Source organism: Anopheles merus, unplaced genomic scaffold (genome assembly GCF_017562075.2).
Source record: "Anopheles merus strain MAF unplaced genomic scaffold, AmerM5.1 LNR4000227, whole genome shotgun sequence".
Lineage (NCBI taxonomy): Eukaryota > Metazoa > Arthropoda > Insecta > Diptera > Culicidae > Anopheles > Anopheles merus.
Window position 1 is genome coordinate 1 of NW_024427807.1, and position 60,912 is coordinate 60,912.

The window sequence follows — 60,912 nt, forward strand, 5'->3', positions numbered from 1 at the left end:
GGATGCAAGCACTTCTGAGGCACTTTCGGTGACTGTCGAGGGTATTCTATGCGTGATCCAAGCACTTCTGAGGCACTTTTGGTGCTGTCGAGGGTATTCTAGTGGATCAAAGCACTTCTGAGGCACTTTTGGTGACTGTCGAGGATATTCTATGGTGGAAGCAAGCACTTCTGAGGCACTTTTGGTGACTTTCTAGGGTATTTTATGATGGAAGCAAGCACTTCTGAGGCACTTTTGGTGACTTTCTAGGGTATTTTATGGTGGATCCAAGCACTTCTGAGGCACTTTTAATTACAGTTGAGGATATTCTATTGTGGAATCAAGCACTTCTGAGGCACTTTTAATTACAGTTGAGGATATTCTATGGTGGATCCAAGCACTTCTGAGGCACTTTTAGTAACAGTTGAGGATATTCTATGGTGGATGCAAGCACTTCTGAGGCACTTTCGGTGACTGTCGAGGGTATTCTATGGTGGATGCAAGCACTTCTGAGGCACTTTCGGTGACTGTCGAGAGTATTCTATGGTGGATCCAAGCCCTTCTGAGGCACTTTTGGTGACTGTCGAGGATATTCTATGGTGGATCCAAGCACTTCTGAGGCACTTTTGATGACTGTAGAGGATATGCTATGGTGGATCCAAGCACTTCTTAGGCACTTTTGGTGACAGTCGAGGGTATTCTATGGTGGATCCAAGCACTTCTGAGGCACTTTTTGTGACTGTCGAGGGTATTCTATGGTGGATCCAAGCACTTCGGAGGCACTTTTGGTTACTTTCGAGGGTATTATATGGTGGATCAAAGCACTTCTGAGGCACTTTTGGTGACAGTCGAGGGTATTCTATGGTGGATCCAAGCCCTTCTGAGGCACTTTTGGTGACTGTCTAGGGTATTATATGGTGGATCCAAGCACTTCTGAGGCACTTTTAATTACAGTTGAGGATATTCCTATTGGTGGATCCAACACTTCTCTGAGGCACTTTTGGTGACTGTCGAGGGTATTCTATGGTGGATCCAAGCAGCTCTTCTGAGGTACTTTTAATTACAGTTGAAGATATTCTATGGTGGATCCAAGCACTTCTGAGGCACTTTTGGTGACTGTCGAGGGTATTCTATGGTGGATCAAAGCACTTCTGAGGCACTTTTGGTGACTGTCGAGGATATTCTATGGTGGAAGCAAGCACTTCTGAGGCACTTTTGGTGACTGTCTAGGGTATTCTATGGTGGATCCAAGCCCTTCTGAGGCACTTTTGGTGACTGTCTAGGGTATTATATGGTGGATCCAAGCACTTCTGAGGCACTTTTGGTGACTGTCGAGGATATTCTATGGTGGATCCAAGCACTTCTGAGGCACTTTAATTACAGTTGAGGATATTCTATTGCGGATCCAAGCACTTCTGAGGCACTTTTGGTGACTGTCGAGGGTATTCTATGGTGGATCCAAGCACTTCTGAGGTACTTTTAATTACAGTTGAAGATATTCTATGGTGGATCCAAGCACTTCTCAGGCACTTTTTGTGACTGTCGAGGGTATTCTATGGTGAATCCAAGCACTTCTGAGGCACTTTTGGTGACAGTCGAGGATATTCTCTTGGTGATCCAAGCACTTCTGAGCTTTTTTGGTGGCTGTCGAAGGTTTTCTTAGTGAACCAAGCACTTCTGAGGCACTTTTGTGGCTGTCGAAGGTATTTTATAGTGGATTCAAGTGCTTCTGAGGCACTTTTGGTGACTGTCAAGAGTTTTCTATGGTGGATCCAAGCACTTCTGAGGCTTTTTTGGTGACTGTCGAAGGTATTCTATGATGGATCCAAGCTCTGCTGAGGCACTTTTGGTGACTGTCGAGGGTTTTCCTTGGTGGATCCAAGCACTTCTGAGACACTTTTTGTGACTGTCGAGGATATTCTATGGTGGATCCAAGCACTTCTGAGGCTTTTTTGGTGGCTGTCGAAGGTATTTTATAGTGGATCCAAGCACTTCTGAGGCACTTTTGGTGACTGTCAAGAGTATTCTATGGTGGATCCAAGCACTTCTGAGGCTTTTTTGGTGACTGTCGAAGGTATTCTATAGTGGATCCAAGCACTTCTGAGGCACTTTTGGTGACTGTCGAGGGTATTCTATGGTGGATCCAAGCACTTCTGAGGCACTTTTGGTGACTGTCGAGAGTATTCTGTGGTGGATCCAAGCACTTCTGAGGCTTTTTGGTGACTGTCGAGGATATTCTATGGTGGATCCAAGCACTTCTGAGGCACTTTTGGTGACTGTCGAGGATATTCTATGGTGGATCCAAGCACTTCTGAGGCTTTTTTGGTGGCTGTCGAAGGTATTTTATAGTGAATCCAAGCACTTCTGAGGCACTTTTGGTGGCTGTCGAAGGTATTTTATAGTGGATTCAAGTGCTTCTGAGGCACTTTTGGTGACTGTCGAGGATATTCTATGGTGGATCCAAGCACTTCTGAGGCACTTTTGGTGACTGTCGAGGATATTCTATGGTGGATCCAAGCACTTCTGAGGCACTTTTGGTGACTGTCGAGGGTATTCTATGGTGGATCCAAGCACTTCTGAGGCACTTTTGGTGACTGTCAAGAGTATTCTTTGGTGGATCCAAGCACTTCTGATGCTTTTTTGGTGACTGTCGAGGATATTCTATGGTGGATCCAAGCACTTCTGAGGCACTTTTGGTGACTGTCGAGGGTATTCTATAGTGGATCCAAGCACTTCTGAGGCACTTTTGGTGACAGTCGAGGATATTCTATGGTGGATCCAAGCACTTCTGAGGCACTTTTGGTGACTGTCGAGGATATTCTATGGTGGATCCAAGCACTTCTGAGGCTTTTTTGGTGGCTGTCAAAGGTATTCTATAGTGGATCCAAGCACTTCTGAGGCACGTTTGGTGACAGTCGAGGATATTCTATGGTGGATCCAAGCACTTCTGAGGCACTTTTGGTGACTGTCGAGAGTATTCTGTGGTGGATCCAAGCACTTCTGAGGCTTTTTTGGTGACTGTTAAGGATATTCTATGGTGGATCCAAGCACTTCTGAGGCACTTTTGGTGACTGTCGAGGATATTCTATGGTGGATCCAAGCACTTCTGAGGCTTTTTTGGTGGCTGTCGAAGGTATTTTATAGTGGATCCAAGCACTTTTGAGGCACTTTTGGTGACTGTCGAGGGTATTCTGTGGTGGATCCAAGCACTTCTGAGGCACTTTTGGTGACTGTCAAGAGTATTCTGTGGTGGATCCAAGCACTTCTGAGGCTTTTTTGGTGACTGTTAAGGATATTCTATGGTGGATCCAAGCACTTCTGAGGCACTTTTGGTGACTGTCGAGGATATTCTATGGTGGATCCAAGCACTTCTGAGGCTTTTTTGGTGGCTGTCGAAGGTATTCTATAGTGGATCCAAGCACTTCTGAGGCACGTTTGGTGACTGTCGAGGATATTCTATGGTGGATCCAAGCACTTCTGAGGCACTTTTGGTGACTGTCGAGAGTATTCTGTGGTGGATCCAAGCACTTCTGAGGCTTTTTTGGTGACTGTTAAGGATATTCTATGGTGGATCCAAGCACTTCTGAGGCACTTTTGGTGACTGTCAAGAGTATTCTTTGGTGGATCCAAGCACTTCTGATGCTTTTTTGGTGACTGTCGAGGATATTCTATGGTGGATCCAAGCACTTCTGAGGCACTTTTGGTGACTGTCGAGGGTATTCTATAGTGGATCCAAGCACTTCTGAGGCACTTTTGGTGACAGTCGAGGATATTCTATGGTGGATCCAAGCACTTCTGAGGCACTTTTGGTGACTGTCGAGGATATTCTATGGTGGATCCAAGCACTTCTGAGGCTTTTTTGGTGGCTGTCGAAGGTATTCTATAGTGGATCCAAGCACTTCTGAGGCACGTTTGGTGACAGTCGAGGATATTCTATGGTGGATCCAAGCACTTCTGAGGCACTTTTGGTGACTGTCGAGAGTATTCTGTGGTGGATCCAAGCACTTCTGAGGCTTTTTTGGTGACTGTTAAGGATATTCTATGGTGGATCCAAGCACTTCTGAGGCACTTTTGGTGACTGTCGAGGATATTCTATGGTGGATCCAAGCACTTCTGAGGCTTTTTTGGTGGCTGTCGAAGGTATTCTATAGTGGATCCAAGCACTTCTGAGGCACTTTTGGTGACAGTCGAGGATATTCTATGGTGGATCCAAGCACTTCTGAGGCACTTTTGGTGACTGTCGAGAGTATTCTGTGGTGGATCCAAGCACTTCTGAGGCTTTTTTGGTGACTGTTAAGGATATTCTATGGTGGATCCAAGCACTTCTGAGGCACTTTTGGTGACTGTCGAGGATATTCTATGGTGGATCCAAGCACTTCTGAGGCTTTTTTGGTGGCTGTCGAAGGTATTTTATAGTGGATCCAAGCACTTTTGAGGCACTTTTGGTGACTGTCAAGAGTATTCTTTGGTGGATCCAAGCACTTCTGAGGCTTTTTTGGTGACTGTCGAGGATATTCTATGGAGGATCCAAGCAATTCTGAGGCACTTTTGGTGACTGTCGAGGGTATTCTATGATGGATCCAAGCTCTGCTGAGGCACTTTTGGTGACTGTCGAGGGTTTTCCTTGGTGGATCCAAGCACTTCTGAGACACTTTTTGTGACTGTCGAGGGTATTCTATGGTGGATCCAAGCACTTCTGAGGCTTTTTTGGTGACTGTCGAGGATATTCTATGGTGGATCCAAGCACTTCTGAGGCACTTTTGGTGACTGTCGAGGATATTCTATGGTGGATCCAAGCACTTCTGAGGCTTTTTTGGTGGCTGTCGAAGGTATTTTATAGCGGATTCAAGCACTTCTGAGGCACTTTTGGTGACTGTCGAGGGTATTCTGTGGTGGATCCAAGCACTTCTGAGGCACTTTTGGTGACTGTCAAGAGTATTCTATGGTGGATCCAAGCACTTCTGAGGCTTTTTTGGTGACTGTCGAAGGTATTCTATAGTGGATCCAAGCACTTTTGAGGCACTTTTGGTGACTTTCTAGGGTATTCAATGGTGGATCCAAGCACTTCTGAGGCACTTTTGGTGACAGTCGAGGATATTCTATGGTGGATCCAAGCACTTCTGAGGCACTTTTGGTGACTGTCGAGAGTATTCTTTGGTGGATCCAAGCACTTCTGAGGCTTTTTGGTGACTGTCGAGGATATTCTATGGAGGATCCAAGCAATTCTGAGGCACTTTTGGTGACTGTCGAGGGTATTCTATGATGGATCCAAGCTCTGCTGAGGCACTTTTGGTGACTGTCGAGGGTTTTCCTTGGTGGATCCAAGCACTTCTGAGACACTTTTTGTGACTGTCGAGGGTATTCTATGGTGGATCCAAGCACTTCTTAGGCACTTTTGGTGACTGTCGAGGGTATTCTATGGTGGATCCAAGCACTTCTGAGGCACTTTTGGTGACTGTCGAGGATATTCTATGGTGGATCCAAGCACTTCTGAGGCTTTTTTGGTGGCTGTCGAAGGTATTTTATAGCGGATTCAAGCACTTCTGAGGCACTTTTGGTGACTGTCGAGGGTATTCTGTGGTGGATCCAAGCACTTCTGAGGCACTTTTGGTGACTGTCAAGAGTATTCTATGGTGGATCCAAGCACTTCTGAGGCTTTTTTGGTGACTGTCGAAGGTATTCTATAGTGGATCCAAGCACTTTTGAGGCACTTTTGGTGACTTTCTAGGGTATTCAATGGTGGATCCAAGCACTTCTGAGGCACTTTTGGTGACTGTCGAGGATATTCTATGGAGGATCCAAGCAATTCTGAGGCACTTTTGGTGACTGTCGAGGGTATTCTATGATGGATCCAAGCTCTGCTGAGGCACTTTTGGTGACTGTCGAGGGTTTTCCTTGGTGGATCCAAGCACTTCTGAGACACTTTTGGTGACTGTCGAGGGTATTCTATGATGGATCCAAGCTCTGCTGAGGCACTTTTGGTGACTGTCGAGGGTTTTCCTTGGTGGATCCAAGCACTTCTGAGACACTTTTTGTGACTGTCGAGGGTATTCTATGGTGGATCCAAGCACTTCTGAGGCTTTTTTGGTGACTGTCAAGAGTATTCTATGGTGGATCCAAGCACTTCTGAGGCACTTTTGGTGACTGTCGAGGGTATTCTATGGTGGATCCAAGCACTTCTGAGGCTTTTTTGGTGGCTGTCGAAGGTATTTTATAGTGGATCCAAGCACTTCTGAGGCACTTTTGGTGACTGTCGAGGGTATTCTATAGTGGATCCAAGCACTTCTGAGGCACTTTTGGTGACTGTCGAGGGTATTCTGTGGTGGATCCAAGCACTTCTGAGGCACTTTTGGTGACTGTCAAGAGTATTCTATGGTGGATCCAAGCACTTCTGAGGCTTTTTTGGTGACTGTCGAAGGTATTCTATAGTGGATCCAAGCACTTCTGAGGCACTTTTGGTGACAGTCGAGGATATTCTATGGTGGATCCAAGCACTTCTGAGGCACTTTTGGTGACTGTCGAGAGTATTCTGTGGTGGATCCAAGCACTTCTGAGGCTTTTTTGGTGACTGTCGAGGGTATTCTATGGTGGATCCAAGCACTTCTGAGGCACTTTTGGTGACTGTCGAGGATATTCTATGGTGGATCCAAGCACTTCTGAGGCTTTTTTGGTGGCTGTCGAAGGTATTTTATAGTGGATCCAAGCACTTCTGAGGCGTTTTGGTGACTGTCGAGGATATTCTGTGGTTGATCCAAGCACTTCGGAGGCGTTTTGGTGACTGTCGAGGGTTTTCTATGGTGGATCCAAGCACTTCTGAGGCACTTTTGGTGACTGTCGAGGGTATTCTATGGTGGATCCAAGCTTTTCTAAGGCTCTTTTGGTGACTGTCGAAGGTATTCTATGGTGGATCCAAGCACTTCTGAGGGACTTTTGGTGACTGTCGAGGGTTTTCGATGGTGAATCCAAGCACTTCTAAGGCTCTTTTGGTGACTGTCGAGGGTATTCTATGGTGGATCCAAGCACTTCTGAGGCTAATTTGATGACTGTCGAGGATATTCTATGGTGGATCCAAGCACTTCTGAGGCTTTTTTGGTGGCTGTCGAAGGTATTTTATAGTGGATCCAAGCACTTCTGAGGTGTTTTGGTGACTGTCGAGGATATTCTGTGGTTGATCCAAGCACTTCGGAGGCGTTTTGGTGACTGTCGAGGGTATTCTGTGGTGGATCCAAGCACTTCTTAGGGACTTTTGGTGACTTTGTAGGGTATTCTATGGTGGATCCAAGCACTTCTGAGGCTAATTTGATGACTGTCGACGGTATTCTATAGTGGATCCAAGCACTTCTGAGGCACTTTTGGTGACTGTCAAGGGTATTCTTTTGTGGATCCAAGCACTTCTCAGGCACTTTTGGTGACTGTCGAGGGTATTCTATAGTGGATCCAAGCACTTCTGAGGCACTTTTGGTGACTGTCGAGAGTATTCTATGGTGGATCCAAGCACTACTCAGGCACTTTTTGTGACTGTCAAGAGTATTCTTTGGTGGATCCAAGCACTTCTGAGGCTTTTTTGGTGCTGTCGAAGGTATTCTATAGTGGATCCAAGCACTTCTGAGGCACTTTTGGTGACTGTCGACAGTATTCTATGGTGGATCCAAGCACTTCTCAGGCACTTTTTGTGACTGTCGAGGGTATTCTATGGTGGATCCAAGCACTTCTGATACACTTTTGGTGACTGTCGAGAGTATTCTATGGTGGATCCAAGCACTTCTGAGGCACTTTTGGTGACTGTCGAGGGTATTCTGTGGTGGATCCAAGCACTTCTGAGGCACTTTTGGTGACTGTCAAGAGTATTCTTTTGTGGATCCAAGCACTTCTGAGGCACTTTTGGTAACTGTCGAGGATATTCTATGGTGGATCCAAGCACTTCTGAGGCACTTTTGGTGACTGTCAAGGGTATTCTTTTGTGAATCCAAGCACTTCTCAGGCACTTTTTGTGACTGTCGAGGGTATTCTATGGTGGATCCAAGCACTTCTGAGGCACTTTTGGTGACAGTCGAAGGTATTTTACAGTGGATCCAAGCACTTCTGAGGCACTTTTGGTGACTGTCGAGAGTATTCTATGGTGGATCCAAGCACTTCTGAGGCACTTTTGGTGACAGTCGAGGGTATTCTATGTCGGATCCAAGCACTTCTGAGGCTCTTTTGGTGACTGTCGAGGGTATTCTGTGGTGGATCCAAGCATTTCTGACGCACGTTTGGTGACTGTCGAAGGTATTCTATAGTTGATCCAAGCACTTCTGAGGCTTTTTTGGTGACTGTCGAGGGTATTCTATGGTGGATCCAAGCACTTCTGAGGCACTTTTGGTGACTGTCGAGAGTATTCTATGGTGGATCCAAGCACGTCTGAGGCACTTTTGGTGACTGTCGAAGGTATTTTACAGTGGATCCAAGCACTTCTGAGGCACTTTTGGTGACTGTCGAGAGTATTCTATGGTGGATCCAAGCACTTCTGAGGCACTTTTGGTGACTGTCAAGAGTATCCTTTGGTGGATCCAAGCACTTCTTAGGCTTTTTTGGTGACTGTCGAGAGTATTCTGTGGTGGATCCAAGCACTTCTGAGGCACTTTTGGTGACTGTCAAGAGTATTCTAGGGTGGATCCAAGCACTTCTGAGGCTTTTTTGGTGACTGTCGAAGGTATTCTATAGTGGATCCAAGCACTTCTGAGGCACTTTTGGTGACTGTCGAGGGTATTCTGTGGTGGATCCAAGCACTTCTGAGGCACTTTTGGTGACTGTCAAGAGTATCCTTTGGTGGATCCAAGCACTTCTGAGGCTTTTTTGGTGACTGTCGAGGATATTCTATGGTGGATCCAAGCACTTCTGAGGCACTTTTGGTGACTGTCGAGAGTATTCTATGGTGGATCCAAGCACTTCTGAGGCACTTTTGGTGACTGTCGAAGGTATTTTATAGTGAATCCAAGCACTTCTGAGGCACTTTTGGTGACTGTCGAGGGTATTCTGTGGTGGATCCAAGCACTTCTGAGGCACTTTTGGTGACTGTCAAGAGTATCCTTTGGTGGATCCAAGCACTTCTGAGGCACTTTTGGTGACTGTCGAGGGAATTCTGTGGTGGATCCCAGCATTTCTGAGGCACGTTTGGTGACTGTCAAGAGTATTCTATGGTGGATACAAGCACTTCTGAGGCTTTTTTGGTGACTGTCGAAGTTATTTTATAGTGAATCCAAGCACTTCTGAGGCACTTTTGGTGACTGTCGAGGGTATTCTATGATGGATCCAAGCACTGCTGAGGCACTTTTGGTGAAGTTCTAGGGTATTCAATGGTGGATCCAAGCACTTCTGAGGCTTTTTTGGTGACTGTCGAAGGTATTTTATAGTGGATTCAAGCACTTCTGAGGCACTTTTGGTGACTGTCGAGGGTATTCGGTGATGGATCCAAGCACTTCTGAGGCTTTTTTGGTGACTGTCGAAGGTATTCTATGGTGGATCCAAGCACTTCTGAGGCACTTTTGGTGACTGTCGAGGATATTCTATGGTGGATCCAAGCACTTCTGAGGCACTTTTGGTGACTGTCGAGAGTATTCTGTGGTGGATCCAAGCACTTCTGAGGCACTTTTGGTGACTGTCGAGGGTATTCGGTGGTGGATCCAAGCACTTCTGAGGCACTTTTGGTGACTGTCGAGGATATTCTATGGTGGATCCAAGCACTTCTGAGGCACTTTTGGTGACTGTCGAAGGTATTTTATAGTGAATCCAAGCACTTCTGAGGCACTTTTGGTGGCTGTCGAAGGTATTCTGTGGTGGATCCAAGCACTTCTGAGGCACTTTTGGTGACTGTCAAGAGTATTCTATGGTGGATCCAAGCACTTCTGAGGCTTTTTTGGTGACTGTCGAAGGTATTCTATAGTGGATCCAAGCACTTCTGAGGCACTTTTGGTGACTGTCGAGGGTATTCTATGGTGGATCCAAGCACTTCTGAGGCACTTTTGGTGACTGTCAAGAGTATTCTTTGGTGGATCCAAGCACTTCTGAGGCTTTTTGGTGACTGTCGAGGATATTCTATGGTGGATCCAAGCACTTCTGAGGCATATTTGGTTACTTTAAAAGGGAATTCTATGGTGGATTAAAGCACTTCTGAGGCTTTTTTGGTGACTGTCGAGGGTATTCTATGGTGGATCCAAGCACTTCTGAGGCACTTTTGGTGACTGTCGAGGGTATTCTATGGTGGATCCAAGCACTGCTGAGGCACTTTTGGTGACTTTCTAGGGTATTCTATGATGGATCCAAGCTCTGCTGAGGCACTTTTGGTGACTGTCGAGGGTTTTCCTTGGTGGATCCAAGCACTTCTGAGGCCATTTTGGTGACTGTCGAGGATATTCTATGGTGGATCCAAGCACTTCTGAGGCATATTTGGTTACTTTAAAAGGGAATTCTATGGTGGATCCAAGCACTTCTGAGGCTTTTTTGGTGACTGTCGAGAGTATTCTGTGGTGGATCCAAGCACTTCTGAGGCACTTTTGGTGACTGTCGAGGGTATTCTGTGGTGGATCCAAGCACTTCTGAGGCACTTTTGGTGACTGTCGAGGATATTCTATGGTGGATCCAAGCACTTCTGAGGCACTTTTGGTGACTGTCGAAGGTATTTTATAGTGAATCCAAGCACTTCTGAGGCACTTTTGGTGGCTGTCGAAGGTATTCTGTGGTGGATCCAAGCACTTCTGAGGCACTTTTGGTGACTGTCAAGAGTATTCTATGGTGGATCCAAGCACTTCTGAGGCTTTTTTGGTGACTGTCGAAGGTATTCTATAGTGGATCCAAGCACTTCTGAGGCACTTTTGGTGACTGTCAAGAGTATTCTTTGGTGGATCCAAGCACTTCTGAGGCTTTTTTGGTGACTGTCGAGGATATTCTATGGTGGATCCAAGCACTTCTGAGGCATATTTGGTTACTTTAAAAGGGAATTCTATGGTGGATTAAAGCACTTCTGAGGCTTTTTTGGTGACTGTCGAGGGTATTCTATGGTGGATCCAAGCACTTCTGAGACACTTTTTGTGACTGTCGAGGATATTCTATGGTGGATCCAAGCACTTCTGAGGCACTTTTGGTGACTGTCGAGAGTATTCTGTGGTGGATCCAAGCACTTCTGAGGCTTTTTGGTGACTGTCGAGGATATTCTATGGTGGATCCAAGCACTTCTGAGGCACTTTTGGTGACTGTCGAGGATATTCTATGGTGGATCCAAGCACTTCTGAGGCTTTTTTGGTGGCTGTCGAAGGTATTTTATAGTGAATCCAAGCACTTCTGAGGCACTTTTGGTGACTGTCGAGGGTATTCTGTGGTGGATCCAAGCACTTCTGAGGCACTTTTGGTGACTTTCTAGGGTATTCTATGGTGGATCCAAGCACTTCTGAGGCTATTTTGGTGACTGTCGAGGGTATTCTATAGTGGATCCAAGCACTTCTGAGGCACTTTTGGTGACTGTCGAGGGTATTCTGTGGTGGATCCAAGCACTTCTGAGGCACTTTTGGTGACTGTCAAGAGTATTTTTTGTGGATCCAAGCACTTCTGAGGCTTTTTTGGTGACTGTCGAGGATATTCTATGGTGGATCCAAGCACTTCTGAGGCACTTTTGGTGACTGTCAAGAGTATTCAATGGTGGATCCAAGCACTTCTGAGGCTTTTTTGGTGACTGTCGAGGGTATTCTATGGTGGATCAACGCACTTCTGAGGCACTTTTGGTGACTGTCGAGGATATTCTATGGTGGATCCAAGCACTTCTGAGACACTTTTTGTGACTGTCGAGGGTATTCTATGGTGTATCCAAGCACTTCTGAGGCTTTTTTGTAGACTGTCGAAGGTATTCTATAGTGGATCCAAGCACTTCTGAGGCACTTTTGGTGACTGTCGAGGGTATTCTGTGGTGGATCCAAGCACTTCTGAGGCACTTTTGGTGACTGTCGAGGGTATTCTATGGTGGATCAACGCACTTCTGAGGTACTTTTGGTGACTGTCGAGGGTATTCTATTGTAGATCAAAGCACTTCTGAGGCACTTTTGGTGACTGTCGAGGGTATTCTGTGGTTGATCCAAGCACTTCTGAGGCACTTTTGGTGACTGTCAAGAGTATTCTTTGGTGGATCCAAGCACTTCTGAGGCTTTTTTGGTGACTGTCGAGGATATTCTATGGTGGATCCAAGCACTTCTGAGGCACTTTTGGTGACTGTCAAGAGTATTCTATGGTGGATCCAAGCACTTCTGAGGCTTTTTTGGTGACTGTCGAGGGTATTCTTTGGTGGATCCAAGCACTTCTGAGACACTTTTTGTGACTGTCGAGGGTATTCTATGGTGGATCCAAGCACTTCTGAGGCTTTTTTGGTGACTGTCGAGGGTATTCTATGGTGGATCCAAGCACTTCTGAGGCACTATTGGTGACTGTCGAGGGTATTCTATGGTGGATCCAAGCACATCTGAGGCACTTTTGGTGACTGTCGAGGGTATTCTATGGTGGATCCAAGCACTTCTTAGGCACTTTTGGTGACTGTCGAGGATATTTTTTGGTGGATTCAAGCACTTCTGAGGCACTTTTGGTGACTGTCGAGGGTAGTCTATGGTGGATCCAAGCACTTCTGAGGCACTTTTGGTGACTTTCTAGGGTAATCGTTGGTAGATCCAAGCACTTCTGAGGCACTTTTGGTGACTGTCGAGGGTATTCTATGGTGGATCCAAGCACTTCTTAGGCACTTTTGGTGACTGTCGAGGATATTTTTTGGTGGATTCAAGCACTTCTGAGGCACTTTTGGTGACTGTCGAGGGTATTCTATGGTGGTTCCAAGCACTTCTGAGGCACTTTTGGTGACTGTCGAGGGTATTCTACGATGGATCCAAGCACTTCTGAGGCACTTTTGATGACTGTCGAGGGTATTCGATGGTGGATCCAAGCACTTCTGAGGCACTTTTGGTGACTGTCGAGGATATTTTTTGGTGGATTCAAGCACTTCTGAGGCACTTTTGGTGACTGTCGAGGGTAGTCTATGGTGGATCCAAGCACTTCTTAGGCACTTTTGGTGACTGTCGAGGATATTTTTGGTGGATTCAAGCACTTCTGAGGCACTTTTGGTGACTGTCGAGGGTATTCTATGGTGGTTCCAAGCACTTCTGAGGCACTTTTGGTGACTGTCGAGGGTATTCTACGATGGATCCAAGCACTTCTGAGGCACTTTTGATGACTGTCGAGGGTATTCTACGATGGATCAAAGCACTTCTGAGGCACTTTTGGTGACTGTCGAGGATATTTTTTGGTGGATTCAAGCACTTCTGAGGCACTTTTGGTGACTATCGAGAGTATTCTATGGTGGATCCAAGCACTTCTTAGGCACTTTTGGTGACTGTTGAGGATATTTTTTGGTGGATTCAAGCACTTCTGAGGCACTTTTGGTGACTGTCGAGGGTATTCTATGGTGGATCCAAGCATTTCTGAGGCACTTTTGGTGACTGTCGAGGGTATTCTATGGTGGATCCAAGCATTTCTGAGGCACTTTTGATGACTGTCGAGGGTATTCGATGGTGGATCCAAGCACTTCTGGGGCACTTTTGATGACTGTCGAGTTTAGTCTATGGTGGATCCAAGCACTTCTGAGGCACTTTTGGTGACTGTCGAGGGTATTCTATGGTGGATCCAAGCACTTCTGAGGCACTTTTGGTAACTGTCGAGGGTATTCCATGTTGGATCCAAGCACTTCTGAGGCACTTTTGGTGACTGTCGAGGGTATTCTATGGTGGATCCAAGCACTTCTTAGGCACTTTTGGTGACTGTCGAGGATATTTTTTGGTGGATCCAAGCACTTCTGAGGCACTTTTGGTGACTATCGAGGGTATTCTATGGTGGATCCAAGCACTTCTTAGGCACTTTTGGTGACTGTTGAGGATATTTTTTGGTGGATTCAAGCACTTCTGAGGCACTTTTGGTGACTGTCGAGGGTAGTCTATGGTGGATCCAAGCACTTCTGAGGCACTTTTGGTGACTTTCTAGGGTAATCGTTGGTAGATCCAAGCACTTCTGAGGCACTTTTGGTGACTGTCGAGGGTATTCTATGGTGGATCCAAGCACTTCTGAGGCACTTTTGGTGACTGTCGAGGGTATTCTTTCGTGGATCCAAGCACTTCTGAGGCTCTTTTTGAGACTGTCGAGGGTATTCGGTGGTGGATCCAAGCACTTCTGAGGCACTTTTAGTAACTGTCGAGGGTATTCTATGGTGGATCCAAGCACTTCTGAGGCACTTTTGGTGACTGTCGAAGGTATTCTATGGTGGATCCAAGCACTTCTGAGGCACTTTTGGTGACTGTCGAGGATATTCTATGGTGGATCCAAGCACTTCTGAGGCACTTTTGGTGACTGTCGAAGGTATACTATAGTTGATCCAAGCACTTCTGAGGCACTTTTGGCGACTTTCTAGGGTATTCTATGGTGGATCCAAGCACTTCTGAGGCACTTTTGGTGACTGTCGAAGGTATACTATAGTTGATCCAAGCACTTCTGAGGCACTTTTGGTGACTGTCGAGGGTATTCTATGGTGGATCCAAGCACTTCTGAGGCACTTTTGGTGACTGTCGAGGATATTCTATGGTGGATCCAAGCACTTCTGAGGCACTTTTGGTGACTGTCGAAGGTATACTATAGTTGATCCCAGCACTTCTTAGGCACTTTTGGTGACTGTTGAGGATATTTTTTGGTGGATTCAAGCACGTCTAAGGCGTTTTTGGTGACTGTCGAGGGTAGTCTATGGTGGATCCAAGCACTTCTGAGGCACTTTTGGTGACTTTCTAGGGTATTCTATGGTGGATCCAAGCACTTCTGAGGCACTTTTGGTGACTGTCGAAGGTATACTATAGTTGATCCAAGCACTTCTGAGGCACTTTTGGCGACTTTCTAGGGTATTCTATGATAGATCCAAGCACTTCTGAGGCACTTTTTGTGGCTGTCGAGGGTATTCTATGGTGGATCCAAGCACTTCTGAGGCACTTTTGGTGACTGTCGAAGGTATTCTATGGTGGATCCAAGCACTTCTGAGGCACTTTTGGTGACTGTCGAGGGTATTCTATGGTGGATCCAAGCACTTCTGAGGCTCTTTTTGAGACTGTCGAGGGTATTCGGTGGTGGATCCAAGCACTTCTGAGGCACTTTGAGTAACCGTCGAGGATATTCTATGGTGGATCCAAGCACTTCTGAGGCACTTTTGGTGACTGTCGAAGGTATTCTATGGTGGATCCAAGCACTTCTGAGGCACTTTTGGTGACTGTCGAGGATATTCTATGGTGGATCCAAGCACTTCTGAGGCACTTTTGGTGACTGTCGAGGGTATTCTATGGTGGATTCAAGCACTTCTGAGGCACTTTTGGTGACTTACTAGTGTAGCATATCTGCTATACAGAACATATTGTAATACACACTATCAGCCATAGACACATAGTAATACACTTTGGAAATCCAAATCACACCATTGCAACACATCCATTATAAAAAACTCAGCAAATCAGATCATACCATACACACCCGGAAGAGCTCAGGCCACACCGTTCATATAAAAACAATTGTGACACACTTAACAGAACCAACCGAAACGTGCAACATAAGCAGGAACAGTTTATGCATTATAACCCAAAGCAGGAACATTTTATGCATTATAACCCAAAGCAGGAACAGTATAAGCATTAAACCCAAAACAGGAACTTAGTGACAAGAACCATCATTCTTGTCAACAAAAGACAAACGTAACTAGCTTAGTGAAAACAATAACTTTCCAACATACAACCCGGAACTAAATGTGAGAAACCCTTAACTTCTTTTGAGTATAAATAAAACCAACTCCGATCATGGCAGGTCAGATTCGTTCGGACTGTCAGGATAGGACTATGCCCATCCTACATCTATCGAGTTCTCATTTAAAGAGTTTCGATATGTCCCCCTGCCCAAGGTAAGGCCTCTAAACTCCAACGTTTCCAGTAAGGGAAACCTCCTAAAGGTTTCTATGATCGCCTGGACGATCAAGTGTCGAATGTCCGCTTCGAAACAGTATCCACCTCAGTTCTACTTAATTCGGCAAACTATGACGAAGGCCACCTGACCAACGCGAGTTCAAAGTTACTACATAGCAACCGTCCCAAAATCGAATATACCGTGACTATCCCAAAACATACCACATGGCAACCGTAACAGTCATCAAACACATTACATGGCGACCGTGACCTTAATCTGCAATCGGCGGGCAGAAGTATAAACAAATTATTTGTGATACGTACAACGGTAACGCACAGCAGTGTCGTGCTAACGCATCAAATAGTGTAAAAAAAAAAGTGCGTTTTTGACCATAACCGGTATACGATGGATAAAAGTGTCAAATGTTCAAATTTGTATTGAACAACGCAGCTGGCACAAGTGACCCATATAAAAAAAAAACAATCGCTATGAATGAGCGACCAAAAGCAAATACAGTGTGGTGTACAAAATGACAACTCATCGAAAATATAAGTGATGAACCGTTTGAAGGGCGAAAAAAAATGTGTGATATAAAGCAATTATGTAAAAAAAAGTGTTGTGACAACCTTCCTCAACGTGCAAAAATGCAACAACATTATGAATAAACCCTTAAGCGATCAGTTTGCAAACTAGAGCTACCTTGAAGTGAGGAACATCGCTTCGACCCCAAAACTAAAGTAAACGGAAATAATGATGTCATGAGTAATGAGAAGCAGTGCAGTGAAACCATAAGCAATACCTATGTAGAAGTGATGTTCATTTGAAAGGTGGAATAGAATGAATGACGAGACTACGGTATACGAGATGTGACTAGTGTGATTGAATGGAAAAACCGTTCCCAACGTGGAAGACGAAAAGACAAGGCGAGATTACTGCCTAATCTGGATCGGCAGACGAGAATGGACAAGTCTCCCAACTGTAAATATGCAATTTTACTGATGAGGCTGCATAAATATGCAAAAACTATTCGAGAAAATAGAAATATTAGATAGAATTTATGATCAGGTGAAACAGCTGAACAGATTTTATAGGCTTTGCGCGTTAACAACATTAAGGGATAATACTAAGGAAATATACGACGAAATACAAGAACTCCTACGAAAGCACGAATCGTCTATTAAAGATGAAATATTAACAAAGCTAGTTAAAAAGAGTAGATACGTATACTACGAAATAAATAAGTGCATAAAAATACATTTCGAAAGACACCCAGATTCATTAAATACGACATTATCAGAGAACCAATTTGACATAACAATAGAAACGAAACCTGACAAAATGGCGGACATTATGGAATTAATTAAAATCACCACTTCTCTCATATCAAAGTATGATGGTAATGAGAAGGATTTGAAAGGTGTGGTGTCAAACTTAAATGTATTAAAGAAAATAGTAAAGCCAGAAAATAAAGAAACAGTAATACAACTGGTACTAGGACGTCTAACAGGAAAAGCACGAATTGTTGTAGGAGAAGCTCCTAACTCAATAGAAGATATAGTTAACAAACTACAAGACAGATGCAGCATAAAGGTAACACCAGAGATCGTAGTATCAAAAATGGACTATACTAAACAGACTGGAACGATAGAAGATTTTGGAAGCGTTATTGAAAAATTAACGCAACAACTAGAAGAGGCATACATTGCAGAAGAGATAGCGCCAGAAGTAGCTAGAAAAAAGGCAACTAAATCAGGAATCAGTGCATTGAGTTATGGACTTAAAGATGGCGAGACCAAAATTATAATGAGATCAAGTAAATTCGAAACCTTGCATGAAGCAAAAGAGCAAGCTGTAAAGTTGGAGCTAGAAGATAGAACGAAAAAGTGAAAGAATGATCAGACAAAGATCCTATATTCAAACGCTACCAGGAACAATAGAGGGTATGGAAACAACTACCAAGGAAGGAACAAATTCAACAAATTCTCAAATAATAATAGATATCAGACACAAATCCCACCCAGGTTCCCACCCGCAAGATATGGACAGAACAACAACAGAAATAATAATAACTTCAGATATAACAACAATAACACTAACAACAACAGAAATCAGCATGCAAATCGACAAAATTATTCCAACAGAAACCAGTACGTACAATCAAATAGAAATAATAGCAATTGGCAAAATAATCGAGCGCCTATTCATAACACAGTAACAGCCGAAGAACAGAATAATTTTTTAGGCCACTCTCAAGTATCAGAAAATACCCTATACTAACCATAAACACTGATGCAGATAATTTTGTTAAAGTTAAAATAGAAATTGCAAAGGAAATCTATAGCACACTCATCATAGATACCGGAGCAACCGTATCCGTACTTAAAGCTAGTAAATTAAAACCAGGTTGTAAAATCAATACATCAAAAAAATTAACCTTGATAAGCTCTAGTGATCATGAATCAGAGACTTTAGGTACTGCTATGACAACAATTCACTTTGGCGATTATTCCATTATACACGAATTTCATATAATAGAAGACGTAGAATCCATTTTTTCTGACGAACTGTTAGGAAAAGACTTTATAAAGCACAGATGTATTGTTGATTATGTTAATTGGATGATATACTTCTCATCTGATAACGGATTGATTTCACATCCAATAGAAGACAATGTAAATGGAAATTATATTTTACCAAAACGAAGTGAAGTAGTTCGAAAAATAACCATACCAAACTTGACAGAGGATTCAATCATCTTATCACAGGAAATCCAACCAGGAGTGTTTTGCGGAAACACAATAGTTTCAAAACGTAATCAGTATATCAAATTCATTAATACCACCGATAAAGATTTCTTTTGAAATAAAATCCTATACACCAGAAATCGAACCTTTAAGAGATTATGAGCAGCTACAGAGAAAACCAAACACAGCTAGGGAACGAATTCAGAAAATTCATAACAAAATTCGCATAGAAAATATTCCACAAATAGCAAGAGAAGAATTAGAAAACCTTATCACAAAATTCTCGGATATATTTTGTTTAGAAGATGAACCGGTCTCTACTAACAATTTTTATACCCAGGAAATTTCATTGAAAGATAACATTCCTTCTGATATACCAAATTATAAACAAATACATTCACAAAGTGAGGAAATGCAATCGCAGGTAGAAAAGATGTTGAAAAATAACATTATTGAACATTCTGTTTCGTCATATAATTCACCGATACTATTAGTACCAAAGAAATCAGTTGAAGGCAAGAAGAGATGGCGTTTAGTAGTGGATTTTCGGCAGTTAAACAAGAAAATTTTACCAGACAAATTCCCTTTACCTCGCATAGACACGATACTAGATCAGCTAGGAAGAGCCAAATATTTCAGCACATTGGATTTGATGTCAGGGTTTCATCAAATCAAACTTGATAAAAATTCGAGAAAATACACAGCTTTTTCGACACCTACAGGCCACTATAAGTTTACAAGAATGCCATTTGGACTCAATATTAGCCCAAACAGCTTTCAAAGGATGATGGCTATCGCTATGGCTGGTTTAACACCAGAGCTAGCATTTGTATATATAGATGATATTATAGTTACTGGATGCAGTGCACGGCATCATATCAGTAATTTAGGTAAAATTTTTGATAGGCTAAGAAAGTATAACCTTAAACTAAATGCAGAAAAATGTTGTTTCTTCAAAACAGAAGTAACGTACTTAGGTCATAAAATAACAGATAAAGGAATTTATCCGGACGACGCGAAGTTTGACACAATTAGAAACTTCCCGATTCCTACTAACGCTGATGAAGCAAGACGTTTTGTCGCATTTTGTAATTATTATCGTAAATTTGTACAGAATTTTGCTAAGATAGCTAAACCTATTAATAATTTGATTAAGAAAAATGTTAAGTTTGCATGGACTTCAGAATGTCAAGCAGCTTTTGATACATTGAAACAAAGCTTACTCTCACCTACAATTTTACAATATCCAGATTTTAAAAAACAATTCATTATTACGACAGATGCATCAGACATGGCATGTGGTGCAGTGTTATCACAAATAACAGATGGAAACGATTTGCCAGTCGCATTTGCGAGTAAAAGTTTTACACCAGGGGAAAATAATAAGCCAATTATCGAGAAACAGCTTACAGCTATACATTGGGCAATTAATTATTTTAAACCATATGTATAATGACAAAAATTTATAGTTAGAACAGATCATAGACCATTAGCATACTTATTTGGTATGAAAAATCCTACTTCTAAGCTTACTAGAATGAGACTAGATTTAGAAGAATTTGACTTTGAAATAGAATATTTAGCAGGTAAAGCTAATGTTGCGGCAGACGCACTATCAAGAATAATCCTTAACTCGGATGACCTAAAGGCATCAATACCAAAATCCAAAACGATTTTAATGGTTAATACGAGAGCCATGGTTGAGAAAAATAACGTGAAAACTGATCCAAACAAAGACAAACCAATCGCAACAACAGGGATTGATCACCCCGCGATGTGGAAAACAGAAAGACCTTTAGAAGTAAGAAAAGTACTAAAAATAGGTACGCAGAGAATTAAGAACAACGTTGAATTCATAATATACAACCATTCATATAGAAAATCACTAGGAAAATTTCTTTTGAGAAATGATGGAAGTCAAGCATTAGAGTTTGCTCTTCTAGAAATATGCAAAATCGCGAAACAATATGGAAGAAATAAGCTAGCATGGTCAGAAGAAGATCATTTATTCGAAGAATATTCCCAACAAACTATTAAGGAAATAGCCAATAGAGCCATTACCAAGTTTGAAATAATCCTGTTTACTCCAACTAGATGGATAACAACAGAAAAAGAAAGGCTGAGAATAATTTCAGATTGTCATATGACCCCTTCGGGAGGACATATAGGCCAGTACAGACTGTACCAGAAAATAAGGGAAAAATACAAATGGAAAAATATGAAAGATGATATCAAGAAATACGTACGAAATTGTAAGGCATGCATAGTTAATAAGACGATTAGACATACTAAGGAAGACACAGTTGTAACTACAACACCGACAAAACCATTTAACATAATTTCAATCGACACAGTAGGACCTCTAACAAAAACTAACAAAAACAACAGGTATGCAACCATACAATGTGACTTAACGAAATACATCGTAGTAATACCTATCCATAACAAAGAAGCAAATACTAAAGCAAGAGCATTGGTAGAAAACTTTATTCTTACATTTGGAACATTCATAGAATTAAAATCAGATCAAGGACTAGAATATAACAATGAAATATTACACAAAATCTCAGAAATCTTAAAAATCAAACAAACTTTTAGCACAGCTTACCACCCACAGACAATAGGATCATTAGAAAGAAATCATAGATGTATAAACGAATACCTAAGAAGTTAAACAAACGAACATCATGATGACTGGGATGATTGGACAAAATTTTACGAATTTGTTTACAATACAACAGAACACACTGACACAAACAACACACCATACGAACTGGTATTCGGAAGAAAAGCGAATTTACCACAAGATATATTCAAAACAAAAATAGAACCAGTTTATAATATTGACCAATATTATTTCTAAATGAAATATAAACTCCAAAAATCTAACGAAATAGCTAGAGAAAATTTGATAAAAGCAAAGAAGAGAAGACAGCACATCTTAAATAAAGATACAGTACCACTCATTATAAAGATAGGAGATCAGGTATATTTGGAAAATGAAAACAGAAAAAAATTAGATCCAGTCTACATTGGACCTTTCACAGTAGTAAATGCCCAAGGGCCTAATTGCGTAATACAAAACAATACAACAAAGAAAACCTCTACAGTACACAAAAACAGACTAATTAAGTACACAGGAGAATAACTTCAATCATTGTAATTCATTACGTTATTCTATTAAAGGGGGGAGGTGTAGCATATCTGCTATACAGAACATATTGTAATACACACTATCAGCCATAGACACATAGTAATACACTTTGGAAAGCCAAATCACACCATTGCAACACATCCATTATAAAACACTCAGCAAATCAGATCATACCATACACACCCGGAAGAGCTCAGGCCACACCGTTCATATAAAAACAATTGTGACACACTTAACAGAACCAACCGAAACGTGCAACATAAGCAGGAACAGTTTATGCATTATAACCCAAAGCAGGAACATTTTATGCATTATAACCCAAAGCAGGAACAGTATAAGCATTAAACCCAAAACAGGAACTTAGTGACAAGAACCATCATTCTTGTCAACAAAAGACAAACGTAACTAGCTTAGTGAAAACAATAACTTTCCAACATACAACCCGGAACTAAATGTGAGAAACCCTTAACTTCTTTTGAGTATAAATAAAACCAACTCCGATCATGGCAGGTCAGATTCGTTCGGACTGTCAGGATAGGACTATGCCCATCCTACATCTATCGAGTTCTCATTTAAAGAGTTTAGATATGTCCCCCTGCCCAAGGTAAGGCCTCTAAACTCCAACGTTTCCAGTAAGGGAAACCTCCTAAAGGTTTCTATGATCGCCTGGACGATCAAGTGTCGAATGTCCGCTTCGAAACAGTATCCACCTCAGTTCTACTTAATTCGGCAAACTATGACGAAGGCCACCTGACCAACGCGAGTTCAAAGTTACTACATAGCAACCGTCCCAAAATCGAATATACCGTGACTATCCCAAAACATACCACATGGCAACCGTAACAGTCATCAAACACATTACACAAGGGTAATCGTTGGTGGATCCAAGCACTTCTGAGGCACTTTTGGTGACTGTCGAGGGTATTCTATGGTGGATCCAAGCACTTCTGAGGCACTTTTGGTGACTTTTTAGGGTATTCTATGGTGGATCCAAGCACTTCTGAGGCACTTTTGGTGACTGTCGAGGGTATTCTATGGTGGATCCAAGCACTTCTGAGGCACTTTTGGTGACTGTCGAGGGTATTCTATGGTGGATTCAAGCACTTCTGAGGCACTTTTGGTGACTGTCGAGGGTATTCTATGGTGGATCCAAGCACTTCTGAGGCACTTTTGGTGACTGTCGAGGACATTCTATGGTAGATCCAAGCACTTCTGAAGAACTTTTGGAGACTGTCGATGGTATTCGATGGTGGATCCAAGCACTTCTGAGGCACTTTTGGTGACTGTCGAGGGTAGTCTATGGTGGATCCAAGCACTTCTGAGGCACTTTTGGTGACTGTCGAGGATATTCTATGGTGGATTCAAGCACTTCTGAGGCACTTTTGGTGACTGTCGAGGGTATTCTATGGTGGATCCAAGCACTTCTGAGGCACTTTTGGTGACTGTCGAGGGTATTCTGTGGTGGATCCAAGCACTTCTGAGGCACTTTTGGTGACTGTCGAGGACATTCTTTGGTGGATCCAAGCACTTCTGAGGCTTTTTTGGTGACTGTCGAAGGTATTCTGTGGTGGATCCAAGCACTTCTGAGGCACTTTTGGTGACTGTCGAGGTTATTCTATGGTGGATCCAAGCACTTCTAAGGCACTTTTGGTGACTGTCGAGGATATTCTATGGTGGATTCGAGCACTTCTGAGGCACTTTTGGTGACTGTCGAAAATATTCGATAGTGGATCCAGGCACTTCTAAGGCACTTTTGGTGACTGTCGAAGGTATTCTATGGAGGATCCAAGCACTTCTGAGGCACATTTGGTGACTGTCGAGGACATTCTTCGGTGGATCCAAGCACTTCTGAGGCTTTTTTGGTGACTGTCGAAGGTATTCTATGGTGGATCCAAGCACTTCTGAGGCACTTTTGGTGACTGTCGAGGTTATTCTATGGTGGATCCAAGCACTTCTAAGGCACTTTTGGTGACTGTCGAGGATATTCTATGGTGGATTCAAGCACTTCTGAGGCACTTTTGGTGACTGTCGAGGGTAGTCTATGGTGGATCCAAGCACTTCTGAGGCACATTTGGTGACTGTCGAAGGTATTCTATGGAGGATCCAAGCACTTCTGAGGCACATTTGGTGACTGTCGAGGACATTCTTCGGTGGATCCAAGCACTTCTGAGGCTTTTTTGGTTACTGTCGAGGTTATTCTATGGTGGATCCAAGCACTTCTAAGGCACTTTTGGTGACTGTCGAGGATATTCTATGGTGGATTCGAGCACTTCTGAGGCACTTTTGGTGACTGTCGAGGGTATTCTATGGTGGATCCAAGCACTTCTGAGGCACTTTTGGTGACTGTCGAGGATATTCTATGGTGGATTCAAGCACTTCTGAGGCACTTTTGGTGACTGTCGAGGGTATTCTGTGGTGGATTCAAACACTTCTGAGGCACTTTTGGTGACTGTCGAGGGTATTCTATGGTGGATCAAAGCACTTCTGAGGCACTTTTGGTGACTGTCGAGGATATTCTATGGTGGATCCAAGCACTTCTGAGGCACTTTTGGTGACTGTCAAGAGTATTCTATGGTGGATCCAAGCACTTCTGAGGCTTTTTTGGTTACTGTCGAGGTTATTCTATGGTGGATCCAAGCACTTCTAAGGCACTTTTGGTGACTGTCGAGGATATTCTATGGTGGATTCGAGCACTTCTGAGGCACTTTTGGTGACTGCCGAAGGTATTCTATGGAGGATCCAAGCACTTCTGAGGCACTTTTGGTGACTGTCGAGGATATTCTATGGTGGATTCAAGCACTTCTGAGGCACTTTTGGTGACTGTCGAGGGTATTCTGTGGTGGATTCAAACACTTCTGAGGCACTTTTGGTGACTGTCGAGGGTATTCTATGGTGGATCAAAGCACTTCTGAGGCACTTTTGGTGACTGTCGAGGGTATTCCATGGTGGATCCAAGCACTTCTGAGGCACTTTTGGTGACTGTCGAGGACATTCTTCGGTGGATCCAAGCACTTCTGAGGTTTTTTTGGTTACTGTCGAGGTTATTCTATGGTGGATCCAAGCACTTCTAAGGCACTTTTGGTGACTGTCGAGGATATTCAATGGTGGATTCGAGCACTTCTGAGGCACTTTTGGTGACTGTCGAGGGTATTCTATGGTGGATCCAAGCATTTCTAAGGCACTTTTGGTGACTGTCGAAGGTATTCTATGGAGGATCCAAGCACTTCTGAGGCACTTTTGGTGACTGTCGAGGATATTCTATGGTGGATTCAAGCACTTCTGAGGCACTTTTGGTGACTGTCGAGGGTAGTCTATGGTGGATCCAAGCACTTCTGAGGCACTTTTGGTGACTGCCAAGAGTATTCTATGGTGGATCCAAGCACTTCTGAGGCATTTTTGGTGACTGTCGAAAATTCTATAGTGCATCCAAGCACTTCTGAGGCACTTTTGGTGACAGTCGAGGGTATTCTATGGTGGATCCAAACACTTCTAAGGCACTTTTGGTGACTGTCGAAGGTATTCTTTGGTGGATCCAAGCACTTCTGAGGCACTTGTGGTGACTGTCGAGGGTATTCTATGGTGGATCCAAGCACTTCTGAGGCACTTTTGGTGACTGTCGAGGATATTCTATGGTGGATCCAAGCACTTCTGAGGTACTTTTGGTGACTGTCGAGGGTAGTCTATGGTGGATCCAAGCACTTCTGAGCCACTTTTGGTGACTGTCGAAAATTCTATAGTGCATCCAAGCACTTCTGAGGCACTTGTGGTGACTGTCGAGGGTATTCTATGGTGGATCCAAGCACTTCTGAGGCACTTTTGGTGACTGTCGAGGATATTCTATGGTGGATCCAAGCACTTCTGAGGTACTTTTGGTGACTGTCGAGGGTATTATATGGTGGATCCAAGCACTTTTGAGACACTTTTGGTGACTGTCGAGGATATTCTATGGTGGATCCAAGCACTTCTGAGGTACTTTTGGTGACTGTCGAGGGTATTATATGGTGGATCCAAGCACTTTTGAGACACTTTTGGTGACTGTCGAGGGTATTCTGTGGTGGATCCAAGCACTTCTGAGGCACTTTAGGTGTCTGTCAAGAGTATTCTATGGTGGATCCAAGCACTTCTGAGGTACTGTTGGAGATTGATCATTTGAATTTATTAGTTCGAATTCGAAATTCGAACTCAATTTAGAAATAGGATAGGAAATGAACTCATAGGCATAGATAAGGATAACAGAATGAACTCAAAATGAATTATGTAATGAACTCTTGACAATTGAATATACAGTAGCAAACGGACATATGAACGAGTCGCATTATTTCCATAACCGACACAAATTATTCTAATATCGGGAAAGAAAACGAGTTGTACACCGTATACGAACATTCGTGAGGTTTTCTCACATTTTTGGTCCTTCGAACCGGATACGTGCGTGCTAAGTGTTTTTCTTTCGCTCTGCATCAAGAGCAACGGCAAATTCGGAACGCTCCGCATCACGAGCACGGTGCAAGTCATCATTCGCGCCATTTCGAATTCTCGCGCTCGTTCAAGTTCATTAGCCCTGCAGCAAGGGCATCGGTCGAATTTTCGTGATCGTGAATCGTGGTTTATTTTTCCCGCGTAAATTCGAATTGCTACAGTTTCGTGAACGTTCATATCGCGTTATAGACATTATCGTGAAAATCTGACGGAAGCTAAGATGGACAAGAAGATAAAATCTGCTCAGCACAAAAAACTCGTCGCAGTGGAAAATATTAAGGCGCTGGAGCGCTTTAAGCAGAACTTCAAACCAGAAAATGTAGGTGAAATCCCGGAGGTTATGGAGGGTTTGGAGCAACACAGACAGGACTTTTTTGCCGCGGTGGCAAAGCTGGAAGAGTATGACGACACCAGTGATGCGATTCAAGCCTGTATTACTGACAGGATCGATATGGAAGAGCGCTGCCGGCGGCTAAAATCGTTCCTTAGAGAAAACCAGCGGAAGGAAGCCAATTCGCTCAACGACTCCTTATTGGCAAACTCAACCCTAGCGTTTGGACGGCCAAACACATCAAACATACGTTTTCCCAAAATCGAATTACCAACGTTCGACGGTGATTCGACAAAGTGGTTGTCATTCCGCGATCGCTTTGTCGCGATGATTGACGCAAGTGCCGAGCTGCCGCCAATTGCAAAACTGCAGTACTTACTTTCGTCCCTGAAAGGTGACGCTGCGGTTCCCTTCGAACATGTTACTCTGACCACGGAAAACTATTCTGTTACCTGGGCTGCGCTGCTTAAGCGATACGACAACTCACGGATGCTCATTCGCGAGTACTGGCGACGGCTACATTTCCTACCTGCGATTGCAACAGAAAGTGTCGATGGCTTGACGTCGTTGGTAGATGAATTCGTGCGATATGTGAATGGGTTGCAGAAGCTGCATGAACCTGTCGACTCATGGGACACGCCTTTGTCCAACATGTTGCTGATGAAGCTGGACAATGAGACCATTCTGGCGTGGGAAAGGCATTCTGTGCATAAGAAAAAGGATAAGTACAGCGAGTTGATCGAATTCCTACAAGACCGAATCCAAATCCTAAAATCGAGCCAAAGTATCTCGTGCGATCGAATTGTGGTTCCGATCAAGGTGGCCGGGGCATATCGGCCCACCGCACTACGGCGGTCGGTAACCAACGCTGCTTCTGTGCAAAGGAATACTCCCGTTTCATCGACCATTCAACAAGTGAGCTGTCCATTGCAGTGTGCAGATCATCACCTGGTTCGAAATTGCCCGGTATTTTTAGCCAAAAATACTCAGGAGCGGCGGGAAATCGCACGGTCAAAGGGATTGTGCTGGAATTGTCTCAGTTGTTCCCATCAAGTGAGATCGTGCAAATCCGAGTATTCTTGCCGTTCGTGCAAGGAACGGCATCATACGCTGCTTCATCAACCACCACAACAACCTACAGTCGCTTTGTCAGCCCAATCAGATGATGATATGGTGTTTCTCGAGACGGCTATTGTGTTTATCGTAGACGATTATGGAGAGAAGCATGAGGCACGGGCGCTTCTGGATTCGGGCTCCATGTCCAACTTCATTTCGGATACGTTAGCTCGGAAGCTCATGACACCTCGAACGAGAGTTAATGTATCAGTGTCTGGCATCGGAACTTCAAGGCAGCAGATAAAGGGTTCGACCACGGCGATCGTTCGTTCAAGGAACCTTCAATTCACCACCCCATTGGAGTTTCTGATCCTGGATACACCCTCGGCGGACATTCCCACCTCACCAATCAACGTGTCTTCGTGGAACATCCCGGATGTAACGCTAGCAGACCCCACGTATCATATCCCAGGCAAGGTCGATGTGGTCATCGGTGGCGATACGTTCTGGGAGCTGCATACCGGACGTAAGCAATCTCTCGGTTCGGGTCTGCCATGGTTGGTAGAAACGCAGTTTGGATGGGCGGTAGCAGGAAATACAACGTATTCGTCTCAACAACATCGGGTGTGTAATATGGCAACGAGCGACAGTCCGTTGGAAGCCATATTGACGCGGTTCTGGGAGAGCGAGACCATCTTCGACGAACCCGCTCTATCTCTGGAGGAAGACATGTGTGAACGTCATTTCATCTCTACTACAACCAGAGACCCATCTGGCAGGTATGTCGTACGTTTACCACAAAATCCTAATTCGAATATCGTTTTAGGAGAATCGAAAGCAATCGCTGATCGTCGTCTCCTAGCGGTGGAACGGCGGCTCAAGTCTAACCCTGCAATGAAGGAGGAGTATAGTAATTTCATGTCGGAGTATGAGCGCTTAGGGCACATGAAACAACTCACCGAGCCGGTGGACGATTCGTGTGAACACTACTATCTCCCTCATCACGCGGTGCTTTAGGAATCGAGCACAACCACCAAGGTCAGGGTAGTCTTTGACGCGTCGTGCAAGACATCTTCTGGCTACTCCTTGAACGACAAACTCCTGGTTGGGCCGGTGATCCAAGACGATCTGTTCACCATCATCGTTCGTTTCCGGTCGCACGCAGTCGCACTCTCAGCAGACGTTGAGAAAATGTATCGCCAAATTCTCCACGATTCTCGCGACACTGAATACCTGCGCATTCGGTATAGAGGAAACACCGCAGAGCCGATTCAGACGTTTCAACTGCAAACGGTTACATATGGCACGTCTTGCGCACCCTTCCTAGCAACAAGAACGCTAAAGCAGATCGCTCTCGATCACAAGATGCAATACCCCCGAGCAGTGGATCCTGTATTGCACGATTTTTATGTGGATGACCGGCTAACGGGAGCAGACGAGTTGGCAGACGCAATTGAAATGCAAAGGCAGATTTCTGAGATGCTCAAGCAGGCTGGATTCGTGTTGAAGAAGTGGGTGTCGAACGTACCCGAAGCACTAATCGGCATTCCTTCTGAAGACCTGGCCATCCTTCCTACTCACGAATGGTAAGATCCCCAGTTTGTATCGACGCTTGGTCTGGTTTGGGAGCCAGCAGTTGATATGCTGCGATATCGGATCGATCTACCAACTGCTGCGAGGATGTTGACAAAGAGGCTAGCTTTGTCCTACATCGCCAAAATCTTTGACCCGCTTGGCTTGCTTAGTCCAACAATTATCATTGCTAAGCTCTTTATGCAACAGCTGTGGAAGTTGCAGGAAAACGGGAAGCCATGGGATTGGGATTGTGAGCTACCATCACATCTCCAAGAGGAATGGACGGCATTTCATTCCAAGCTGCATTTACTTCGGGAAGTGCGCATTCCGCGTTACACTTCAATTCGGCAAGCAGCAAACATGCAGCTACACATTTTCGCAGATGCTTCTCAGGTGGCATATGGTGCTTGCTGTTACGTCAGGGCAGAAAACGATTCGACAACATCGGTACAGCTGTTGGCAGCTAAGTCTCAAGTAGTATCGTTGTCGAACACACACTCTATAGCGAGACTCGAGCTCTGTGCAGCGCGGTTGGCAACGCAACTGTTCCGGAAGGTCAGTCAGTCCCTCAACGGTGAATACGATGCTTTCGCTTGGACTGATTCCATGACCGTGCTACATTGGCTCAATTCAGCACCACGGAGGTGGAAGCCTTTCGTTGCCAACAGGGTGGCACAAATTCAAGGAGAAACTCGGATCAAGTGCTGGAGGCATGTTCCTGGTGTAGACAACCCAGCAGACGATGCATCGCGAGGTCTACTACCAGACAAATTGCAATCCTGTGAACGATGGTGGCATGGGCCACATTGGCTGAGCAGCAAACAGGAAGAATGGCCTATAAGAGAACCTGCAATTGAAGAAACCGCATCAATAGAAGAAGAACGTATTACACAATCACGAATAGCTGCAATGTCGATGGAGGACGATTTCAACAATAAGCTATTTGCACGGTTTTCAACCTACCTCAAACTTCGTCGAACTATGGCGTATTGTTTACGTTTTGTGCAATGCATGAGGACACCGAAACCCGCAATTATGTCACCGACAGCCAAGGGTCATGCTTCGATTCAGGACATGATTACATTGATTGCACCTCCATCTCGAGACGAACTCATCCAAGCTGAGCTTCAGTTGTGTCGGTTAGCTCAGCAAGATTCATTTGCGGATGATTTACCCGCGGCTAAAAACGGCAAGGATCTACCACGCAATTCAAAGCTGAAATGGTTGTCCCCCTTTATTGATGAGGCGGGAATCCTGCGTGTTGGTGGCCGGCTTCGCAACGCACAAATAGCAGAATACGCGAAGCATCCCATACTTCTTTCTGCAAAACACCCGCTCGCAGCATTGTTAGCAGTCGCGTATCACCAGAAGTATATGCACACCGGTCCTGAACACTTATTATCCATCCTTCGTGTACGCTTCTGGATAATCGGTGGCCGTAATTTGACCAAGTCAGTTTTCCATCGGTGTCACAAGTGTTTCAAGGCCAAACCTACACTGGTGCAACAATCCGTTGCAGATCTTCCGACATCAAGGGTTACACCCACGAGACCATTTGCTGTCAGTGGTGTGGACTATTGCGGTCCGGTATTGCTGAAGTCGCCTATTCGCAATAGAAGTCCCACCAAGGCATACATCGCCATCTTCGTGTGCTTTGCAACACGAGCGGTCCACATTGAGTTGGTGAATGATCTCACTACGGTGGCATTTTTGGCAGCACTAAGGCGCTTCGTGGCTCGCAGAGGCAAAATCGCGGAACTGCATTCAGATAATGCCACTACGTTTTAGGGGGCTGCACACGAACTTCATCGCCTCTACGAGATGTTTAAGTGCAGCAATAGCGAACGCATCGAAATCTTCAACTGGTGTGCCAATGAAGAAATTCAGTGGAAGTTTATTCCACCTAGGGCGCCACACTTCGGAGGACTGTGGGAGGCTGCTGTACGATCCGCTAAACAGCACCTAATTCGCACGATAGGAAGTACGAGCCTCACTCAGGAGGGAATGGTAACATTGCTAGCACAGGTCGAACAATGCTTAAATTCAAGACCCCTGATTCCGCTTTCTAGTGAGCCTTCGGACACGCAACCACTCACTCCGGGTCATTTTTTGGTAGGGTCGAACATGCTGGCGTTGCCACAAGTTGATAGGAGTCAGATGTCAGCCAATAGATTGAAGGAGTTTGATTTGGTGCAAAAGCATATGCAGCATATATGGTCGCGTTGGTATCCGGAATACTTGCAGCAGCTTCAGGCCCGGGCCAAACGTTTAATAGTTCCACCAGTGTCGCTAGAAGAAGGGCAATTGGTAATCATAAAGGCAGACAATATACCACCTACCTTGTGGCCAATGGGTAGAATAACACGATTGCACCCAGGAAAGGACGGCGTTGTTAGAGTAGTAACACTTCGTACAGCTGCAGGAAAGGAGATAGTACACGCAGCAGCTAGATTGGCAATCCTTCCAAATCCAAACATAGGTGAAGACAATTAACCTCGAACACCACAGTAAGAAGGCGATCAGCGCGAAGCACATGCGTAATGTAAACAACCACACCGCACCGCACACGACACAATACACGAAGTGACAGATCGACACTTGCAACTTGTACAACACAACACCACACTTGCACAACATTTGCATCTCTGAGGCGAAGTTAGATCGAGATACTTCTTCATTTTCTTATTTTTTTTCAATTGTATTTTCTGAATGTTTAAAGAAATACTTTCTTTGGTGGCCGGAATGTTGGAGATTGATCATTTGAATTTATTAGTTCGAATTCGAAATTCGAACTCAATTTAGAAATAGGATAGGAAATGAACTCATAGGCATAGATAAGGATAACATAATGAACTCAAAATGAATTATGTAATGAACTCTTGACAATTGAATATACAGTAGCAAACGGACATATGAACGAGTCGCATTATTTCCATAACCGACACAAATTATTCTAATATCGGGAAAGAAAACGAGTTGTACACCGTATACGAACATTCGTGAGGTTTTCTCACATTTTTGGTCCTTCGAACCGGATACGTGCGTGCTAAGTGTTTTTCTTTCGCTCTGCATCAAGAGCAACGGCAAATTCGGAACGCTCCGCATCACGAGCACGGTGCAAGTCATCATTCGCGCCATTTCGAATTCTCGCGCTCGTTCAAGTTCATTAGCCCTGCAGCAAGGGCATCGGTCGAATTTTCGTGATCGTGAATCGTGGTTTATTTTTCCCGCGTAAATTCGAATTGCTACAGTTTCGTGAACGTTCATATCGCGTTATAGACATTATCGTGAAAATCTGACGGAAGCTAAGATGGACAAGAAGATAAAATCTGCTCAGCACAAAAAACTCGTCGCAGTGGAAAATATTAAGGCGCTGGAGCGCTTTAAGCAGAACTTCAAACCAGAAAATGTAGGTGAAATCCCGGAGGTTATGGAGGGTTTGGAGCAACACAGACAGGACTTTTTTGCCGCGGTGGCAAAGCTGGAAGAGTATGACGACACCAGTGATGCGATTCAAGCCTGTATTACTGACAGGATCGATATGGAAGAGCGCTGCCGGCGGCTAAAATCGTTCCTTAGAGAAAACCAGCGGAAGGAAGCCAATTCGCTCAACGACTCCTTATTGGCAAACTCAACCCTAGCGTTTGGACGGCCAAACACATCAAACATACGTTTTCCCAAAATCGAATTACCAACGTTCGACGGTGATTCGACAAAGTGGTTGTCATTCCGCGATCGCTTTGTCGCGATGATTGACGCAAGTGCCGAGCTGCCGCCAATTGCAAAACTGCAGTACTTACTTTCGTCCCTGAAAGGTGACGCTGCGGTTCCCTTCGAACATGTTACTCTGACCACGGAAAACTATTCTGTTACCTGGGCTGCGCTGCTTAAGCGATACGACAACTCACGGATGCTCATTCGCGAGTACTGGCGACGGCTACATTTCCTACCTGCGATTGCAACAGAAAGTGTCGATGGCTTGACGTCGTTGGTAGATGAATTCGTGCGATATGTGAATGGGTTGCAGAAGCTGCATGAACCTGTCGACTCATGGGACACGCCTTTGTCCAACATGTTGCTGATGAAGCTGGACAATGAGACCATTCTGGCGTGGGAAAGGCATTCTGTGCATAAGAAAAAGGATAAGTACAGCGAGTTGATCGAATTCCTACAAGACCGAATCCAAATCCTAAAATCGAGCCAAAGTATCTCGTGCGATCGAATTGTGGTTCCGATCAAGGTGGCCGGGGCATATCGGCCCACCGCACTACGGCGGTCGGTAACCAACGCTGCTTCTGTGCAAAGGAATACTCCCGTTTCATCGACCATTCAACAAGTGAGCTGTCCATTGCAGTGTGCAGATCATCACCTGGTTCGAAATTGCCCGGTATTTTTAGCCAAAAATACTCAGGAGCGGCGGGAAATCGCACGGTCAAAGGGATTGTGCTGGAATTGTCTCAGTTGTTCCCATCAAGTGAGATCGTGCAAATCCGAGTATTCTTGCCGTTCGTGCAAGGAACGGCATCATACGCTGCTTCATCAACCACCACAACAACCTACAGTCGCTTTGTCAGCCCAATCAGATGATGATATGGTGTTTCTCGAGACGGCTATTGTGTTTATCGTAGACGATTATGGAGAGAAGCATGAGGCACGGGCGCTTCTGGATTCGGGCTCCATGTCCAACTTCATTTCGGATACGTTAGCTCGGAAGCTCATGACACCTCGAACGAGAGTTAATGTATCAGTGTCTGGCATCGGAACTTCAAGGCAGCAGATAAAGGGTTCGACCACGGCGATCGTTCGTTCAAGGAACCTTCAATTCACCACCCCATTGGAGTTTCTGATCCTGGATACACCCTCGGCGGACATTCCCACCTCACCAATCAACGTGTCTTCGTGGAACATCCCGGATGTAACGCTAGCAGACCCCACGTATCATATCCCAGGCAAGGTCGATGTGGTCATCGGTGGCGATACGTTCTGGGAGCTGCATACCGGACGTAAGCAATCTCTCGGTTCGGGTCTGCCATGGTTGGTAGAAACGCAGTTTGGATGGGCGGTAGCAGGAAATACAACGTATTCGTCTCAACAACATCGGGTGTGTAATATGGCAACGAGCGACAGTCCGTTGGAAGCCATATTGACGCGGTTCTGGGAGAGCGAGACCATCTTCGACGAACCCGCTCTATCTCTGGAGGAAGACATGTGTGAACGTCATTTCATCTCTACTACAACCAGAGACCCATCTGGCAGGTATGTCGTACGTTTACCACAAAATCCTAATTCGAATATCGTTTTAGGAGAATCGAAAGCAATCGCTGATCGTCGTCTCCTAGCGGTGGAACGGCGGCTCAAGTCTAACCCTGCAATGAAGGAGGAGTATAGTAATTTCATGTCGGAGTATGAGCGCTTAGGGCACATGAAACAACTCACCGAGCCGGTGGACGATTCGTGTGAACACTACTATCTCCCTCATCACGCGGTGCTTTAGGAATCGAGCACAACCACCAAGGTCAGGGTAGTCTTTGACGCGTCGTGCAAGACATCTTCTGGCTACTCCTTGAACGACAAACTCCTGGTTGGGCCGGTGATCCAAGACGATCTGTTCACCATCATCGTTCGTTTCCGGTCGCACGCAGTCGCACTCTCAGCAGACGTTGAGAAAATGTATCGCCAAATTCTCCACGATTCTCGCGACACTGAATACCTGCGCATTCGGTATAGAGGAAACACCGCAGAGCCGATTCAGACGTTTCAACTGCAAACGGTTACATATGGCACGTCTTGCGCACCCTTCCTAGCAACAAGAACGCTAAAGCAGATCGCTCTCGATCACAAGATGCAATACCCCCGAGCAGTGGATCCTGTATTGCACGATTTTTATGTGGATGACCGGCTAACGGGAGCAGACGAGTTGGCAGACGCAATTGAAATGCAAAGGCAGATTTCTGAGATGCTCAAGCAGGCTGGATTCGTGTTGAAGAAGTGGGTGTCGAACGTACCCGAAGCACTAATCGGCATTCCTTCTGAAGACCTGGCCATCCTTCCTACTCACGAATGGTAAGATCCCCAGTTTGTATCGACGCTTGGTCTGGTTTGGGAGCCAGCAGTTGATATGCTGCGATATCGGATCGATCTACCAACTGCTGCGAGGATGTTGACAAAGAGGCTAGCTTTGTCCTACATCGCCAAAATCTTTGACCCGCTTGGCTTGCTTAGTCCAACAATTATCATTGCTAAGCTCTTTATGCAACAGCTGTGGAAGTTGCAGGAAAACGGGAAGCCATGGGATTGGGATTGTGAGCTACCATCACATCTCCAAGAGGAATGGACGGCATTTCATTCCAAGCTGCATTTACTTCGGGAAGTGCGCATTCCGCGTTACACTTCAATTCGGCAAGCAGCAAACATGCAGCTACACATTTTCGCAGATGCTTCTCAGGTGGCATATGGTGCTTGCTGTTACGTCAGGGCAGAAAACGATTCGACAACATCGGTACAGCTGTTGGCAGCTAAGTCTCAAGTAGTATCGTTGTCGAACACACACTCTATAGCGAGACTCGAGCTCTGTGCAGCGCGGTTGGCAACGCAACTGTTCCGGAAGGTCAGTCAGTCCCTCAACGGTGAATACGATGCTTTCGCTTGGACTGATTCCATGACCGTGCTACATTGGCTCAATTCAGCACCACGGAGGTGGAAGCCTTTCGTTGCCAACAGGGTGGCACAAATTCAAGGAGAAACTCGGATCAAGTGCTGGAGGCATGTTCCTGGTGTAGACAACCCAGCAGACGATGCATCGCGAGGTCTACTACCAGACAAATTGCAATCCTGTGAACGATGGTGGCATGGGCCACATTGGCTGAGCAGCAAACAGGAAGAATGGCCTATAAGAGAACCTGCAATTGAAGAAACCGCATCAATAGAAGAAGAACGTATTACACAATCACGAATAGCTGCAATGTCGATGGAGGACGATTTCAACAATAAGCTATTTGCACGGTTTTCAACCTACCTCAAACTTCGTCGAACTATGGCGTATTGTTTACGTTTTGTGCAATGCATGAGGACACCGAAACCCGCAATTATGTCACCGACAGCCAAGGGTCATGCTTCGATTCAGGACATGATTACATTGATTGCACCTCCATCTCGAGACGAACTCATCCAAGCTGAGCTTCAGTTGTGTCGGTTAGCTCAGCAAGATTCATTTGCGGATGATTTACCCGCGGCTAAAAACGGCAAGGATCTACCACGCAATTCAAAGCTGAAATGGTTGTCCCCCTTTATTGATGAGGCGGGAATCCTGCGTGTTGGTGGCCGGCTTCGCAACGCACAAATAGCAGAATACGCGAAGCATCCCATACTTCTTTCTGCAAAACACCCGCTCGCAGCATTGTTAGCAGTCGCGTATCACCAGAAGTATATGCACACCGGTCCTGAACACTTATTATCCATCCTTCGTGTACGCTTCTGGATAATCGGTGGCCGTAATTTGACCAAGTCAGTTTTCCATCGGTGTCACAAGTGTTTCAAGGCCAAACCTACACTGGTGCAACAATCCGTTGCAGATCTTCCGACATCAAGGGTTACACCCACGAGACCATTTGCTGTCAGTGGTGTGGACTATTGCGGTCCGGTATTGCTGAAGTCGCCTATTCGCAATAGAAGTCCCACCAAGGCATACATCGCCATCTTCGTGTGCTTTGCAACACGAGCGGTCCACATTGAGTTGGTGAATGATCTCACTACGGTGGCATTTTTGGCAGCACTAAGGCGCTTCGTGGCTCGCAGAGGCAAAATCGCGGAACTGCATTCAGATAATGCCACTACGTTTTAGGGGGCTGCACACGAACTTCATCGCCTCTACGAGATGTTTAAGTGCAGCAATAGCGAACGCATCGAAATCTTCAACTGGTGTGCCAATGAAGAAATTCAGTGGAAGTTTATTCCACCTAGGGCGCCACACTTCGGAGGACTGTGGGAGGCTGCTGTACGATCCGCTAAACAGCACCTAATTCGCACGATAGGAAGTACGAGCCTCACTCAGGAGGGAATGGTAACATTGCTAGCACAGGTCGAACAATGCTTAAATTCAAGACCCCTGATTCCGCTTTCTAGTGAGCCTTCGGACACGCAACCACTCACTCCGGGTCATTTTTTGGTAGGGTCGAACATGCTGGCGTTGCCACAAGTTGATAGGAGTCAGATGTCAGCCAATAGATTGAAGGAGTTTGATTTGGTGCAAAAGCATATGCAGCATATATGGTCGCGTTGGTATCCGGAATACTTGCAGCAGCTTCAGGCCCGGGCCAAACGTTTAATAGTTCCACCAGTGTCGCTAGAAGAAGGGCAATTGGTAATCATAAAGGCAGACAATATACCACCTACCTTGTGGCCAATGGGTAGAATAACACGATTGCACCCAGGAAAGGACGGCGTTGTTAGAGTAGTAACACTTCGTACAGCTGCAGGAAAGGAGATAGTACACGCAGCAGCTAGATTGGCAATCCTTCCAAATCCAAACATAGGTGAAGACAATTAACCTCGAACACCACAGTAAGAAGGCGATCAGCGCGAAGCACATGCGTAATGTAAACAACCACACCGCACCGCACACGACACAATACACGAAGTGACAGATCGACACTTGCAACTTGTACAACACAACACCACACTTGCACAACATTTGCATCTCTGAGGCGAAGTTAGATCGAGATACTTCTTCATTTTCTTATTTTTTTCAATTGTATTTTCTGAATGTTTAAAGAAATACTTTCTTTGGTGGCCGGAATGTTGGAGATTGATCATTTGAATTTATTAGTTCGAATTCGAAATTCGAACTCAATTTAGAAATAGGATAGGAAATGAACTCATAGGCATAGATAAGGATAACATAATGAACTCAAAATGAATTATGTAATGAACTCTTGACAATTGAATATACAGTAGCAAACGGACATATGAACGAGTCGCATTATTTCCATAACCGACACAAATTATTCTAATATCGGGAAAGAAAACGAGTTGTACACCGTATACGAACATTCGTGAGGTTTTCTCACATTTTTGGTCCTTCGAACCGGATACGTGCGTGCTAAGTGTTTTTCTTTCGCTCTGCATCAAGAGCAACGGCAAATTCGGAACGCTCCGCATCACGAGCACGGTGCAAGTCATCATTCGCGCCATTTCGAATTCTCGCGCTCGTTCAAGTTCATTAGCCCTGCAGCAAGGGCATCGGTCGAATTTTCGTGATCGTGAATCGTGGTTTATTTTTCCCGCGTAAATTCGAATTGCTACAGTTTCGTGAACGTTCATATCGCGTTATAGACATTATCGTGAAAATCTGACGGAAGCTAAGATGGACAAGAAGATAAAATCTGCTCAGCACAAAAAACTCGTCGCAGTGGAAAATATTAAGGCGCTGGAGCGCTTTAAGCAGAACTTCAAACCAGAAAATGTAGGTGAAATCCCGGAGGTTATGGAGGGTTTGGAGCAACACAGACAGGACTTTTTTGCCGCGGTGGCAAAGCTGGAAGAGTATGACGACACCAGTGATGCGATTCAAGCCTGTATTACTGACAGGATCGATATGGAAGAGCGCTGCCGGCGGCTAAAATCGTTCCTTAGAGAAAACCAGCGGAAGGAAGCCAATTCGCTCAACGACTCCTTATTGGCAAACTCAACCCTAGCGTTTGGACGGCCAAACACATCAAACATACGTTTTCCCAAAATCGAATTACCAACGTTCGACGGTGATTCGACAAAGTGGTTGTCATTCCGCGATCGCTTTGTCGCGATGATTGACGCAAGTGCCGAGCTGCCGCCAATTGCAAAACTGCAGTACTTACTTTCGTCCCTGAAAGGTGACGCTGCGGTTCCCTTCGAACATGTTACTCTGACCACGGAAAACTATTCTGTTACCTGGGCTGCGCTGCTTAAGCGATACGACAACTCACGGATGCTCATTCGCGAGTACTGGCGACGGCTACATTTCCTACCTGCGATTGCAACAGAAAGTGTCGATGGCTTGACGTCGTTGGTAGATGAATTCGTGCGATATGTGAATGGGTTGCAGAAGCTGCATGAACCTGTCGACTCATGGGACACGCCTTTGTCCAACATGTTGCTGATGAAGCTGGACAATGAGACCATTCTGGCGTGGGAAAGGCATTCTGTGCATAAGAAAAAGGATAAGTACAGCGAGTTGATCGAATTCCTACAAGACCGAATCCAAATCCTAAAATCGAGCCAAAGTATCTCGTGCGATCGAATTGTGGTTCCGATCAAGGTGGCCGGGGCATATCGGCCCACCGCACTACGGCGGTCGGTAACCAACGCTGCTTCTGTGCAAAGGAATACTCCCGTTTCATCGACCATTCAACAAGTGAGCTGTCCATTGCAGTGTGCAGATCATCACCTGGTTCGAAATTGCCCGGTATTTTTAGCCAAAAATACTCAGGAGCGGCGGGAAATCGCACGGTCAAAGGGATTGTGCTGGAATTGTCTCAGTTGTTCCCATCAAGTGAGATCGTGCAAATCCGAGTATTCTTGCCGTTCGTGCAAGGAACGGCATCATACGCTGCTTCATCAACCACCACAACAACCTACAGTCGCTTTGTCAGCCCAATCAGATGATGATATGGTGTTTCTCGAGACGGCTATTGTGTTTATCGTAGACGATTATGGAGAGAAGCATGAGGCACGGGCGCTTCTGGATTCGGGCTCCATGTCCAACTTCATTTCGGATACGTTAGCTCGGAAGCTCATGACACCTCGAACGAGAGTTAATGTATCAGTGTCTGGCATCGGAACTTCAAGGCAGCAGATAAAGGGTTCGACCACGGCGATCGTTCGTTCAAGGAACCTTCAATTCACCACCCCATTGGAGTTTCTGATCCTGGATACACCCTCGGCGGACATTCCCACCTCACCAATCAACGTGTCTTCGTGGAACATCCCGGATGTAACGCTAGCAGACCCCACGTATCATATCCCAGGCAAGGTCGATGTGGTCATCGGTGGCGATACGTTCTGGGAGCTGCATACCGGACGTAAGCAATCTCTCGGTTCGGGTCTGCCATGGTTGGTAGAAACGCAGTTTGGATGGGCGGTAGCAGGAAATACAACGTATTCGTCTCAACAACATCGGGTGTGTAATATGGCAACGAGCGACAGTCCGTTGGAAGCCATATTGACGCGGTTCTGGGAGAGCGAGACCATCTTCGACGAACCCGCTCTATCTCTGGAGGAAGACATGTGTGAACGTCATTTCATCTCTACTACAACCAGAGACCCATCTGGCAGGTATGTCGTACGTTTACCACAAAATCCTAATTCGAATATCGTTTTAGGAGAATCGAAAGCAATCGCTGATCGTCGTCTCCTAGCGGTGGAACGGCGGCTCAAGTCTAACCCTGCAATGAAGGAGGAGTATAGTAATTTCATGTCGGAGTATGAGCGCTTAGGGCACATGAAACAACTCACCGAGCCGGTGGACGATTCGTGTGAACACTACTATCTCCCTCATCACGCGGTGCTTTAGGAATCGAGCACAACCACCAAGGTCAGGGTAGTCTTTGACGCGTCGTGCAAGACATCTTCTGGCTACTCCTTGAACGACAAACTCCTGGTTGGGCCGGTGATCCAAGACGATCTGTTCACCATCATCGTTCGTTTCCGGTCGCACGCAGTCGCACTCTCAGCAGACGTTGAGAAAATGTATCGCCAAATTCTCCACGATTCTCGCGACACTGAATACCTGCGCATTCGGTATAGAGGAAACACCGCAGAGCCGATTCAGACGTTTCAACTGCAAACGGTTACATATGGCACGTCTTGCGCACCCTTCCTAGCAACAAGAACGCTAAAGCAGATCGCTCTCGATCACAAGATGCAATACCCCCGAGCAGTGGATCCTGTATTGCACGATTTTTATGTGGATGACCGGCTAACGGGAGCAGACGAGTTGGCAGACGCAATTGAAATGCAAAGGCAGATTTCTGAGATGCTCAAGCAGGCTGGATTCGTGTTGAAGAAGTGGGTGTCGAACGTACCCGAAGCACTAATCGGCATTCCTTCTGAAGACCTGGCCATCCTTCCTACTCACGAATGGTAAGATCCCCAGTTTGTATCGACGCTTGGTCTGGTTTGGGAGCCAGCAGTTGATATGCTGCGATATCGGATCGATCTACCAACTGCTGCGAGGATGTTGACAAAGAGGCTAGCTTTGTCCTACATCGCCAAAATCTTTGACCCGCTTGGCTTGCTTAGTCCAACAATTATCATTGCTAAGCTCTTTATGCAACAGCTGTGGAAGTTGCAGGAAAACGGGAAGCCATGGGATTGGGATTGTGAGCTACCATCACATCTCCAAGAGGAATGGACGGCATTTCATTCCAAGCTGCATTTACTTCGGGAAGTGCGCATTCCGCGTTACACTTCAATTCGGCAAGCAGCAAACATGCAGCTACACATTTTCGCAGATGCTTCTCAGGTGGCATATGGTGCTTGCTGTTACGTCAGGGCAGAAAACGATTCGACAACATCGGTACAGCTGTTGGCAGCTAAGTCTCAAGTAGTATCGTTGTCGAACACACACTCTATAGCGAGACTCGAGCTCTGTGCAGCGCGGTTGGCAACGCAACTGTTCCGGAAGGTCAGTCAGTCCCTCAACGGTGAATACGATGCTTTCGCTTGGACTGATTCCATGACCGTGCTACATTGGCTCAATTCAGCACCACGGAGGTGGAAGCCTTTCGTTGCCAACAGGGTGGCACAAATTCAAGGAGAAACTCGGATCAAGTGCTGGAGGCATGTTCCTGGTGTAGACAACCCAGCAGACGATGCATCGCGAGGTCTACTACCAGACAAATTGCAATCCTGTGAACGATGGTGGCATGGGCCACATTGGCTGAGCAGCAAACAGGAAGAATGGCCTATAAGAGAACCTGCAATTGAAGAAACCGCATCAATAGAAGAAGAACGTATTACACAATCACGAATAGCTGCAATGTCGATGGAGGACGATTTCAACAATAAGCTATTTGCACGGTTTTCAACCTACCTCAAACTTCGTCGAACTATGGCGTATTGTTTACGTTTTGTGCAATGCATGAGGACACCGAAACCCGCAATTATGTCACCGACAGCCAAGGGTCATGCTTCGATTCAGGACATGATTACATTGATTGCACCTCCATCTCGAGACGAACTCATCCAAGCTGAGCTTCAGTTGTGTCGGTTAGCTCAGCAAGATTCATTTGCGGATGATTTACCCGCGGCTAAAAACGGCAAGGATCTACCACGCAATTCAAAGCTGAAATGGTTGTCCCCCTTTATTGATGAGGCGGGAATCCTGCGTGTTGGTGGCCGGCTTCGCAACGCACAAATAGCAGAATACGCGAAGCATCCCATACTTCTTTCTGCAAAACACCCGCTCGCAGCATTGTTAGCAGTCGCGTATCACCAGAAGTATATGCACACCGGTCCTGAACACTTATTATCCATCCTTCGTGTACGCTTCTGGATAATCGGTGGCCGTAATTTGACCAAGTCAGTTTTCCATCGGTGTCACAAGTGTTTCAAGGCCAAACCTACACTGGTGCAACAATCCGTTGCAGATCTTCCGACATCAAGGGTTACACCCACGAGACCATTTGCTGTCAGTGGTGTGGACTATTGCGGTCCGGTATTGCTGAAGTCGCCTATTCGCAATAGAAGTCCCACCAAGGCATACATCGCCATCTTCGTGTGCTTTGCAACACGAGCGGTCCACATTGAGTTGGTGAATGATCTCACTACGGTGGCATTTTTGGCAGCACTAAGGCGCTTCGTGGCTCGCAGAGGCAAAATCGCGGAACTGCATTCAGATAATGCCACTACGTTTTAGGGGGCTGCACACGAACTTCATCGCCTCTACGAGATGTTTAAGTGCAGCAATAGCGAACGCATCGAAATCTTCAACTGGTGTGCCAATGAAGAAATTCAGTGGAAGTTTATTCCACCTAGGGCGCCACACTTCGGAGGACTGTGGGAGGCTGCTGTACGATCCGCTAAACAGCACCTAATTCGCACGATAGGAAGTACGAGCCTCACTCAGGAGGGAATGGTAACATTGCTAGCACAGGTCGAACAATGCTTAAATTCAAGACCCCTGATTCCGCTTTCTAGTGAGCCTTCGGACACGCAACCACTCACTCCGGGTCATTTTTTGGTAGGGTCGAACATGCTGGCGTTGCCACAAGTTGATAGGAGTCAGATGTCAGCCAATAGATTGAAGGAGTTTGATTTGGTGCAAAAGCATATGCAGCATATATGGTCGCGTTGGTATCCGGAATACTTGCAGCAGCTTCAGGCCCGGGCCAAACGTTTAATAGTTCCACCAGTGTCGCTAGAAGAAGGGCAATTGGTAATCATAAAGGCAGACAATATACCACCTACCTTGTGGCCAATGGGTAGAATAACACGATTGCACCCAGGAAAGGACGGCGTTGTTAGAGTAGTAACACTTCGTACAGCTGCAGGAAAGGAGATAGTACACGCAGCAGCTAGATTGGCAATCCTTCCAAATCCAAACATAGGTGAAGACAATTAACCTCGAACACCACAGTAAGAAGGCGATCAGCGCGAAGCACATGCGTAATGTAAACAACCACACCGCACCGCACACGACACAATACACGAAGTGACAGATCGACACTTGCAACTTGTACAACACAACACCACACTTGCACAACATTTGCATCTCTGAGGCGAAGTTAGATCGAGATACTTCTTCATTTTCTTATTTTTTTTCAATTGTATTTTCTGAATGTTTAAAGAAATACTTTCTTTGGTGGCCGGAATGTTGGAGATTGATCATTTGAATTTATTAGTTCGAATTCGAAATTCGAACTCAATTTAGAAATAGGATAGGAAATGAACTCATAGGCATAGATAAGGATAACATAATGAACTCAAAATGAATTATGTAATGAACTCTTGACAATTGAATATACAGTAGCAAACGGACATTTGAACGAGTCGCATTATTTCCATAACCGACACAAATTATTCTAATATCGGGAAAGAAAACGAGTTGCACACCGTATACAAACATACGTGAGGTTTTCTCACAGTGCCTCAAAAGTGCTTGGATCCACCATAGAATACCCTCGACAGTCACCAAAAGTGCCTCAGAAGTGCTTGGATCCACCATAGAATACCCTCGACAGTAACCAAAAGAGCTTCAGAAGTGCTTGGATCCACCATAGACTACCCTCGAAAGTCACCAAAAGTGCCTCAGAAGTGCTTGGTTCATCATAGAATACCCTCGAAAGTCACCAAAAATGCCTCAGAAGTGCTTTAATCCACCATAGAATACCCTCGACAGTCACCAAAAGTGCCTCAGAAGTGCTTGGATCCACCATAGAAAACCCTCGACAGTCACCAAAAGTGCCTCAGAAGTGCTTAAATCCACCATAGAATACCCTAGAAAGTCACCAAAAGTGCCTCAGAAGTGCTTGAATCCACCATAGAATACCCTAGAAAGTCACCAAAAGTGCCTCAGAAGTGCTTGAATCCACCATCGAATACTCTCGACAGTCACCAAAAGTGCCTTAGAAGTGCTTGGATCCACCATAGAAAACCCTCGACAGTCACCAAAAGTGCCTCAGAAGTGCTTAAATCCACCATAGAATACCCTTGACAGTCACCAAAAGTGCCTCAGAAGTGCCTTGATCCACCATAGAATACCCTCGACAGTCTCAAATAGTGCCTCAGAAGTGCTTGGATCCACCATAGAATACCCTCGACAGTCACCAAAAGTGCCTCAGAAGCGCTTGGATCCACAATAGGCTACCCTCGACAGTCATAAGAAGTTCCTTAGAAGTGCTTGGATCCACCATAGAATACCCTCGACAGTCACCAAAAGTACCTCAGAAGTGCTTGGATCCACCATAGAATATCCTCTACAGTCACCAAAAGTGCCTCAGAAGTGCTTGGATCCACCATAGAATACCTTAGAACATCACCAAAAGTGCTTGTAGGGTACTGGGAACCAGCAAAGAGCATCATAGAAACTCATGAAAAAAGTATTTTGGGATAAAAAACGTCTAACTTTAAACGGCCATAACTTTTGAACCAGACGAGCTAGAGATATAATTTTTGTACCGTTGGAAAGGAAATTAAAAATTGCGATGCAAGTCTACGAACAAAGATTACGCTCAGAGCAACGGAACATATAGTAAATGGCCTCGGAAGTGAAGCGTTTCAAAATCCTCAAGTGAAAATTTGATGTTATTGGAACATGCTTCCAGGGTACTTGGATCCACCATAGAATACCCTAGAACATCACCAAAAGTGCCTCTGGTGTGCTTGGATCCACAAAAGAATACCCTAGAACATCACCAAAAGTGCCTCAGAAGTGTTTGGATCCACCATAGAATACCCTAGAAAGTCACCAAAAGTGCCTCAGAAGTGCTTGGATCCACCATAGAATACCCTAGAAAGTCACCAAAAGTGCCTCAGAAGTGCTTGGATCCACCATAGAATACCCTAGAAAGTCACCAAAAGTGCCTCAGAAGTGCTTGGATCCACCATAGAATACCCTAGAAAGTCACCAAAAGTGCCTCGGAATTGTTTGGATCCACCATAGAATACCCTAGAAAGTCACCAAAAGTGCCTCAGAAGTGCTTGGATCCACCATAGAATACCCTAGAAAGTCACCAAAAGTGCCTCTGGTGTGCTTGGATCCACCATAGAATACCCTAGAAAGTCACCAAAAGTGCCTCAGAAGTGCTTGGATCCACCATAGAATACCCTAGAAAGTCACCAAAAGTGCCTCAGAAGTGCTTGGATCCACCATAGAATACCCTAGAAAGTCACCAAAAGTGCCTCAGAAGTGCTTGGATCCACCATAGAATACCCTAGAAAGTCACCAAAAGTGCCTCAGAAGTGCTTGGATCCACCATAGAATACCCTAGAAAGTCACCAAAAGTGCCTCAGAAGTGCTTGGATCCACCATAGAATATCCTAGAAAGTCACCAAAAGTGCCTCAGAAGTGCTTGGATCCACCATAGAATACCCTAGAAAGTCACCAAAAGTGCCTCAGAAGTGCTTGGATCCACCATAGAATACCTTAGAACATCACCAAAAGTGCTTGTAGGGTACTGGGAACCAGCAAAGAGCATCATAGAAACTCATGAAAAAAGTTTTTTGGGATAAAAACCGTCTAACTTTAAATGGCCATAACTTTTGAACCAGACGAGCTAGAGATATAATTTTTGTACCGTTGGAAAGGAAATTAAAAATTGCGATGCAAGTCTACGAACAAAGATTATGCTCAGAGCAACGGAACATATAGTAAATGGCCTCGGAAGTGAAGCGTTTCAAAATCCTCAAGTGAAAATTTGATGTTATTGGAACATGCTTCCAGGGTACTTGGATCAACCATTGAATACCCTAGAAAGTCACCAAAAGTGCCTCAGAAGTGCTTGGATCCACCATAGAATACCCTAGAAAGTCACCAAAAGTGCCTCAGAAGTGCTTGGATCCACCATAGAATACCCTAGAAAGTCACCAAAAGTGCCTCAGAAGTGCTTGGATCCACCATAGAATACCTTAGAACATCACCAAAAGTGCTTGTAGGGTACTGGGAACCAGCAAAGAGCATCATAGAAACTCATGAAAAAAGTATTTTGGGATAAAAAACGTCTAACTTTAAACGGCCATAACTTTTGAACCAGACGAGCTAGAGATATAATTTTTGTACCGTTGGAAAGGAAATTAAAAATTGCGACGCAATCTACGAACAAAGATTACGCTCAGAGCAACGGAACATATAGTAAATGGCCTCGGAAGTGAAGCGTTTCAAAATCCTCAAGTGAAAATTTGATGTTATTGGAACATGCTTCCAGGGTACTTGGATCAACCATTGAATACCCTAGAAAGTCACCAAAAGTGCCTCAGAAGTGCTTGGATCCACCATAGAATACCCTAGAAAGTCACCAAAAGTGCCTCAGAAGTGCTTGGATCCACCATAGAATACCCTAGAAAGTCACCAAAAGTGCCTCAGAAGTGCTTGGATCCACCATAGAATACCCTAGAAAGTCACCAAAAGTGCCTCAGAAGTGCTTGGATCCACCATAGAATATCCTAGCAAGTCACCAAAAGTGCCTTAGAAGTGCTTGGATCCACCATAGAATACCCTAGAAAGTCACCAAAAGTGCCTCAGAAGTGCTTGGATCCACCATAGAATATCCTAGAAAGTCACCAAAAGTGCCTCAGAAGTGCTTGGATCCACCATAGAATACCCTAGAAAGTCACCAAAAGTGCCTCAGAAGTGCTTGGATCCACCATAGAATACCTTAGAACATCACCAAAAGTGCTTGTAGGGTACTGGGAACCAGCAAAGAGCATCATAGAAACTCATGAAAAAAGTATTTTGGGATAAAAAACGTCTAACTTTAAACGGCCATAACTTTTGAACCAGACGAGCTAGAGATATAATTTTTGTACCGTTGGAAAGGAAATTAAAAATTGCGACGCAATCTACGAACAAAGATTACGCTCAGAGCAACGGAACATATAGTAAATGGCCTCGGAAGTGAAGCGTTTCAAAATCCTCAAGTGAAAATTTGATGTTATTGGAACATGCTTCCAGGGTACTTGGATCAACCATTGAATACCCTAGAAAGTCACCAAAAGTGCCTCAGAAGTGCTTGGATCCACCATAGAATACCCTAGAAAGTCACCAAAAGTGCCTCAGAAGTGCTTGGATCCACCATAGAATACCCTAGAAAGTCACCAAAAGTGCCTCAGAAGTGCTTGGATCCACCATAGAATACCCTAGAAAGTCACCAAAAGTGCCTCAGAAGTGCTTGGATCCACCATAGAATATCCTAGCAAGTCACCAAAAGTGCCTCAGAAGTGCTTGGATCCACCATAGAATACCCTAGAAAGTCACCAAAAGTGCCTCAGAAGTGCTTGGATCCACCATAGAATACCCTAGAAAGTCACCAAAAGTGCCTCAGAAGTGCTTGGATCCACCATAGAATACCCTAGAAAGTCACCAAAAGTGCCTCAGAAGTGCTTGGATCCACCATAGAATACCCTAGAAAGTCACCAAAAGTGCCTCAGAAGTGCTTGGATCCACCATAGAATACCCTAGAAAGTCACCAAAAGTGCCTCAGAAGTGCTTGGATCCACCATAGAATATCCTAGAAAGTCACCAAAAGTGCCTCAGAAGTGCTTGGATCCACCATAGAATACCCTAGAAAGTCACCAAAAGTGCCTCAGAAGTGCTTGGATCCACCATAGAATACCTTAGAACATCACCAAAAGTGCTTGTAGGGTACTGGGAACCAGCAAAGAGCATCATAGAAACTCATGAAAAAAGTTTTTTGGGATAAAAAACGTCTAACTTTAAATGGCCATAACTTTTGAACCAGACGAGCTAGAGATATAATTTTTGTACCGTTGGAAAGGAAATTAAAAATTGCGATGCAAGTCTACGAACAAAGATTATGCTCAGAGCAACGGAACATATAGTAAATGGCCTCGGAAGTGAAGCGTTTCAAAATCCTCAAGTGAAAATTTGATGTTATTGGAACATGCTTCCAGGGTACTTGGATCAACCATTGAATACCCTAGAAAGTCACCAAAAGTGCCTCAGAAGTGCTTGGATCCACCATAGAATATCCTAGCAAGTCACCAAAAGTGCCTCAGAAGTGCTTGGATCCACCATAGAATACCCTAGAAAGTCACCAAAAGTGCCTCAGAAGTGCTTGGATCCACCATAGAATACCCTAGAAAGTCACCAAAAGTGCCTCAGAAGTGCTTGGATCCACCAAAGAATACCTTAGAAGTGCTTGGATCCACCAACGATTACCCTAGAAAGTCATCAAAAGTGCCTGAAAAGTGTTTGCATCCACCATAGAATACCCTCGACAGTCATCAAAAGTGCCTCAGAAGTGCTTGGATCCACCATAGAATACCCTAGAAAGTCTCCAAAAGTGCCTCAGCAGTGCTTGGATCCACCATAGAATACCCTCAACAGTCACCAAAAGTGCCTCAGAAGTGCTTGGATCCACCATAGAATACCTTAGAACATCACCAAAAGTGCTTGTAGGGTACTGGGAACCAGCAAAGAGCATCATAGAAACTTATGAAAAAAGTATTTTGGGATAAAAAACGTCTAACTTTAAACGGCCATAACTTTTGAACTAGACGAGCTAGAGACATAATTTTTGAACCGTTGGAAAGGAAATTAAAAATTGCGAAGCAAATTTGGAACAAAATTTACGCTCAGAGCAACGGAACATATAGTAAATGGCCTCGGAAGTGAAGCGTTTCAAAATCCTCAAGTGAAAATTAATGTTATTGGAACATGCTTCCAGGGTACTTGGATCCACCATAGAATACCCTAGAACATCACCAAAAGTGCCTCTGGTGTGTTTGGATCCACCATAGAATACCTTAGAACATCACCAAAAGTGCCTCTGGTGTGCTTGGATCCACCATAGAATACCCTAGAAAGTCACCAAAAGTGCCTCAGAAGTGCTTGGATCCACCATAGAATACCCTAGAAAGTCACCAAAAGTGCCTCAGAAGTGCTTGGATCCACCATAGAATACCCTAGAAAGTCACCAAAAGTGCCTCAGAAGTGCTTGGATCCACCATAAAATACCCTAGAAAGTCACCAAAAGTGCCTCAGAAGTGCTTGGATCCACCATAGAATATCCTAGAAAGTCACCAAAAGTGCCTCAGAAGTGCTTGGATCCACCATAGAATACCCTAGAAAGTCACCAAAAGTGCCTCAGAAGTGCTTGGATCCACCATAGAATACCTTAGAACATCACCAAAAGTGCTTGTAGGGTACTGGGAACCAGCAAAGAGCATCATAGAAACTCATGAAAAAAGTATTTTGGGATAAAAAAACGTCTAACTTTAAAAGGCCATTACTTTTGAACCAGAAGAGCTAGAGACATAATTTTTGAACCGTTGGACATGAAATTAAAAATTGCGAAGCAATTTGTCAACAAAAATTACGCTCAGAGCATCGGAACATATAGTAAATGGCCTCGGAAGTGAAGCGTTTCAAAATCCTCAAACGAAAATTTAATGTTATTGGAACATGCTTCCAGGGTACTTGGATCCACCATAGAATACCCTAGAACATCACCAAAAGTGCCTCTGGTGTGCTTGGATCCACCATAGAATACCCTAGAACATCACCAAAAGTGCCTGTGGTGTGCTTGGATCCACCATAAAATACCCTAGAACATCACCAAAAGTGCCTCAGAAGTGCTTGGATCCACCATAGAATACCCTAGAAAGTCACCAAAAGTGCCTCAGAAGTGCTTGGATCCACCATAGAATACCTTAGAACATCACCAAAAGTGCTTGTAGGGTACTGGGAACCAGCAAAGAGCATCATAGAAACTCATGAAAAAAGTATTTTGGATAAAAAAACGTCTAACTTTAAACGGCCATAACTTTTGAACCAGACGAGCTAGAGACATAATTTTTGAACCGTTGGAAAGGAAATTAAAAATTGCGAAGCAAAATTTGGAACAAAATTTACGCTCAGAGCAACGGAACATATAGTAAATGGCCTCGGAAGTGAAGCGTTTCAAAATCCTCAAACGAAAATTTAATGTTATTGGAACATGCTTCCAGAGTACTTGGATCCACCATAGAATACCCTAGAAAGTCACCAAAAGTGCCTCAGAAGTGCTTGGATCCACCATAGAATACCCTAGAAAGTCACCAAAAGTGCCTCAGAAGTGCTTGGATCCACCATAGAATACCCTAGAAAGTCACCAAAAGTGCCTCAGAAGTGCTTGGATCCACCATAGAATACCCTAGAAAGTCACCAAAAGTGCCTCAGAAGTGCTTGGATCCACCATAGAATACCCTAGATAGTCACCAAAAGTGCCTCAGAAGTGCTTGGATCCACCATAGAATACCCTAGAAAGTCACCAAAAGTGCCTCAGAAGTGCTTGGATCCACCATAAAATACCCTAGAAAGTCACCAAAAGTGCCTCAGAAGTGCTTGGATCCACCATAGAATATCCTAGAAAGTCACCAAAAGTGCCTCAGAAGTGCTTGGATCCACCATAGAATACCCTAGAAAGTCACCAAAAGTGCCTCAGAAGTGCTTGGATCCACCATAGAATACCTTAGAACATCACCAAAAGTGCTTGTAGGGTACTGGGAACCAGCAAAGAGCATCATAGAAACTCATGAAAAAAGTATTTTGGGATAAAAAAACGTCTAACTTTAAAAGGCCATTACATTTGAACCAGAAGAGCTAGAGACATAATTTTTGAACCGTTGGACATGAAATTAAAAATTGCGAAGCAATTTGTCAACAAAAATTACGCTCAGAGCATCGGAACATATAGTAAATGGCCTCGGAAGTGAAGCGTTTCAAAATCCTCAAACGAAAATTTAATGTTATTGGAACATGCTTCCAGGGTACTTGGATCCACCATAGAATACCCTAGAACATCACCAAAAGTGCCTCTGGTGTGCTTGGATCCACCATAGAATACCCTAGAACATCACCAAAAGTGCCTGTGGTGTGCTTGGATCCACCATAAAATACCCTAGAACATCACCAAAAGTGCCTCAGAAGTGCTTGGATCCACCATAGAATACCCTAGAAAGTCACCAAAAGTGCCTCAGAAGTGCTTGGATCCACCATAGAATACCTTAGAACATCACCAAAAGTGCTTGTAGGGTACTGGGAACCAGCAAAGAGCATCATAGAAACTCATGAAAAAAGTATTTTGGGATAAAAAAACGTCTAACTTTAAACGGCCATAACTTTTGAACCAGACGAGCTAGAGACATAATTTTTGAACCGTTGGAAAGGAAATTAAAAATTGCGAAGCAAAATTTGGAACAAAATTTACGCTCAGAGCAACGGAACATATAGTAAATGGCCTCGGAAGTGAAGCGTTTCAAAATCCTCAAACGAAAATTTAATGTTATTGGAACATGCTTCCAGAGTACTTGGATCCACCATAGAATACCCTAGAAAGTCACCAAAAGTGCCTCAGAAGTGCTTGGATCCACCATAGAATACCCTAGAAAGTCACCAAAAGTGCCTCAGAAGTGCTTGGATCCACCATAGAATACCCTAGAAAGTCACCAAAAGTGCCTCAGAAGTGCTTGGATCCACCATAGAATACCCTAGAAAGTCACCAAAAGTGCCTCAGAAGTGCTTGGATCCACCATAGAATACCCTAGATAGTCACCAAAAGTGCCTCAGAAGTGCTTGGATCCACCATAGAATACCCTAGAAAGTCACCAAAAGTGCCTCAGAAGTGCTTGGATCCACCATAAAATACCCTAGAAAGTCACCAAAAGTGCCTCAGAAGTGCTTGGATCCACCATAGAATATCCTAGAAAGTCACCAAAAGTGCCTCAGAAGTGCTTGGATCCACCATAGAATACCCTAGAAAGTCACCAAAAGTGCCTCAGAAGTGCTTGGATCCACCATAAAATACCTTAGAACATCACCAAAAGTGCTTGTAGGGTACTGGGAACCAGCAAAGAGCATCATAGAAACTCATGAAAAAAGTATTTTGGGATAAAAAAACGTCTAACTTTAAAAGGCCATTACTTTTGAACCAGAAGAGCTAGAGACATAATTTTTGAACCGTTGGACATGAAATTAAAAATTGCGAAGCAATTTGTCAACAAAAATACGCTCAGAGCATCGGAACATATAGTAAATGGCCTCGGAAGTGAAGCGTTTCAAAATCCTCAAACGAAAATTTAATGTTATTGGAACATGCTTCCAGGGTACTTGGATCCACCATAGAATACCCTAGAACATCACCAAAAGTGCCTCTGGTGTGCTTGGATCCACCATAGAATACCCTAGAACATCACCAAAAGTGCCTGTGGTGTGCTTGGATCCACCATAAAATACCCTAGAACATCACCAAAAGTGCCTCAGAAGTGCTTGGATCCACCATAGAATACCCTAGAAAGTCACCAAAAGTGCCTCAGAAGTGCTTGGATCCACCATAGAATACCTTAGAACATCACCAAAAGTGCTTGTAGGGTACTGGGAACCAGCAAAGAGCATCATAGAAACTCATGAAAAAAGTATTTTGGGATAAAAAAACGTCTAACTTTAAACGGCCATAACTTTTGAACCAGACGAGCTAGAGACATAATTTTTGAACCGTTGGAAAGGAAATTAAAAATTGCGAAGCAAAATTTGGAACAAAATTTACGCTCAGAGCAACGGAACATATAGTAAATGGCCTCGGAAGTGAAGCGTTTCAAAATCCTCAAACGAAAATTTAATGTTATTGGAACATGCTTCCAGAGTACTTGGATCCACCATAGAATACCCTAGAAAGTCACCAAAAGTGCCTCAGAAGTGCTTGGATCCACCATAGAATACCCTAGAAAGTCACCAAAAGTGCCTCAGAAGTGCTTGGATCCACCATAGAATACCCTAGAAAGTCACCAAAAGTGCCTCAGAAGTGCTTGGATCCACCATAGAATACCCTAGATAGTCACCAAAAGTGCCTCAGAAGTACTTGGATCCACCATAGAATACCATAGAAAGTCACCAAAAGTTCCTCAGACGTGCTAGGATCCACCCATGATTACCCTAGAAAGTCACCAAAAGTGCCTCAGAAGTGCTTGTATCCATCATAGAATACCCTCGACAGTCACCAAAAGTGCCTCAGAAGTGCTTTGATCCCGCATAGACTGCCCTCGACAGTCACCAAAAGTGCCTCAGAAGTGCTTGGATTCAACAATGATTACCCTAGAAAGTCGCCAAAAGTGCCTCAGAAGTGCTTGAATCCACCATAGAATACCCTCGACCGTCACCAAAAGTCCCTCTGCAGTACTTGGATCCACCATAGAATACCCTCGACAGTCACCAAAGTGCCTCAGAAGTGCTTGGATCCCTCATAGACTGCCCTCGACAGTCATCAAAAGTGCCTCAGAAGTGCTTGGATCCACCCATGATTACCCTAGAAAGTCACCAAAAGTGCCTCAGAAGTGCTTGTATCCATCATATAATACCCTCGACAGTCACCAAAAGTGTCTCAGAAGTGCTTGGATCCCGCAAAGATTGCCCTCGACAGTCACCAAAAGTGCCTCAGAAGTGCTTGGATTCAACAATGATTACCCTAGAAAGTCGCCAAAAGTGCCTCAGAAGTGCTTGGATCCACCATAGAATACCCTCGACAGTCACCAAAAGTGCCTCAGAAGTACTTGGATCCACCATAGAATACCCTCGACAGCCATCAAAAGTGCCTCAGAAGTGCTTGGATCCACCCATAATTACCCTAGAAAGTCACCAAAAGTGCCTCAGAAGTGTTTTAATCCACCATAGAATACTCTCGACAGTCATCAAAAGTGCCTCAGAAGTGCTTGGATTCAACAATGATTACCCTAGAAAGTCACCAAAAGTGCCTCAGAAGTGCTTGGATCCACCATAGAACACCCTCGACAGTCACCAAAAGTCCCTCAGAAGTGCTTGGATCCAGCATACAATACCCTCGACAGTCACCAAAAGTGCCTCAGAAGTGCTTGGATCCACCAGAGAATACCCTCGACAGTCACCAAAACTGCCCCAGAAGTGCTTGGATCCACCATAGAATACTCTCGACAGTCACCAAAAGTGCCTCAGAAGTGCTTAGATCCACCAATGATTACCCTAGAAGGTCACCAAAAGTGCCTCAGAAGTGCTTGGATCCCGCATAGACTGCCCTCGACAGTCATCAAAAGTGCCTCTGAAGTGTTTTAATCCACCATAGAATACCCTCGACAGTCACCAAAAGTGCCTCAGAAATACTTGGATACACCATAGAATACCCTCGACAGTCACCAAAAGTGCCTCAGAAGTGCTTGAATCCACCATAGAATACCCTCGACAGTCACCAAAAGTGCCTCAGAAGTGCTTGGATTCAACAATGATTACCCTAGAAAGTCACCAAAAGTGCCTCAGAAGTGCTTGGATCCCGCATAGACTGCCCTCGACAGTCATCAAAAGTGCCTCTGAAGTGTTTAATCCACCATAGAATACCCTCGACAGTCACCAAAAGTGCCTCAGAAATACTTGGATACACCATAGAATACCCTCGACAGTCACCAAAAGTGCCTCAGAAGTGCTTGAATCCACCATAGAATACCCTCGACAGTCACCAAAAGTGCCTCAGAAGTGCTTTTATCCCTCACAGAATACCCTCGACAGTCACCAAAAGTGCCTCAGAAATACTTGGATCCACCATAGAATACCCTCGACAGTCATCAAAAGTGCCTCAGAAGTGCTTGGATTCAACAATGATTACCCTAGAAAGTCACCAAAAGTGCCTCAGAAGTGCTTGGATCCCGCATAGACTGCCCTCGACAGTCATCAAAAGTGCCTCTGAAGTGTTTTAATCCACCATAGAATACCCTCGACAGTCACCAAAAGTGCCTCAGAAATACTTGGATACACCATAGAATACCCTCGACAGTCACCAAAAGTGCCTCAGAAGTGCTTGAATCCACCATAGAATACCCTCGACAGTCACCAAAAGTGCCTCAGAAGTGCTTTGATCCACGAATAATTACCATAGAAAGTCACTAAAAGTGCCTCAGAAGTGCTTGGATCCACCATATGAATTCCCTCGACAGTCACCAAAAGCGCCTCAGAAGTGCTTGGATCCACCATATGAATTCCCTCGACAGTCACCAAAGTGCCTCAGAAGTGTTTGGATACACCATTGAATACCCTAGAAAGTCACCAAAAGTGCCTCAGAAGTGCTTGGATCCACCATAGAATACCCTAGAAAGTCACCAAAAGTGCCTCAAAAGTGCTTGGATCCACTTTAGAATACCTTCGACAGTCACCAAAAGTGCCTCAGAAGTGCTTGGATCCACCACAGAATACCCTAGAAAGTCACCAAAAGTGCCTCAGAAGTGCTTGAATCCACCACAAAATACCCCCGACAGTCACCAAAGTGCCTCAGAAGTGTTTGGATCCACCAATGATTACCCTAGAAAGTCACCAAAAGTGCCTCAGAAGTGCTTAGATCCACCATAAAATTTCCTAGAAAGTCACCAAAAGTGCCTCAAAAGTGCTTGGATCCACCATAGAATACCCTCGACAGTCACCAAAAGTGCCTCAGAAGTGCTTGAATCCACCATATGAATTCCCTCGACAGTCACCAAAGTGCCTCAGAAGTGTTTGGATCCACCATTGAATACCCTAGAAAGTCACCAAAAGTGCCTCAAAAGTGCTTGGATCCACCATAGAATACCCTAGAAAGTCACCAAAAGTGCCTCAGAAGTGCTTGGATCCACCATAGAATACCCTAGAAAGTCACCAAAAGTGCCTCAGAAGTGCTTAGATCCACCATAAAATTTCCTAGAAAGTCACCAAAAGTGCCTCAAAAGTGCTTGGATCCACCATAGAATACCCTCGACAGTCACCAAAAGCGCCTCAGAAGTGCTTGGATCCACCATATGAATTCCCTCGACAGTCACCAAAGTGCCTCAGAAGTGTTTGGATCCACCTTAGAATACCCTCGACAGTCACTAAAAGTGCCTCAGAAGTGCTTGGATCCACCATAGAATACCCTCGACAGTCACCAAAAGTGCCTCAGAAGTGCTTGGATCCACCATAGAATACCCTCGACAGTCACCAAAAGTGCCTCAGAAGTGCTTGAATCCACCATAGAATACCCTCGACAGTCACCAAAAGTGCCTCAGAAGTGCTTGAATCCACCATCGAATACCCTAGAAAGTCACCAAAAGTGCCTCAGAAGTGCTTGGATCCACCATTGAATACCCTAGAAAGTCACCAAAAGTGCCTCAGAAGTGCTTGGATCCACCATAGAATACCCTCGACAGTCACCAAAAGCGCCTCAGAAGTGCTTGGATCCACCATATGAATTCCCTCGACAGTCACCAAAGTGCCTCAGAAGTGTTTGGATCCACCTTAGAATACCCTCGACAGTCACTAAAAGTGCCTCAGAAGTGCTTGAATCCACCATAGAATACCCTCGACAGTCACCAAAAGTGCCTCAGAAGTGCTTGAATCCACCATCGAATACCCTCGACAGTCACCAAAAGTGCCTCAGAAGTGCTTGAATCCACCATATGAATTCCCTCGACAGTCACCAAAGTGCCTCAGAAGTGTTTGGATCCACCATTGAATACCCTAGAAAGTCACCAAAAGTGCCTCAAAAGTGCTTGGATCCACCATAGAATACCCTCGACAGTCACCAAAAGCGCCTCAGAAGTACTTGGATCCACCATAGAATACCCGCGACAGTCACCAAAAGTGCCTCAAAAGTGCTTGGATCCACCATAGAATACCCTCGACAGTCACCAAAAGTGCCTCAGAAGTGCTTGAATCCACCATAGAATACCCTAGAAAGTCACCAAAAGTGCCTCAGAAGTGCTTGGATCCACCATAGAATACCCTCGACAGTCACCAAAAGCGCCTCAGAAGTGCTTGGATCCACCATAGAATATCCTCGACAGTCACCAAAAGTGCCTCAGAAGTGCTTGGATCCTCCATAGAATACCCTCGACAGTCACCAAAAGTGCCTCAGAAGTGCTTGAATCCACCATCGAATACCCTAGAAAGTCACCAAAAGCGCCTCAGAAGTGCTTGGATCCACCATATGAATTCCCTCGACAGTCACCAAAGTGCCTCAGAAGTGTTGGATCCACCTTAGAATACCCTCGACAGTCACTAAAAGTGCCTCAGAAGTGCTTGGATCCACCATAGAATACCCGCGACAGTCACCAAAAGTGCCTCAGAAGTGCTTGGATCCACCATAGAATACCCTCGACAGTCACCAAAAGTGCCTCAGAAGTGCTTGAATCCACCATCGAATACCCTAGAAAGTCACCAAAAGTGCCTCAGAAGTGCTTGGATCCACCATAGAATACCCTCGACAGTCACCAAAAGCGCCTCAGAAGTGCTTGGATCCACCATATGAATTCCCTCGACAGTCACCAAAGTGCCTCAGAAGTGTTGGATCCACCATAGAATACCCTCGACAGTCACTAAAAGTGCCTCAGAAGTGCTTGGATCCACCATAGAATACCCTCGACAGTCACCAAAAGTGCCTCAGAAGTGCTTGGATCCACCATAGAATACCCTCGACAGTCACCAAAAGTGCCTCAGAAGTGCTTGAATCCACCATAGAATACCCTCGACAGTCACCAAAAGTGCCTCTGAAGTGTTTTAATCCACCATAGAATACCCTCGACAGTCACCAAAAGTGCCTCAGAAGTGCTTGGATCCAGCATAGAATACCCTCGACAGTCACCAAAAGTGCCTCAGAAGTGCTTGGATCCACCATAGAATACCCTCGACAGCCACCAAAAGTGCCTCAGAAGTGCTGGATCCACCAAAGAATACCCTCGACATTCACCAAAAGTGCCTCAGAAGTGCTTGGATCCACCATAGAATACCCTCGACAGCCACCAAAAGTGCCTCAGAAGTGCTTGGATCCACCATAGAATACCCTCGACAGTCACCAAAAGTGCCTCAGAAGTGCTTGGATCCACCATAGAATACCCTCGACGGTCACCAAAAGTGGCTCAGAAGTGCTTGGATCCAGCATAGAATACCCTCGACAGTCACCAAAAGTGCCTCAGAAGTGCTTGGATCCACCATAGAATACCCTCGACAGCCACCAAAAGTGCCTCAGAAGTGCTTGGATCCACCATAGAATACCCTCGACAGTCACCAAAAGTGCCTCAGATGTAGTTTGATCCACCATCGAATATCCTCGACAATTACCAAAAGTGCCTCAGAAGTGCTTGGATCCACCATAGAATACCCTAGAAAGTCACCAAAAGTGCCTCAGAAGTGCTTGGATCCACCATAGAATACCCTCGACAGCCACCAAAAGTGCCTCAGAAGTGCTTGGATCCACCAAAGAATACCCTCGACATTCACCAAAAGTGCCTCAGAAGTGCTTGGATCCACCATAGAATACCCTCGACAGTCACCAAAAGTGCCTCAGAAGTGCTTGGATCCACCATAGAATACCCTCGACAGTCACCAAAAGTGCCTCAGATGTGCTTTGATCCACCATCGAATAACCTCAATAGTCACCAAAAGTGCCTCAGAAGTGCTTGGATCCACCATAGAATACCCTCGACAGTCACCAAAAGTGCCTCAGAAGTGCTTTGATCCACCAAAGAATACCCTCGACAGTCACCAAAAAGTGCCTCAGAAGTGCTTGGATCCACCATAGAATACCCTCGACGGTCACCCAAACTGCCTCAAAAGTGCATGGATCCACCATCGAATACCCTAGAAAGTCACCAAAAATGTCTTAGAAGTGCTTGGATCCACTATAGAATACCCTCGACAGCCACCAAAAGTGCCTCAGAAGTGCTTGGATCCTCCATAGAATACCCTCAACAGTCACCAAAAGTGCCTAAGAAGTGCTTGGATCCTCCATAGAATACCCTCGACAGTCACCAAAAGTGCCTCAGAAGTGCTTTGATCCACCAAAGAATACCCTCGACGGTCACCCAAACTGCCTCAGAAGTGCTTGGATCCACCATAGAATATCCTCGACGGTTACCAAAAGAGCCTCAGAAGTGCTTGGATCCACCATAGAATACCCTCGACCGTCACCAAAAGAACCACAGAAGTGCTTGGATCCACCATAGAATACCCTCGACAGTCACCAAAAGTGCCTCAAAAGTGCTTGGATCCACCATAGAATATCCTCGACTGTCACAAAAAGTGCCTCAGAAATGCTTTGATCCTCCATAGAATACCCTCAACAGTCACCAAAAGTGCCTCAGAAGTGCTTGGATCCACCATAGAATACCCTCGACAGTCACCAAAAGTGCCTCAGAAGTGCTTTGATCCACCAAAGAATACCTCGACGGTCACCCAAACTGCCTCAGAAGTGCTTGGATCCACCATAGAATATCCTCGACGGTTACCAAAAGAGCCTCAGAAGTGCTTGGATCCACCATAGAATACCCTCGACCGTCACCAAAAGAGCCACAGAAGTGCTTGGATCCACCATAGAATATCCTCGACAGTTACCAAAAGTGCCTCAGAAGTGCTTGGATCCACCATAGAATACCCTCGACAGTCACCAAAAGTGCCCAGATGTGCTTTGATCCACCATCGAATAAACTCAACAAGTCGCCAAAAGTGCTCAGAAGTGCTTGGATCCACCATAGCATACCCTCGACAGTCACCAAAAGTGCCTCAGATGTGCTTTGATCCACCATCGAATAACCTCAACAGTCACCAAAAGTGCCTCAGAAGTGCTTGGTTCTACCATAGAATACTCTCGACAGTCACCCAAACTGCCTCAGAAGTGCTTGGATCGACCAACGATTACCCTAGAAAGTCACCAAAAATGTCTTAGAAGTGCTTGGATCCACCATAGAATACCCTCGACAGTCACCAAAAGTGCCTCAGAAGTGCTTGGATCCACCATAGGATACCCTCGACAGTCACCAAAAGTGCCTCAAAAGTGCTTGGATCCACCATAGAATATCCTCGACTGTCACAAAAAGTGCCTCAGAAGTGCATTGAATCAGCATAGAATATCTCGACAGTTACCAAAAGTGCCTCAGAAGTGCTTGGATCCACCAAAGAA

General features: G+C 44.8%; 3 protein-coding genes across 3 annotated transcripts; all 3 read left to right on the forward strand.

Moving 5' to 3' along the window:
• The first annotated feature begins 26,563 nt into the window (after window positions 1–26,563).
• LOC121601924 lies at window positions 26,564–28,747 on the forward strand. The gene has a single exon (XM_041930723.1). It carries the CDS (start codon window positions 26,564–26,566, stop codon window positions 28,745–28,747), a length of 2,184 nt encoding a protein of 727 aa, XP_041786657.1.
• A 3,868-nt stretch (window positions 28,748–32,615) lies between these two features.
• Window positions 32,616–34,799, forward strand: LOC121601922. The gene has a single exon (XM_041930721.1). The coding sequence runs from the start codon at window positions 32,616–32,618 to the stop codon at window positions 34,797–34,799; it is 2,184 nt and encodes a 727-aa protein (XP_041786655.1).
• Window positions 34,800–38,666: 3,867 nt separating this feature from the next.
• LOC121601923 lies at window positions 38,667–40,850 on the forward strand. The gene has a single exon (XM_041930722.1). The coding sequence runs from the start codon at window positions 38,667–38,669 to the stop codon at window positions 40,848–40,850; it is 2,184 nt and encodes a 727-aa protein (XP_041786656.1).
• Window positions 40,851–60,912: the final 20,062 nt, after the last annotated feature.

What these genes read in the sequence shown, in the direction of transcription:
- LOC121601923 (XM_041930722.1), top strand. Translation starts at nt 38,667, where the DNA reads ATGGACAAGAAGATAAAATCTGCTCAGCACAAAAAACTCGTCGCAGTG.
- LOC121601924 (XM_041930723.1), top strand. Translation starts at nt 26,564, where the DNA reads ATGGACAAGAAGATAAAATCTGCTCAGCACAAAAAACTCGTCGCAGTG.
- LOC121601922 (XM_041930721.1), top strand. Translation starts at nt 32,616, where the DNA reads ATGGACAAGAAGATAAAATCTGCTCAGCACAAAAAACTCGTCGCAGTG.